Below are 72,089 nucleotides of genomic sequence, written 5' to 3' on the forward strand. Positions count from 1 at the left end.
TATAAGTTTTAAGTAAATTTTTAAAAAATATTTATTTTTATTTGAGAGAGAGAGCAAGCACAAGTGGGGGGAGAGGGTGAGAGAGAGAATCTCAGACTGCCCACTGAGCGGGGAGCCTGACGTGGGGCTCGATCCCAGGACCCTGAGATCATGACCTGAGCCGAAGGCAGACACTTAACTAACTGAGCTGCCCAGGCGCCCCTGAAACTTTTTTTTAAAATAAAAGATTTATTGGGCGCCTGGGTGGCTCAGTTGGTTAAGCGACTGCCTTCGGCTCAGGTCATGATCCTGGAGTCCCTGGATCGAGTCCCGCATCGGGCTCCCTGCTCGGCAGGGAGTCTGCTTCTCCCTCTCCCACTCCCCCTGCTTGTGTTCCCTCTCTCGCTGTGTCTTTCTCTGTCAAATAAATAAATAAAATCTTTTAAAAAAATAAAAAATAAAAAAAAATAAAAGATTTATTTATTTATTTTAGAGAGAAAGAAAGAGTGTGCTTGAGGAGTGAAGGGGGAGGGGGGGAGGGAGTGAGAGTCCTAAGCCAAATCCCCACTGAGTGCAAGCCCCACGTGGGACTCGATCTCACGACCCTGAGATCACAAACTGAGCCAAAACCAAGAGTTGGACACTTAACTGACTGGGCCATTCAGGTGCCCCTGAGAGTCTTTTTTTTTTTTTTTAAGATTTTATTTATTTATCTGAGAGAGAGAATGGGAGACAGAGAGCATGAGAGGGGGAGGATCAGAGGGAGAAGCAGACTCTCCGCTGAGCAGGGAGCCTGACGTGGGGCTCAATCCCAGGACTCTGAGATCATGACCTGAGCCGAAACTGAGAGTCGGATGCTCAACCAACTGAGCCACCCAGGTGCCCCTAAATAACTTTTTTATTTAAAAACTTGTGTGTGAGGACAAAAAGAAAATTAGGCACATTTATCTAAATGTTACAGTGCTACTTTTCCAGAAATTTGTTAGGAATAAAATATGTGTGTCTTAGGCAACAAGCCACATTTTCAGCGTCCTAAATCCTGTCCTCTAAATATCAATTGATGAGATTCTGTAGAAAGAATGTTCCTCCCTTGGCCTAGTTTTGGCTTTGGGGGAATAACTGTAACTCTTTCCTGACATAGGATATCATTTAGGGAACAAAACTCAAAAAACTCACTTAATGGTATACACGCTAGTGGTCAGCAATTACCTGAGTCCTTTTCAAAGATTCTAACTTGGAAAACCTTACTCACACATTACATGAAGTAATGCAAAAGAGAGCAAAGGCTACAAATATAAGGACTGTTACATTCCTCACAATGTATGTTTCTTCATTCTTATTAGGAACTTCTTGACAGAATGGGTATCATTTCAGTCCCTGAATTCACCAGAGCACAAGTTTATCTTTGATTTTGGTAACTCTATAGTTGTGGTCAGAATCAATTAAACCATGCAACAGATTAACCACATGATTATCAGTATCAACCATTAGGCCTACCAAAGACTTCCCATGAATTTTCTGAATCAACTGAATTTAGGCAAATGTTTAGAATAACATCCTTTTATCAAGGATTGATTTAATTTTAAATTTTTTTCTAAAGTTTCCCTAACAGTTGGGGAAATGTGAATGTGTCTTGGATATTAGATAAGATGAAGATGCATTTACATGGAAAGTCAGAGACTCCTGACTAAAAATCCAGTGGCAAAAGAGCAAGTAAGGTATGATCCCATTCTAGAACAAAAATTCATATATATGCATAATTGAAGGGGATCTGGAAAGACATACAATGAAAGGTGGATAGGAATCATCTCTGAATAATAAAAATAGTATTTTATATTCCTATTTTTTGCTTATTTGTTTTTTAATTTTCTATAATACACATATACTGTGTTTGTAATCATAAAAGATTACTTTCAATAAAAAAAAAAAAAAAAAACCTCCCCTGGGCCCCTGAATGGCTCAGATGGTTTAGGCATCTGCCTTTGTTTTTGTTTTTTGTTTTTTTAAAGATTTTATTTATTTGAGAGAGAGAATGAGAGAGAGAGAGAGAGAGAGCGTGAGAGGGGGGAGGGTCAGAGGGAGAAGCAGACTCCCTGCTGAGCAGGGAGCCTGATGCGGGACTCGATCCCGGGACTCGAAGGCATCGCTCAACCAACCGAGCCACCCAGATGCCCTAGGCATCTGCCTTTGGCTCAGGTCATGATCTCCGGGTCTTGGGATGGAGCCCCGTGTCGGGCTCCTGGCTCAGCGGGGAGCCTGCTCCTCCTCGCCCTCTGCCTCTCTCCCCTGCTCATTCTCTCTCTCTCTCTCTCAAATGAATAAGTTAAAAAATTGTTTAATAAAGTAAAACAAAAAACTCCCCTTAGAGTAAAAAATAGACCTCTGCATTTCATGGTTCTAGCTAAGTACAATATTCAGAATAAAATGCCAGAACCCACTAGAAAGCCAGAAATGTGGGAATAGTCTCCTCTTAAGTAAGGAATAAATAATTAAAAAGAAAATTTCATGGGAAAAAGATGCTCTGCAAGATTCCCTGCCCAAGTTTGCCAGTTCAAAGACTTAACACATTTTGCATAAGATTTTAATAAATAGATTTTAGGGTTGTTTACCAAAACCAAATTCTACTCTGATCATTTTGATGTTCCCCATCATTAACTATAACCTCCCAACAAAACTCTCTAGGTTGCAACTCTACATCCTAGTATCTGTTTGTAGCGTTCCCTTTAAAATATAACATCTAGATGAACTAGTGATACTTAAGACATTTTTTATGTTTTGGTAACCCTGAAATATTCATCTGTTATGCTTAAATATAAAGGTAAATTATTCATTGACCACTTCAGCTGTAATGATTCCAAAGCAGCTGTTACTTACCTGGGCAATGGTCCTCAAATTAAAATAATTCTCTGAATCAGCTCTAGGCTCCATGCTGCTACTCCTTATGTTTAACAGATAGGTTGTAGCAGCTCCAAAAAAGCACTGTGGGCCAAGGAGTAAATAACCATTTTCAAAAGCATAATTATATACTGTATTTACATTATAGTGAGAGATACGGTGATCAGGTAAATAATTAAAAGTGACAGGTCTGAAATGAAACAAAATGATCCCAAGGAAACAAAAGGTACTTTTATGTCACCATTCAAGCAATATACATATGTGTAAAGAATGTTATGTATTTTTTAGCCCCAAAAGAAAAAGTAGTATAGAAATAAATTATATAGCTCCCTTGTACCTTTTAAATTAAAGGTTTGCACCTAGAAAAAAAGTAAAATAAAATTGACTGTGCCAACCCTAAATACACCCTCCTCAACATTGATAAAGGATTTCCTTGCTTTCAATGACTCTTACTATTATATGACATTTAAGAATCAGAACACAGAAAGCCTATGTGTGTTTTTCAGAGTAGGTGGGGAATTTGGGGGAAGCACATTGATTGGCTCTCCGGCACAACTCTGCTGGGCCTTTGAATTCCATCCATATAAAAATAAATGGGTCAGTGGATTCTGGTTCTGCCATGGCAGTGTGAGTCCACAATAACCTAGCCCTCCTACTGTTTACAGTTAAAAGCTCTGATAAAAATATGGGGGGAGGCAGGGAACTACCTGAGAACTATGAAAGTAAACAAAAGCAGATGGATTTGGGGGGATGAGTGAGTTTTCCATTTTCTCTCTTTTCTCATGCAGCTTTATCCTGAAGACAGGCCCCAGTTTCAGAGCGGTGTGTGCTATAGGCAGCTAAAATTCCAATAGAAACATGTCTTTCTAGCCACAGGGACCAGAAATGTTGATCCTGTGGGGTGGAGTGAGTGGGAGAAATCCCCAAAGGGAAAGAAACAAAGAAAGGGGTTCCCCAATTCGGTATATGAGCCTTTGGTTCCATCTAACATCCGAGCCAAGCATGTAAGGTATAGCCTCAAATCAACATAGCAAAGGCATTGACAATTTAAATGAGATATGAACCACCTGCATAAGTCTCAGACTAACCCCTGAACTACACATGTGCAGGACAAACCTAATTTAACTGAGATTTAAGCAACTGCCCACAAAGGTGAGAAGAACTTAGTTAAGGTCAGAAACTAACTGGGTTGACTGCTTGCTAAAGCAAAAACATCAACTTTCTCCTAAGGATTTAAAAAAAACTCAGAATGAACCCGTATAATATTACATTGACAATGTTTAGGATACAATCTGAAATTACTTGACAACCAAAGAAAAAATGTGACCAATTCTTAAGGGAAAAACAATCAATAGATGACAACCTCAAGATCACCTAAATGGTGAAAGTATCAAAAACTTTTTTTTTTTTAAGATTTTATTTATTTATTTGTCAGAGAGAGAGCACAAGCAGGGGGAGCAGCAAGCAGAGGGAGAAGCAGGCCTCCCGCTGAGCAAGGACCTTGATGCTGGCTAGATCCCAGGACCCCGGGATCATGACCTGAGCCAAAGGCAGATGCTTAACTAACTGAGACACCAAGGTGTTCCACTATCAAAGACTTTAAAGGAGCTACTATAACTATGCTCCATGAGGTAAAGGAAAACACATTTGAAATGAATGAAAAGAGAAATCTCAGTAAAGAAACTAAAAACAACTATAAAATATACCCATTTGGAAACTTTAGGACTGAAAAATACATATCTAAATTAAAAAAAAACTTTTTTTTCACTGGATGGGTCCAATAGCAGAATGCAGATAACAAAGGACAATGAAGATAGATCAATAGTAATCATCCAAACTAAAGAACAAAGAGAAAAGACTGGAAAAATGAACAACAGTTTCCAGACTTTAGGACAGTATCAAAAAAGCCTAGCGTTAGAATTCTACAAAACTATCACTAAAACAAAGAAATGAAGTTAACAAGGTGCACAGCTCAAGGTTAATATGCAATATCAATTGTATTCTTTTATTCCACCAGCAATTGGAAAATAAAATTTACAAAATTTCTTACAGTATCACCAAAAATCATAAAATACATAGGAATAAATCTAGCAAAAGATGACTAAGACCTCTACACTAAAAACTATAAAACATTGCTGAAGAAAATTAAAGAAGACCTAAATAAGTGGAAAGATATAGCATACTCATGGATTAAAAACTCATTATTTTTAAAATGGCAGTATCTCTAGTACAAACTATATTCCATGTGATAACAATAAAATTTCAGCAGGTTTTTGTTTTGTTTTGTAGAAGTTGACAATCTGATTCCAAAATTTATATGATAAGGCAAAAGATCTAGACTAATCAAAGGAATTAAGAAGGAGAAAGAGGAGGGGCACCTGGGTGGCTCAGTCAGTTAAGCATTTGACTTCAGCTCAGGTCATGATCTCTGGGTCCTAGGATCTGCCCACAAGCCCTGCTCAGCAGGGAATCTGCTTCCCCTCATCTTCTCCCTCCTGCCCCTCTCCCTACTCATGCTCTCTGTCTCTGTCTCTCTCTCTGTCAAATAAATAAATAAAATCTTTAAAAAAAGAGAGAGAGAGAAAGAGAAAAACAAAGTTGGAAGACTTGCCCTACCTGATTTCAATACCATAAAGCTACAAAAATCAAGACAGTTCGGTATTGGCTAAAAAAAATAGGCATATAGATAAATGAATCAACAGAATCCAGAAATAGATACATACATGTGTCAAGTGTGTGTGTGTGTGTGTGTGTGTGTATACAATGGTGCCAATTCAGAAGGGAAAATCATTTCAACAAATAGTTATAGACCAACTGAATATCTGTGTGCAAAAATTAAACGTCTATTCTTACTTCACATCACACACAAAAATTAATTCAAAAGGTCATTGGCCTATATGTAAACCTAAAATCATAAGACTTCTAGAAGAAAACACAGAAAAAAGTCTTTACAACTTTGGATTAAGCAAGGTTTCTTAGATGGGACACCAAAACCCAAACCATAAAAGAAAAAATAAAGAATTGGACTTGATACAAATTAAAACTTTTGTTTTTCATAAGGCACCATTAAGAAAGTGAAAAGGCAAGGGGTGCCTGGCTCAGTTGGTTAAGTGTCTGACTCTTGGTTTCAGCTCAAGTTGTGATCTCATTCACGGATGGTGAGATCGAGTCTGCACTGAACTCGATCTCAAGGCAGATCTCTCCCTCTGCCCCTCCCCTGACAGTCGCGTGTACATGCTCTCTCAAATAAATAAATAAATCTTTTAAAAAGAAAAAAGAAAGTGAAAAGTCAAGCCACAGACTGGGAGAAAATATTGACAACATATATCAAAGGACTTTTACATAGTATTTATAAACTCTTACAACTCAATAATATGAAGCCCAACAACCCAATTTTTTAAATGGACCAACTATTTGAGCAGACAACTAATCAAAGAAAATATACAGATGGCCAATAAGCACATGAAAAAGATAATCAACATCATTAGTTATCAGGGAAATTCAAATTAAAACCACAATGAGATATCATTACATATCCATTAGAGTGGCTAAAATGAAAAAGACTGAGAGCATGCCAAATGATAGCAAGGGTACGGAGTAGCCAAAATTCTCATACATTCCTGGTAGGAATGTAAAACGGTATAATTAGTTTGGAAAATATTTTTGTAATTTCTTAAAAAGTTAAACATATACCTACCACAAGACCAAGACCAAGGCATTCCACTCCTAGGCATCTAGCTATAAGAAAAAAAGACATCTGTCCCCACAAAGACCTGTACATGAATGTTCTTCACAGCTTTATTTATAATAGCCCCAAACTGGAAATAACCCAAATGTCCATCACAAGTAAATAGGATAAACAAAGTGTCATATATCTACACAAAGGAATACAACCCAGTAATAAAAAAGGAATGAACTTATTGAGACAGGACATAGCATGTTAGAATCTAAAAATCATGATGTGGAATGAAAAATTCGGGCAAAAAAGTAAAATACAAAGTAATCTATACTGACAGGAAGCTACTCAGTGGTTGCCTGGGGGAAAGTGGAGAGAGAGATGGATTACAAAAGGTATCAAAGAAACTTTTGAGAATGATGGAAATGTTTGTTATATTGATTGTGGGGTTTACATGGGTATATACATATGTCAAAACTGTTCACCTTGTGCAGTTCAAATATGTGCATTTTAGTGGACTTCAATTGCATCTCAAATAATATCAAAAATAAGAGAGGGAAGGGAGAATCCAACTTATCGACAAAGGCAACAAGCAGTTCTATGCTTCCAGGCATATGGTGAACTGGATAACCTAATTGTCTCACTTTTATAAAACAGAAATGGTAAGTAAACTATTAACAAACATCCTCTTAAGTGTGTTTTGACTTCATTAGAAAGAAAGACACACAACTTTGGTCTACCCTTAAAGAGTAGGGGGAGAGATTGCTGGTCCCTTAAGCAAGGGGCCTTGTTTTAGACAGGCACTCACGGACAAGAACTTGGCTTGCATTTGGGACTGAAGGTAGGATTTAGGACTGAGACTTCCCCAAATTCCTGAAGCAGTGAGAGGCTACACCCTCAGTAAAAGGTTGGTCCAAGAAAACATTCCACTTGCTAGCCCAGGAAAAAATAAGGAAGCTCTCCTGCCTTGGGAAAGGTCTCCTCTGAGATTGAGGCCCACATCAGGCTCCCTGCTCAGTGGGGAGTCTGCTTCTCCCCCTGCAGCTCCCTCTGCTTGTGCTCTCTCTCTCTCTGATAAACAAGTAAAAAATTTTTTAAAGACATATGAATAGTAAAAGACTAACAACATTTTGAAGAACTGAGTTATCTGAGAGTTCTTGCTAAAAGATGTCTTACTTAAAAAAAGAAAAAAGATGTCTTACCTTTATAAGCCATGGGGAAATCACTTGCTATATTCCAAAGTTAAAAGCCTTCTCAGACATAAGAGGTATATAGAGTATAGGAAAAGAAAATTTCCAAGACAAAACTTAAAAAATGGTTAAAGAATTTTTGTTGCATTGAAATTTAGCATCTGAAAAACTCATCATAATTGAGTACATTTCATAGTAAATATGAGACTGGGCTGATTCTAGTTTCAACAAAATTTGTCCTCCCATTGGCCAAATTTGGGACATGTTGAGCATCAAAAACAAACAATAACCATGATTATAAGATATCAAATGAACAAAAATCCATGAGTCCATTGTGATATTCAAAAAAGAAAAAGGGGTATTATTAACAATAGCCAAACTATGGAGAGAGCCCAAATGTCCAAAGACTAATGAATAAATTAAGATATGGTATATATACATACACAATGGGATATTACTCAAGTAATATTATTTGAATATTGCTCAAAAAAATCTTGCCATTTGCAACAACGTGGATGAAGCTAGAGTGTATTATGCTAAGTGTAATAAGTCAGAGAAAGACAAATACCATATGATCTCCCTCATTTGTGGAATTTAAGAAGTAAAACAGCTGAACATATGGGTGGGGGAAAAGAAAAAAAGGAGAGGGAAACAAACCATAAGAGACTCTTAAAAGAGAGAGAGAGACTCAATATAAGAGAACAAACTGAGGGTTGATGGAGGGAGGTGGGTGGGGGATGGGCTAGGTGGGTAATGGGTATTAAAGGGGACACTTGTGATGAGCACTGGGTGTTGTATGTGATGAATCACTGAATTCTACTCCAGAAACCAATATTGCACTGTATGTTAACAAACTAAAATTTAAATTAAAAAAAGAAAAAGGGAAAAAAAATAGGGAAAGCCCTTTTTTTTGTAGAATGTATAAGGGAAGATATTTAGAAAACCACCACTTTGAATCCCCAAGGCAATAACTGGTTCATGCAAGGATCAGCAATGTAAGCTAAAGCCATTAAGCAGAAGGTTGTGAAGAATATCCACATAATATTGAAGAATCACCCACAAATAATAACCATTTGCAAAGAGAAAAAAACCTTTATAAGGGATAAATCTCTGCTCACCCACTTAACCAAGGAATCACTCTTAAATTCAGTAACAGTAGGGCAACCTGATATTATGTTTCTTAATGTGAAGCAATAAAGACACACAAGATCACTAGTGAAATCTTCTTGCCAAGAATGTTTAACCTGAATCCAATCAAGCCTTACACGGTTTACAGGAAATAGAAAGACTAGGCATTAAAAGACAGCATAAGGAAACAACCAAATCCAGAATGTGGGCCCTTCTATGACTTTAAAAACCCAATGTCATTTTTAAGAAATGTAGGGAGACTATTCTAAACTAAAAAGACAAAAGATCTACAACCAAATGCCACATACTGACTGAAACCTGGCAAGGAAAAGGGAGGAAAACTGCTGTTAAAAATTCTGAAACCAATTGGAAAATCTGAATAGAGATTAAATATTTGATGATATTCAGAATTGTCCGTTTTCCTTAGGTGTGATCATGATGTTGCAGTTATATATACAAGAATTTCCTTGTTCTTGGGAAATACATGCTTAAGTTTTTAGAGATGAAATACCATGATGCCTGAAATTTACTTTAAGAGTACAGCAATGTGGTGGAGAGAGGGAAGATTGCCAAAATCTGTCTTTAACCTTCAAAACCAGCAATATGGCTTAACCTAATACATACGTAAAGAGAGTTAAAGCAAGTGTTAGCAATTGTTAGCAATTGTTAAAGCTGGGTGTTGGCTATACAGGTGTTTACTGTTGTATCATTTCAACTTTTCCATGTCAGAAATTTTTTTATACTGAAAAGTTGGGGGAGGGGGAAGACTCTTTTCAGAAATATTTTCCCTAGAAGACACCTACCAAATTTACCTTAAATTTTAAAGAAATACCTTAACTATTCTAAAGAAGTGGTTTGCTTTTCCTCATTTGTTCACTCACCATCCAGTCGAAGCCTACAGCTAAAACCTGCTTTAATTATTGCAAATATTCTAATGCTTAGAATAGAAATCCCAAAATAATCAGCACAAGATTTAGATGTGTAGCTGGTTTTATACCCAAACAACAAACTTAACAGCAGTAAAACAAACTGTTTATTACAGCATAAAATGCGTTATATTAAATTTACACAATGATATATAAAAACACATACTGTTTATATCATACAGTAATTTAACATCCATAGAAATATCAAAACAAATACTACTCATGCACAAAACATGCATATATTGGTATAAAAAACCATTTTACACAATACTGTTTACCAAAACAACAAAAAATATTTTTTTAAAGCCCTTCCAGACAGGGTCAGTGGTCCAATCTGGACTGGATTGCACTAAAATGTTCGGGCCGATACTTAGGTGGCACAGTGCTCAGTGAGCAATTCTGGGCTTGGAGTCACACCCCAGGGTCATTCAATTAGTGAATTTCTCAGTACCCAAGGACCAAAATTTTATCACAAAGGCAAGTCCTTCCAAAAAGAAATGGTTGGATCTGCTGCAAATCAGGGAGGAGGAGAAAGGCATCAAAATGTTGGCTAATCGGCCCTAAAAGGGTTACTGTATCCAGGGCCTAGGCACCAAGTGTGGCGACAGTTTTAGTGAATCCTTTTAAGGTTGTTACCAGCCTCCCTATCCGGGTCACCAGCTCTGGATTTAGGGTCTGGTCTTCAAGTTCTGAGTCCAGTAAACCAAACAGTTGTGAGAAGAAAACAGAACGGGGGATACATCTAAGAAAGGGAGACTATATAAAAAATTACAGAAAACAATGACTGTCCATCGTACCTACTTCACACAATTGTATGTGACGCCCCTCAACAGGAAAACCCTGGTGGAGACACTTGCCCGAGAGAACCAAGAAGCAAACGTACGTCCTACATTCCATCCACCTGACCTTCGGACCAAAAGGTCCCATCCCAGTAAGACCCGAACATCGAAACCTGTGCCTTCAGAGATGCTCGGAGACTTTCCGATAAAAATCACCTGATGCCACAAAATCCATTCACTATCACCACCATTAAAAACCCAGTATTTACTCCTAGCCAGCAAAACTCTTTACCTTCCATTAAAGGCACTAGCGTCCCTACAGGATGAAGACGAGACAATTTACCTCAGGTTTACCTCAACAAAAGGAGAACATTCCGTGGATCTGTCACACACAAAAGTCAGATGCCACGTCTTCCTCCAGGAAACTAGAAAACGCCCCACCCTCCCCACCAGGGGTTCCCCTCAGACGGTCGTCATGAGCTTCAGCGAGCCGGACCGGAAGCGGAGGATTTTCTTCTTGAGGTTATGCGAAGCCTTAATTTTGACAAAGGTTTTCGTGGGGTTGCTGTGGAGGTCTGGGGCCGTGACCGCCTGGATGGGGAGGGTCTGGACAAACTGGGACCAGATCAAGCCCCCGCTTTCTTCGGAGTCGCTGGAGCTCGTGCTGTCGCCCGCAAACTCCCCCTCGCTCACGCTGGACTCGCTGTCCCCGAAGCAGTTGGTGGTGTAGTTGCTGCGCTCGTCCTCGCTGGTGTCCAGCACGGTGGAGTGGAAGAGCGACTCGCACTCGGCCGAGTACTCCGAGTCGCTGGCCACGTACGCGTAGGGGCTGGCGTAGGGCAGCGGCACGGCGGCGGGGTAGAGCCCCACGTGCTCGCGCCGGCCGCGCCGCGACCTCCGCAGGGCCTCCTCCAGGGAGACCTCGGCGGCCGAGCGCCAGCGCCGCGAGTCGCTTCGCTTGTGCTTGGGCTTGGCCGCCAGCGCCTCCCGGCCGTGGCCGTGCGCCCTGCCCCCGGCCCTGTGGCCGGCACCCGGCGGCCGGCTGGGGAGACCGGCGTCCGCCTGGCCGCCCCCGCCCTTCCTGCCCCGGGACGAGGCCTTCCTGAGTTTCTTATTTGTATCCGCGTCGTCGGGGAGCCGGCACTTCTTGCCGGCGGCGCGGTTCTTCTCCCTCACGGGGGGCAGCGCGCCGTCGGGCCCGTGGAGGGCCAGGGCGCCCCGGGGCTTGGGGGCCGAGCCCCGCAGGGCGGCCGCGGTCCGGGCGCCGGCGCCGCGGTGGGGGCGGCCGCCCGCGGCCTGCGGGCCCGGGCCCGACGGCGCCTTCGCGGGGGGCCCTTCCTCCAGGCTCTGAGAAGAGGAGCCCTCGCTCTTGAAACCCAGCGCGGGCCGCTCTTCCACGGCGAAAGCGGAAGACAGCAGCGCAGCCGGGCCAGGAAGGGGCGCTGCTGGAGGGGCCGGCGGCAGGCCGCCTTTCGGGGACAGCTTTTTCAGGGGCTGGACGACTCTGTTCTCCTGCGGCGGCGCGGGGCCCCTCCCGGGGCTCTCCTTTGGGGAGGCGGCTAGGACCTGAATGCCGTCTTTGGGGGACTCCCCTGTCACAGCGGTGGGACACCGAGCGTGTTCCTGGGAGGCGGCCTTGGCATTTTTGGGCAGATGCTTACTTGGAAGTTCGGTGGCAGCGCCTGGCGAGCAGCCCTCCGGCGGGGACAACCTCTTGCTTTCCACTTGTTCTGCCTTTGACTCTTTTGACCACGGCTTCGGTGGGGAGAATGTCCCGTTGTCCAAAGAGGGGATTCCGCCAGAGGGCAAAAGCACCTGTTTAGAATTCTTAAGGTTCCCGGGGTTGCCCTGTGAGACGCCCCCAGTCACTCTGACACAGAGGCTCCCATTCCTCAGAAGCCCTTTTGTGGGGTCAGCATTCACACTGGTTCTTGGTTTGTTGGTCCTTACAGGGTGTGTTTTTTTCTGGACCAGGCTCAGAATGTAGCCATCCATTTTCTTACTGGATGATGGATGGGGAGCAGACCACAAACTGCTTGGAGCCGGTAAGGAAGTGTCCGTCTTGATGGCGTCCAGCTCAGATCCCACACAAATGTCACCGGCATGGTTACCAAGCCTGTCCTCTTCCCTCAGAGGGTTGCCCGTCAGGCAAAGGAGAAACATTGGGCTCTGCACCGCCACGGCATGAAGAGGACTGGGATAGCGATACACATCATTCCCGTTTTTAGACACCAGATCACACTGGTACTTGGGATTCACATCTGCAATGATACCAAGGGAATTAAATTGTGATGTGGATTGGGAACGGCAAACTGCCCCCGAGGCCTGGTCTTCACAGTGGCCTTCTTTATATTCCAACCATCCTATGAGATCTGAAAGACATTTAAAGGTACACTCTGAAGAACTGAATTGGTCAGCGCCGGCTTGACGCAGGCCAATTTCTATGAAAACGAATTCAGATAGAGAATGCTAAAGAGTCCACAACTATTCCTAGAAGCTACTACACTCTTTTACATACAGTCCATACTACTGGATGAGGGAAGAAAGATTTAACAAAGAAATGTGTAGCAAGAAATGATACATCCTCAGCCGTTAAAAATACTTTTAAACTACTGAATAATATGGGGAAAATCCTTTAAAGTTTAGTGAAAATCATGATATAATACCAGACTATGATTATAATTTTATTGGCTGTATACATGCAAAGAGAAAAGTCTTAGATGAAGCACACCAAGATGCCGATGGTAGCACTGCAGTGTCGAAAGCAAGGGAGATTTACTGCATTTCCTGTTTTCTAAATTTTCAGTAAGTATGCACTGCACTTATAACTAGGAAAAAAACCATTTTTTGAATCATTCTTTCTCTGGGCTACTCTACCCTCCGTATTCTATTCCTGGTTTCCTTTTGAAATACTGCAGATAAACTGTACTTTCTGAGAGCCTTCTCATTTTCTTTTTTTTTAGACCTACTACTTAATGACATATGTTTGGTATAACTGTCAACTGGAAATTCAAAGAAACTGATCAAATTTCAATGGAGACTAACCAAATATAAATAATAATCACCTTATACTTTCAATAGTGACACTAAAAAAGAAAATATTTTTAAATAGGAAGGGATTCTTGATAAGGTTTTAAAAGATTGAGTTGTAGTATTAATGAATAAATTTTCCACATCTCAAAACTGTAGATGCCAAAATACAATGAAATCAAGCCTTCTTGCTTAATTAAATGATTTTGATGTCTTACCTTGGTGACTATTCTAAATAGCAAGTGCCTTTAATGAACTTCAGCTAAGGAAAATCAAAGTTTTTATCACTAATATATCCCGTATTATATTTACTCAAATATTAAAAACCTACTATGTGCCCAGCGCGTATGTAAATTGCTTAATTTAAGGGAAAGCTCCATGACCTTCAATGATAATTAGCAGTCCTGGGGAAAAATACATTCTGGACCCAGAAATGCTATGATTCATTTGTAAAGAAAAGATTATTATAAAGTAAAAGTGCTGTGTCCCTACCCCCTCCACCTCCACTCCTAATAAATAGCTAATTGTAAGAAATGGAAACCTTTCTACCTAATATCGTTGCCCATCCCTCTTCCTCCACTACTCTATCTTCACCCTACATTTAAGCACTGCCCTACATTTACCTACACTTTACCATTCTGTCCCTGTTCCCTACTTAGAGTTAAGGAACAAGACAGATCTCTCAGTCCCCAAGGCCCAGTACAACTGTCTCAATTATGTGAAGATGTGGCATTTGGGAGATGGGGGTCTGTCTTCAAGGAAAACCTATACCAAAGCGCCTTTGATGGGTTTTAAAGTTTCCCCCTGAAACCAGATCTGCAGAGTGAAGGGGAGCAATTGCCAATGAACTTGAGGCCTAGACACTCTAGATAACACAGATTTGTGCTTCCCCAAATGATTGCTGCTGACAGCACACAGTACAAACACAATGAAACCAGCCAGTTAGCGGCCTCAGTTGTGTGGCATTACGTGTGCATTGCTGAGATCTCGAAAATTCAGCCTTTCCACCGAAGTGGAGGACACAGACCAACCGAGAGTGCAATGACTTGTGCACCTACAGCTCCTCTCCATGTTTTCTCTGCTCTTCTGAGGAACTACAATAAAGCAGAACTACGCAAGGAGTCCCAAGTTTCAGCAACAACTCTGCCATTCAGCAAATGAGGAGCCTCTGACAAACTCTTTTTATAAAACCAAATTCCTCCTCTGTTCAGTGAGAAGGTCGAACACAGCAATTTCTGAATTCCCTGGGTGTGGTGGAAAAAACTTGGACCTGGCAGTTAGTCCCGAGCGTGAATCCTGCCTCTGCCACTCACTAGCTATATAACCTTAAACAATTAACCTAACCTCACTGGACCTCATTTTTCTGAGACATAAAATGGAGCTAACGATACCTGCATACCCTGCAGAACTACTGGGAGGATTCAAAGGAGATAAATGTATGCAGAGCATTCGGTACAGTGTGTGACATACAGTGGAAATGCAGAAACTCTTCCAATACCAACAACAGCATGACTCTCTCTGGAGGTCACTGCAAGGATAACCCAAAATGGGGAACAGTGGCACGTGGCCCAGGGGAATCTCACCCCACCCACCTGCTAGAAGAAAAGACAGCTGCCATCGTGCAAGACATTGTAGAGAACCTGGAGGGGCCACTGCTCCCTGAAGTGCCAATCAGTCTGACATATATTTAACTTAGTGTAAGTTTGAGCTTTAAATGATTAAAAGAAGAAAAAAACATCCAAAGTGGTTTTCAAGAGAAAATGCAAACAAGTTAAACTAACGGCAAAGGCTCACAAACAGAGCCCAAGATCTGTAATATTGTGACAGGATTTCTAAAGATAAGCTATCTTGCCACCATCAGCTAACTGGTCCCCAAAGAGGACTTGAATAGTGGGCATCATGGTTCTAGATCAACTATGTCATGAAATGTAACACGTTGATGAAATTCTCTGACCTTCTGTTTTTCTATCAATAGAAGGGGTTGAAGCTAGATAATCTTTAGGGGCCTTTGACCCCTTCCAATTAAAAATGTCTATCAAGGGACACCGGGGTGGCTCAGTCATTAAGCATCTGCCTTCGGCTCAGGTCATGATCCCAGGGTCCTGGGATTGAGCCCCACATCGGGCTCCCTGCTCAGCGGGAAGCCTGCTTCTCCTTCTCCCACTCCCCCTGCTTGTGTTCCCTCTCTCGCTGTCTCTCTCTCTGTCAAATAAATAAATAAAATCTTAAAAAAAAAAATGTCTATCAATGCTAAAAAGTCTTACCTGCAGATTTGGGGCAACCATCGGAGATCGTCAAGGTTGCCTCCAAGGGGCTGCAAAAGCAGGTACTGGAATGACAACTGGATAAACACTCACTGAAGACCGAGTTAGAGGAATTGGAAAGGGATCCTGAAGCCCCATCACTCAGCTCATAAAACCCTACAAATAAAAACACCATTTGGAACTAAGATCATGTCAAGCAATAGTACACATCTGTGCTTAAAAGGAAAAGGGTTAATCAACTAGGAAAGGTAGGAAAGGGAGGTTTTGGTGGGGGGGGTCAATTTTGGTTCACTGGATTTAGCATTGTGACTGTATGGTTTTATTTCAAGGGATTCTGAGGAAAAGGCAAAAAGCCCATATCTACGGATACATTTCAAAGTTACTCTCACCCTCAAATCGACTGCCCTCCTTGACCCCACCTTTAAAGATGGGCAAGGAAAGAGACTTAGATCTGTCAAAGCCTCAACTCTATCATGAATGTCTCAGAAGGAATAATTTGAAGAAAAAAACAAATCTATTTAAGGAGCCAAATGGCTTAAAAGGGGAAAAAAAAAAAAAAAAAACTTTTGAAGTGGTCTCAGGAAGTTGAAGTGTGACTAATTTTCTAGCCCAGTTCTGACTTTCTCAAGTTTCAAAGGAGGACTGCTCTTCCAGAAATTTGAATAGAAGCTTTTATTTTTAAACTCAGGGGACTCCAGTCAGATCAATCTCATTATTAAAAATTTTGTCATCTGGTTTTATTTCCCTCTCATACAACTGAATGGCAGACTGCTTTTTTTTTTTTTAATTCTCTCTGCCCTAGAAACAAACTCCATTGCCATTTGCAGGTCTGGGAATGCTAAACCCAGGGGGCTGAAGTAGAACTTGAGTGCAGAATTCTGTCCGTGTGCTCACACACTCACCTGAGCTGGGCCGACTGTCTGTCTCCAGGTGCTCTTCAGATGTCTTTTCTACATCTAGTCTCAGGTCACTTATCTGCTTGTCAAGTTCTTGCAACTGATTCAACAAACCAGCATCTCTTCTCCTCAAACAATTCTGATTAGGAAGAAACACAGAAAGGAAAAATGAACACATTTTTGGTCACAAAGAACCAGAAAGCCTGCTTAGTATTCAGATTACCATTTGAAGAGTTCACTAAATCTTCCAAAACCAAAATTTTACTGGATGACCTGAAATTTAAAAAAAAAAAAAAAAACTTCAAGAATATTTCCTATGTTTCGTTTCACTTTCTTAGATTTTGTGGTGCTATAAAGTTTCTCCATAAAAACAGGACTTGCTTTTTGTATAAACGAATATATACAAACTCGCTTTTTATAGGTAAGGATAAGAAAAGCTTTTTTTTTTTTAATTTTTTAAAAAAGATTTTATTTATTTGACAGAGAGAGCAAGAGAGGAAACATGAGCAGGGGGAGTGGGAGAGGGAGAAGCAGGCTTCGCGCTGAGCAGGGAGCCCGATGTGGGGCCCGATGTGGGGCTCGATGTGGGGCTCGATCCCAGGACCCCGGGATCATGACCCAAGCCGAAGGCAGACGCCTAAGGACTGAGCCACCCAGGCGCCCCAGAAAAGGAGGGGTTTTTTTTAACCCTCTGCATACAACCAATTTTTTACAAAACCATTCTTCACAGTAGACTCTTTAATTTGAAGTCAGGGTGTAAGATATTTCCTACAATATACTCTACTCTTACTTAGGTGAGATTTTCTGGCCGAATGTCCCACAGAGTTTTGTTTTCTATTAGTTGCTTTGTGGGGTTTAATCAGTCTTAGGGCCTTTGAAAGTGAGAAACTAATACTAATAGCCAGTGCCAAGTATAATGTGAGCTGGCAAAATCCAAAACCCTCAAGGGAAGGTCCATCAAGATTTGAATTCAACTCGGGTTTCCAAAGGTGACAGATCTGTAGTGCTAACTCACACCGCCACCTAGTGCTTCCTACTGCTGGGAAAGCAAAAGAACTAAAAAGGCATCTGGTTCAAATCATGAATGCCAAGTCTACAAATGAAAAGAGTGCCACAAACACTGACTGGACTGAAATTCTCCTGACATGCTGCCTTGCATGAGGAGAATGTGGCAACAGGAATGTGCCACTCGCAATCTTGAAACTCGTGAAGAGAAAAAGGTGCTATCGTACAAGACTGCATAAAATGTCAATGACCAGGCATAACCGGCGAGAATTGACTCAAATCCACGTTACACATGAATCTGGTCTGCTACCAAAAAAAAAAAAAAAAAAAACAGTAAAATGCCAAAAAGGTAGTGCACAAACCAAGATACATCTTTAAAAAAATAGATGCATAGGAATATTATTCCTCCTGTCTGACCTTTGATTTAAAAAGCTTGTAGACAAAACCATATATGCATTGTTTGCTAGAATGAGTTTCTTCAGGAAAAATGAACCAAAGTAAAAGCACTTTGATGCTGGAGAGAAAAAGGGAGAGAGGAGAGAGAAAAATTATCTGAAAAGAGATAACACAAGAAACCCCTTGACAAATAACCACATGGCATCACCTGTGTTCACTATTGTAGGAGGGACATTATCTAGCATGTGTCTAGTTTCAGACAGTATCACATGGTCAGAAAAAGATTTTTTCCTCTCTGTTTTCAAAACTACATTTTTGAGGTCACCATAACAAAGCTGCCGCCATTATTCTGAGGCGGGGTCAAAAGCTGTTCATCAATACATTAAGCGCCAAAGTTCTTTTTCTTCCCCATTAATGCAGATGGCACAGAATGACTGAGACACTGACGGAAATCCATTAAGATAAATGTTGCCTAAGAGCAGGTTCTCTCTCTCCCACCTCCACCACCGGTCACATACGAGAGGACGGGGCACTCTCTCCAGCCAAATTTCTATCATTTGCGTGTTTTCGCTGCCTCATACAAAGGGCTTCTATTTGAAATCAAGCAGCAGCCCAGGCAAAAGCTGGCAGGCCCAGAGCCCTGGGAGGGGCAGGGCTCCCTACGTGCGCTTCCGCGAAATCGTAAAATTCAGCCTTGGACAGTTAACCTCGCCACAAGCCCCCTCCTCGGCTTTTGTCCCCTCTCGGCGGGAGGACACGAAGCTCAGAGCTCCAAATGAAATGGTTATTTTAAAGGAGGGTTTGCAAACATTCGGGGAGAGGGCGTTGCATTCGTCCAACTAGAGAGGTTGAAGGTTACAACCAGGCGACTCCAAGAACCCCGAAGGCAGCGCCAGGAGGGGAGCGCTGCCACCCCCTCCCGGCACTCCGCGCGGGGTCGCCAGCCCCTCACCTGACACAAAGCGGGCACACGCCAGAAACGCGTGGGCGCCGGCGGCCCACGCAGCAATGGGGGTCCCGGAACCGGGACGAGTCCCCCCAGCCGGAGGCACCCTCGCGCCCACCCCCAGACCACCTGCCGAATCCCAGCCCCTGCGCAGGGACAGCCGTGCCCCTACCTCCAGGCACGACCTACCAATTGCTTCCGCAGCAGCAAGATATTCTCCTCCAAGAACTTCTCCTCCAGGCGGCTGCGTTGCGCCGCCTCCGCCGGCAGCTCCCCAGCGCGCGGCGCAGCGACTCCCGAGCCCCCGGCGCCACGCAGGGCGCCCCGAACCAGCAGCTCTTGGCGCTGGCGCAGGTACTCCAGCTCCGCCAGCCCGGCCAGCGTGGCCTCCTGCCGCTCCCGGGTGCGCTGCCGCTCCGTGTCCGCCTCGCCCTTCTCCCGCCGGCGCCCCTCGGGCTCCCCCGCGCGCTGCTCGCCCCGGGCCGGCGCCTGCGGCTCCAGCGCCCTCGCCGCCCCGGCCGCGCTCGGCTTCATGGCCCCCACCCTCGCAGCGAGCACCCGTCACCGCAGCCGGGCCGCCCGCGCGGAGGAGCGGGCGCTAGGGCTGCGGCCGACGGCTCATGCCGCCCTGAGACGGGGCACGGCGACGGGGCGACAGCCAGAGACGCTCAGGACCCGCTCGCGGCCGCGGGCTGCCGCCGTCCGCTGCCGCCGCGCGGCCCTCGCCGCGGCCCCGCAGCTGATAACGCCCTGCCCGGCGCTACGTCACGCGCGGCGGCCCGGCAAACCCCCGCCTGGCGCCCGCCTCCCCGCGCCGGCCCCTCCGCGCCGAGGCCCGCTCCCCCGGGCTTCCCCCTCTTCTGTCAGGCGCGCCGCTGGCGCTCAGCGCCGGCCTCCTCCGCGCTCGGCCCTCCCCGCTCCTCCCTCGCTCCTCCCCCGCTCCTCCCGCGGGCCCCCGGCCCCCTTTTCGGGCTTACTGCACCCAATTTTTGCCTCGCTCCTTATTGGTTCTTTTGCCTCGCACAAAGCAAGGGGCGAGCGCCTCGAGTCCCAGCATCCTGTTACAGTCGGCCTCGCAGGCAGGGTCGCGAAGGGACGCAGCAGTTGGGCTCCCCGGAGAACTTTCTGAAACTCGAGCGAGTTGCCGCCCACAATCTTAGCCCTTTCCCCCACGTCCACTGTTCACATCCACTCGCACCGATTCAGGTTTCTTTCACCTTGCCGAGCAAGGTGCTCGGCGTGTATGCCAAGACAATTCTGGGGGTTGGTTTCTTTGACTCCGCTTTGTGGAGGCCAGCGATACCAAAGCACAGGGCAGTGTTGCTCTAAAACCGTCTCACTCTTAGTTCTGTGGCTGTTGTATGTATGTATGTATGTACTGAAGGCATATAAAATTAGGCGAGAGGAATGTCGCTGTAAAGCAAGCAAACGGTTGCATCAATTCTTTTACCAGCCCGGGGTTTAATGCTGGCGCGCGCGTTTTTGTTTGAGTTTTTTATTGTTGTTATTTGCTATCTTGAAGAGCTCTGACTCTGAAACCAGACTGTCTGAATGTGAATTCTGTTCCAGCTTTGACTAGCTGTGCAAACAAGTTACTTCGCTTCTCTATGCCTCTCCTTCCCCAACGGTAAAATGGAGCCGCTAGCAGACTACGCCCGTTGTAAGAATTATAGTAATATACGGTATATAATATGGCGGGGCGAGGGTGAGCGTTTACAAGTGGCAGGCACATAGATGGTCAGGATTATAGGAGTTGTGGCTTTTTGTTTTCTTCTAGAGGGACCTATAAACTTTCCCCCCGAAGTGCCATTTGTAGCGTGGTCACCTCTGCTTGGGACACTGGTCACAGGGAGTCTTGGTGGGATAGAGGTTTGGAAGCGCCACTAGCTGGCTTGTCTGTGGAAAAGCACCAGATCTGTTTTAAAAATCAATACATCAAAGAGCCTCAGAAATTAAATCCAACAAGTCACAATCTGCTAAAGTTCAGGCAAAGTGTTGTGCGAAGGAATGCATCCTTGATCATTATATCAGACTCTTACACCTTTGCCTGGCTGCCCTTTCTACCCTGTGTGGTTTAGCCTTTCTTCCAAGATCAGTTCACTTCCCTTCTCTGAACTCCAGATAGCTGTATGAATATCTGATTCTTACCAAATGCTATTTGTTTGGTTATTTATCTGGGTGTGTACACACGTATCTATGTATGTAGGTGTTTCTCCAATTACCTTATAAACGTTCCTTGAGGGCAGAGACTGTTTTAATACCCTCTTTAGTATTACTGTACTCAAAACAGTGCCTTGTAAGCATTCAACTGATGATCTCTAGAGACTCAAGAAAATGTAGGTTGGTTGTAAATTGTTTTTACATGAACATACTTTCTAACTAAATAATAGTACCCATTTAATCTCTGCAACAAGTAGAATCAACTCAGCATTTACTAAAACAAAAACAACAAAAACCAAATTCCCTTGCCACACTCCATTGACCTCCCCATTGCTGTCCCTCACAGACATAAAACAAACTCTAACAACAATCATGATTCATGATCAACAAGATTGTGTATTACATCTAAAAACAGAATTATGTTCAAGTGTTCATCAGCATACAAAATCAATTCTATTCGGGTCACCTCTTCTTTATGCTTACTGTGTGCCAAACAATTCACTTAGTAACACAGGAATTAATTTTCCCCCATAACTATAGTAAAGCACTGAAGGTACTGAAGAATAATGACAGATCCCGCATAGTAAAGGCCACTCACCCATGTCCTCTATCATTGTCTCATTCTATTAATTTCTAAGCAAGCCTCTTGCTTTCTAGCTCCGAATTAGATTGCTTCTGGCTTGGTGGAGTCTATTATTGTGGCCTGGGTTATGTCACACATCTACAACTCTATTTATAGAGTTGAGGGGGGGAGAAAAGCTGAAACATGTTTTACACACTACTAATAAATCTTGTTAAAGTGGACAGACAAATCACTATGTCTCCAAGTCTCTCCCCCACCTCATCTCCCCTCCCCTCCCCACCAAATGCCACTTGGAGCTGGCTCATTAGTCCAAAGCAAACCATTTGCCATAACAGCTTGTACATCTCCATGAGAAAGTGTTCCCAGCAAGTTTAAATATTAAAATTAATGTATTCAAATGGTTCCACCAGCAAAATGGTCACAAATAGGAAAAAAAGGTTATGCTTTCCAAAGTATCCATTACCCATTAATAAATAATGCTGTTCATTCACATGCCAATTAAAACAAACTCGGGCTGTCAAGTGAAATTAGAAGCAAGGAGCTCAATGCTGTAATTGTGGGGTTTTTTGTTTGTTTGTTTTTTTCAGGGAAACTCCCAATGTCGTCAGATTAAGTGTAACTAGTTGGGTTGCCCCTCTTCTCTTCTTTACTCAACAGCCAAATTTTCTCCTCTCCCATCAAGTCCTGGCTTTCCTTTCCCCCTTTGATTCTTTGTTTTGGTTGCAGGTATTCCGGAGGCAGTTGAAGGTAATCACCCACCGCTCATTGCTCCCTTCTGTTGCCAGCAGGATCTCACTTCCCCCTACTGTTTTGATTTTTCTTTCTCTACTTTTTAAAGCAGGTGCTGGTGCTTCTTCCTCCGCTGATGCTACTTTGTTATCTCCTTTCCAGTATTAGTTCAGCCCTAGGTAATTCTTCTGCTTCCACCCCCTCACTGAAGCCTCTGTTTCGGTTTCCCAGAAAAGCTGTTAATCCACACTCAGAAAGTGGTGGCACTAAAGATGGAGTGGATCTGCTGCCTGGAGAATCTGGAGAGTAAGATAAAGTTGCTAACATGAAAAAAAGTCTTGACTGAATATATCGTAGTTGGGTAGCTTATGCTTCAGAGCATTTCCTGGGCAGATCCGAGAAGGGTCCCTCAGATCACACAGTCTGACCCCTTGCCCTTGGGCAGAACAGCTCCCACCAGCACCCCCACTAAAGTCTGAGTAGCAGTCTACAATACCTCATCCAGCAGTGAACATTCTACTGCAGCCAGGCAAAGTAAGGAGCATCAGTTGCAAGTTTTGCTATAGAGAAAAGCAACAAAATGATGCCTTGCAGCTTTTATGGCCAAACAAACACAAATGATGTAATTGGGAAAAGCTGTCTCCAAATAGGAGGGAAAAAAATAAAGGGCAATCCTTTGAGTTGGGGTGATGACCACCATTCGAGGGTTTGGGATCAAAGCTCCAGCCAGACATCAAAGCCCATTTGAGTCTAATGCCAAAAGAGCCACAGTGAATTAAAATTCATATATAAACTAATTATAGCTTGACCCCACAATCAGACTTCAGTGAGCACATAGGGGAAAGAAAGCAGACATTGAAACAAAAGATCAAGAAAAAGAAAAGTTGGTAGCAAAACTGGGCAACATCATGGCCCTGACCACTTTAAAAATCTTTTGAGGGCAGAGGGGAATAAGGGAATGGTGGTGGAAACAGCAAGCTTTTGACAATGCTGGTCTTGTTTGCAAGACTATGAAACAGCTCTTTCCACCCTCATTGACTTGTGCACAACCACACACTTTCTCATTCCTGGAAGAAAAGGTTATCTGTTAACTGTTTTAGCATTGTTATAAAGGTTTCCAGTCACCAGGTTTCTGTTGAAGAAGCCCTAGATGATTCCATGAAGTTTGGGGGTGAGTTCTTCAGGAAGCTCAGCTTCCTTATACAGCGCGCCCTGAGTTCCAAACACTCACGCTGGGAGTGATTTGCATTCCCCTGGCCTTCATCACTGATGTCTCCACCAACCGCAGACTTCAGTCGCCTAGCTCTGCCATTTACAGATGGAAGGTGCCTCATAGCAGGTGTCCAAATACCCTAGAACATGCTCTGGTACTAATCCCACAAAACTACTTCATTCCCGAAGCGGGGGAAATCGGAGGGGTAGACGAACCATGAGAGACGATGGACTCTGAAAAACAAACTGAGGGTTCTAGAGGGGAGGGGGGTGGGAGGATGGGTTAGCCTGGTGATGGGTATTGAGGAGGGCACATTCTGCATGGAGCACTGGGTGTTATGCACAAACAATGAATCATGGAACACTTCATCTAAAACTAATGATGTGGGCACCTGGGTGGCTCAGTCGTTAAGCGTCTGCCTTCGGCTCAGGTCATGATCCCAGGGTCCTGGGATCGAGTCCCACATCGGGCTCCCTGCTCGGCGGGAAGCCTGCTTCTCCCTCTCCCACTCCCCCTGCTTGTGTTCCTGCTCTCGCTCTCTGTCAAATAAATAAAATCTTTAAAAAAAAATAAAATAAAAAAAATAAAACTAATGATGTAATGTATGGGGATTAACATAAGAATAAAAAAAAAGAAAAAAAAATACTACTTCATTCCCGGGCAAAACTGAAAACTGTTTCAGAGACAAGTGGTCACTTTAAACAATTGTATTTGGTAGATTTTGCCTTTACTCTGCTTTGTTGGGACTGGTCCCTAAATATTTGAAATTCTCCATCTCATGAACTAGCAAACTATTACAAATCTAATTTGATAATCCACAGAACATACTCAATCATGTTTATTTGTAGATAAGCATTAGTGATTTCTTAAAATAATAATCTAATTATAACCTGAGTCTCTTGCATGAGAGAAGAAAACTTTAAAGCAGGCATTCCCATAAGATAAAAACAAATATGTACCATCATCATTGCTTTGCACCTCTTTAAGTGACCATTCATTTATTCAACAGATAGGTATTGCCTTTCCAATACATGACAGGTACTGGAGAATACAGTGATGAACAAATCAGACTCAATCCCTACCTTTATGAAGCTTATGATCTAGGAGGGAAACTGGCACTAATTAAATAATTACATACATATATCTATGATATTTATATTCAAATATATATACATATTTCCATATATTGTTCTAAAATATAGAATATATGGAAAATATGTTTCCATATATATTTCTAAATATACAGATATTTCCAAATTTATAAATAATTCCAAATTGTGAAACAACTATCACAATTTGCAAAATGATATTTTCAAAGCAGACATATGCTATGATTATATCTAAAAAGTCATACTCGAGTCACAAAAAAATTATGACATTTATAAAAAATGATTTTTACTTTTTATTATCTTTTTAAAAAAATATTTACTCCCCTAAAAGCTACATTAAAAATGTCGAGGGAGGGGCGCCTGGGTGGCTCAGTTGGTTGGGCGACTGCCTTCGGCTCAGGTCATGATCCTGGAGTCCTGGGATCGAGTCCCGCATCGGGCTCCCTGCTTGGCAGGGAGCCTGCTTCTCCCTCTGACCCTCACCCCTCTCGTGTGCTCTCTGTCTCTCTCATTCTCTCTGTCTCAAATAAATCAATAAAATCTTTAAAAAAAAAAAATGTCTAGGGAGATACTTGCTGTATAGCAAAACAGTTCAGTATTTTCATGTAAATATCATTCATTGGAAGGTAGTAGCTAGTATATATAATTAAATTTCAAGATCATGAATTATTTTACAAATCTATTTCTCTTTTCCTCAGAACAAAGAAAGGAGAAAGAGAAAATCACTCCAATCCATGGTACTATGAACAATTTCCAGGATGGTTTCCTGATCATTTCTACACCAGCAAAGAGAGATGACCGAGGTGATGTTCTGCAGTAGAGCTCTAGATCACTAACATGAAAGCAGAGGCTTTGGCTTTGGGACCGAGACAGTTGGGTCCAGTTCCTCCATTTCCTTTGCTCCATGAACCAAAGAGCCTAGGCAGAAACTGAACCAGAATTCAAAACAAGCTCCCACGCTGAGTTCTGGGCCCGTGTTTCCTTCCAAGACCCACAAAGCCGCTTTAATTAAGATCCCTCAGGGGCCTAGGGATCCCTGTGGAAAAGCCCAGAATGCCATTATCACCCCGAGAGCCGTGAGCGGCTGAAAGCTCTCAATGCTGGCGGAGGCTTAGGCGGCCCCACGGGGAGCCTGGTTCCTCTGATGCCCTTGCACGTTTGCAGCGGCACGTGTGAAGAGTCGCACGTCCACTTCAAACAGAAAGTGGGCTCTGGGTATGTTTGGGCTAAGGGGAAGGCTGGGGGTTGAGAAGAGCCTCAGATTCAAAGAGAAGTCAGCTGGGATGACAGGCAGTGGCCGTATGCGGCTCCAGGCCCCAGAGACTGAAGCGGCTGATAGGAGGGCCAGGGGCTCCATTTCCATCTCTCTCTGCACCTCAGGGGTCTCTCCCTTCAGAGCCAGGGTTCTTTGAAGTCAGGGAGGATGGTTTTGACAACAGATGGGACAATTCACTTCTGTTCAGTTTGGTTCAAGCAGACTGAATTCAGAGGGAGTTTTGCCTAATGACAAAGAAACTGACATTTTGTTACACTCAACTCTCCACCCCCACCCCCCACCCCGGCCTATGGAGGAATTTGGTTGACCCTCTCTTGCCTCTAATAGAAGCTGTTTCCACAGGAGAAAGAATCTGATTCTAACGCAGCACTTACTGATGTGGTGAGAGTGTTTACAGCTGGGGTCAGGCCAGTGTGGATTTGAACTCCAGCCACACCATGCTCTGCTCCTGGGTAGTGTTCGCCATATGCTGGTATTGTGGACTTTGACCTCTCTCAGCCTTGTTTTTCTCATCTGTAAAATGGGGCTTATACTTAACCTTAGAGGTTGTAAAATGTCTAGAAAGAAATGTTGGTTACCCCAAATGTCACACATGCATGAGCACACCCACACACCCACACAGCATGGGCGTTGAAAGACGTCCCGATCAGATACAAATTATCATTAACTATTGCTTTGACAGTTTCCATATAGCATTTTGAAGCTTTTCCTAAAGCATACATGTCCTGTTGCCTTCCCTTTGTTGGGGTTGGAGAGATGTTTTTCATGGACAACTAAATCCATTGTCACATAGATTAAAACTAATGGACCCTTTGGACCATTATACATAGAAAACACCGAAGCCAAGAATGTGACTTCAAAAATCAGAAGTACATTCTTGGCTTAATTAGTGTTGCCTCTCTTGTTCAATTAGATTTTAAACTCCTCAAGGGCAGGGCCTAATCCTACTTCATCTCTAACTCCCTCAGAACAAAGCTGGATATAAAGCAGATACTCACCAAATGCTTGTTTAATTCAATTTCCTTTCAAGGTAGATTGAGATGGAATCCCCTGTCTACGACACACACCGAAAGGACCGACTTCGGAAAATTCCATAAATAGATACTCAGAAACAAACCCAAATTGGGTGCTTTTCCTGTCTGTTCCACTTTCAGAAGCGTCTTTTGTAAGTTTGTGCCTTTTAGGGGAAAAAAAATGAGGAAACAGGAAAAAGTGAAACAGTTCCATTTCTGAAAAGATAAGAATAAAGTCTGATAAAGACAAAAGGCATTTGAGGTCAATAGAGTTAAAACAAACTCAGACTGCCCAGCCTGTTTGAAGTTGACAAGAAACAGAGAATGACCCATCGGTCCATTCTGGAGCACAAAGCAGCTTAATCAGCATTTCATCAATGAGGAGGCACTGGGTAGCCTAGCCGGGCCAATTGGCAGTGTGTGAAGAGCTGGGTACTTTTATCTGGAGGGCACTCACTTCTACCTGAGCACACCTCTGTGTTGGCGGGTGCATGTGAGGATGAGGAATGGAAGGGGTTATCACTACTTCGGGATTCATACTTTCTCATTGCTTCCAGTAATGGAATTCCTATGAAGATTCTTGGAAAAATGGTTTCGTTTTGTTTTGTCATTTATTCAAATTTACTCCTTTGGGATCATGCGGAGCACCTCACAGAGTCCTAAGCACCAACTAGGAGTTTAATAAATAAACGTTGCTGAATTAAATAGGCGCAAGAGGAAAAAATCACTAACAAAATATTAAACACATGCCATGTCCACAGAGATGCTTTGGTGAGGGCCTTTGTGAGAGTGGTTTCTTTCCAAAGATGGGTGCGTGTGAGCCCACTTCTCTGAGCACAGAAAGATTTACATCAAACACTGTCAACCTGGAACTAATATAACACTGCATGTTAACTAGAATTAAAAACTTAAAAAAAAAAAGCCAACAACAACAAACTTCAAACCGCAAGACCTTCTGTTCTACTGAACACGTACCTGACAGACCCAAATATACTCTGACTCACACTGGGCTCTTCCCAAGATTTTTCCAGGGAGCCGGGATCTTACCTTGCCAAGTGCTGGTTGCTGTAGCTGCAGCTGCCTGAGTCAGCACAAAGGGAGGGAAACCTGGTTCTGCTGCACAACGGGTGTCCCTTTATGCATCACGCCTATGCATCGCGCCTATGCATCACGCTGCACCGTGCACCTGGGGGGATCCACGGGCTTAAAAAAAAAAAAAAAAAAAAAAAGCCCAGACTTTACAGGCACACCTTTTCCTTTCCCTTTTAGCTCATTTACACATCATAGAATTAAGTTTCTCCATTTTCAATAGAGCTGAGCCCGTTTTCGAACTATAACACATACCTCTCTTGTTATCTGCACCAGTGTGTCTTCTGACCTTGTCCAAGTCATGTTATCCCACCCTCTTCCCTTCTTCCTTTTTAAATATCTCCCCTCCTCTGAGAATCCTAAAGCAGCAGCTTGGCAATGGAAGGCAGTGGAAACTAAAGTGGATCTTCGGCAGACCGGATCCTGTTGAAGAAACACAGAAAACCGAGATCATATGCCCCAAGTGCAGACTTTGATCATTAATAACTCAAGAGGGGAAGAATGCAGATACATATAGTCTACATTCCCTATGCATCACTAGGTAATTGCTCGAATCCTTGGTCTTTACAAAAAAATATGTGTCATCCCCCCAAATTTGTCTTCCAAGAAAGAATAAAATTAGCTTTTTACCTTTCCTCCATGTTACCACAAAAGAACAAAAACCCCAAGCTAGGTGATTATGTTTCAGTCCTCTGTGTACCCCTTCTACCCATGTGTTCTGCCTGGGAGCCTATCAGAAGAATGTGAATAATGAGACTACCTTTCCTATTGACCTAGGTGTTTATAAACAAAGCTTTTCCTTCTAGGAAAGGCAAAGACATTTAAACTGCTGAAAATTATCAGCTTCAACTTATCTGAATTTCATTGCCGTGCTACTCCTTCAGGAAATGGGAACCACGAGAGTTTCCCTTTTTTTTTTTCCAAATTGCCTCCAGATGTGACATACAGAAGAATCTTTATTAAAATATCACACAGGAGCTGATGCCTTATAATTTCTTCTTCTGTCATCTGGGTCAGAATATGAATAACAAACCACTGGTCATAGAAAAAAGCTCTAGGTGTTGTCTGGGATCAGCTTTAAAATGGCAACAGCCCTCACCCTGTGCCACAACCTCCAGCCACCCTACCCTGCCTCACCTTGTCCTTTTTCCATAGCGTTTAACACCTTATTACACTATGCAATTTACTTATTTATTATGTTCATTGTTTCTTGCCTGTCTCTCTTGCTAGAATGCATGCCCCACAAAAGCAGGGATCTTTGTTTTGTTGACTGATATACCCCAAGGACCTAAAACTGTATACCTGGTGCCCTGTGCTTGCTCAAATAAATATTGTTGAGTGAATGAATGAATGAGTTTGTCATCCCTTTTGATATAATAGAGATTATATCAAAATCTCTAGTCCTGACCCCCAAATTAACACTAATGCCACATGTCCTATTCCATATAAACCACTAAATTGTCACAAGGATTATCCCAATCCTATTTCCAGATGCACTTCACTTTCTCTCATCCCCCTTACCCTGCCTCTCTTCCCAGAGTATCAATTTTGGTCAACAACAACATAATCTACTAGTCCTAAAACTAAAATTCTCGTTCTATTTACTCTTTCTTCTCCTTCATCCCTCAAATTACAAATTTATCAAATTCCTGTAAATTCTTCCTTTCAAATATCTCTCCAGTTTGTCCCTTCCTCTCTATTCTCATTGCCCTGGTCTACACAATTATCACCTCAAATAGACTCCTAATTGGCCTCCTAGCCTCTAGTCTCTCCCCCCTACAGGTTCGTTTGCATATCATAAGCATCGTTTTGATCATGTCAATCCTCTTCCTAAGTCGGCTGTGATCTGGCCCACCCAGCAAACCTGACCTCCCTGAGTGGTCAAATGGTCTGGAGTTAAATCTTGAAAAAACAGAAAGTGTTGTGTGGCAAAAAAGTTATGGTAAGTAGGGGTGGAGGAAAGGAGTGGGGAGGGGGTGGGGGTGGGGGCAGATCATAACTGCCAGGCTAACGAATTTGAACTCCATCCTGGAAGCCAAGAAGGGCAAGCTGTTAGAAGACACGTCCATCAGGAAAATGACAAGATGAAAATGGTGTTTTAGCAAATGCAATCTGGCGAGTTGTTGGAGGTGCCATTGGAGGGGAGACTGGCTGGAGACAGAATTCATGGACCAATTGCAAGATATTTCTATTAATTCAAAAAGATAGCTCTAACTATTAATCCAGCAATAATCTGCCGTGTGCCCACTCTATGTCTGGGGATACAGTGGGAAGTAGTTATTTCTTGGGGTTCTGGGAACAATTAAGGAGAAAGCACCGAAGACCAGTAATGATAATCAATAACGAGCCACCCACAGCCTCTGTCCTCAAGCCCACCTGGTCTCTTCTAGCCACGGACAACCTCTCAGATTTAAAATAAGCAGTTAGAGGCGCCTGGGTGGCTCAGTCGGTTAAGCGGTTGCCTTTGGCTCAGGCCATGATCCCAGGGTCCTGGCATGGAGCCCCGAATCCAGCCCCGCATCCAGCCCTGCATTGGGCTTCCTGCTCCTCGGCGAGCCTGCTTCTCCCTCTCCCTCTGCCTGCCGCTTCCCCTGCTTGTGCTCTCTCTCGGCCAAATAGATAAATAAAACCTTTTAAAAAATCATAATAAATAAAATAAAATAAGCACAGTTAGCCGGGCTAGGCATCACTACACCAACTCTCATGCTCAAAGCTGCTGCTCCTGAAAATCTGGTCACATGTTAATTAGGAAAAAGAAAGGAAATGTTTTCCATAAGTCAGGAGTCAACAAGCTTTTTCTGTAAATGTCCAAATAGTAAATGTTTTGGGCTTGTAGACCTTACAGTATCTGTCACAAGTACTCAGCTTTGTAGTTGCAACACAAAAGCAGACACAAATAACACTTAAACAAGTGAGCATGCCTGTGTTCCAATAAAACTTTATTTATAAAAAGAGGGAGCGGGCAAATTTGGCCCATAGGCCAGAGTTCACTGACCTCTGCTCTAAGGTATTAGGATATTGTAAATCCCAACACTCAGTTTTAAATAGGGGAGTAGCATAGAAGAATATAAAGACAATGAGTTTAAGGAGCTCAGAAAACTGGGCTAGAATTCTAATTTTACAATAAATCTTGGGGCATTAGGAAAATAAACTCCATTTCCAAATGCATAAAATGAGAAGCAGCATGGCATGGTGGCCCATAACCTCAGACTGCCTGGGTTCAAATTCCAGCCTTGCGACATACTACTTTTGTGATTTGGGCAAATTCCCTAATCTGTCTGAGCTTCAGTCTCAGCTGTTTTCATGGGGATAAAAAATATACCCTTCTTCACTGAAAGGATTAAATAAGATCATGCATATTAAGTACCTGGGACAAAGCAAGCACTTGATAATGGTTAGCTATTATTATTATTGTTATTATTATTATATTACTGTGAAATTTCCCAAGGAGTGGCTATTTATACAATACGTGAAAGTATTCATTTTCTTATTTCTAGAGATTAAAAACAGAGAGGGGTCATTCTGTTTTAACACTCTTGTACTTCCGAAACATTTTTCACACAACTGCAGGAAGCTGAAGTCACCTTGTAAACCAGTCACTGCTTTTTCAGATGATTGCCTTTAAGTGGCTTTCAAATTCTGAAGATTATCATGCATAATGTATTATGCTTATGTCAAGATTAAATTTTTTCCATTGATTTTTCTCCTGCCTCCATCAAAGGTTTTGTCAGACAGGACTTCGTCTCAAGAGGAGGCTGTTCTTGCTTTCTCTAAATTGCAAGCACAAAGAGTTTCTTTCAGACATAGTGTCTTTAAACCAACTAATGTGATTTTTGTCTCCAATTACAACCAAGTTAAAATTCTCCAATATACACTAGACTTCCCTCCCCAAGCTAGACACAGGAATGTCCCCATCTATCCAACACCTTCAGGAGAAAACAGGACTGGGTTATGGGCGGCTCCTCCCAGAGCACCCCGTCCTCTTGGCAGCTGGTGTCAGCACTGAGGAAATAAAGTAAATTCCTGAGCTTTAGGAAATTTCCATTCCAGGGCACTGTGACCACAGTTTAGTTCTAATGTGCAAGTAACCTTTCAAAGCACAAAAGACAATGTATATTACCTTTCACATTGCATAGCACATATCAAGAACAATATTGCTCTAAAATACATTAAAGCAAAGATGGTCTTATTTGAGTGAGAATCTCTAGGACCATCTTTGTTGTCTGTTGGTCTTTATTAAAATGCACCTCGGAACTCTTTGTGGCTACTCACATAAAGATCTCTTGAGCCAGGGGCATGACCGCTTCCTTCTGGTCCTTTCACCGCTAGGAAGTAAGCTCTGTGGCCTTCTCCATGCCTGCTCCAAGGGTGATGAGCTGCATTTCAGGTTGTCTCAGACAATCCAAGCCACTATACATACTGTGCACTTTGTTAGAAGTAATCAGCCACAGGGGCCAAGGCAGTAAACAGTAATTAATATGCAAATTTGCAAGTAACTTGCCCCTTGGTGCTGAGACTTCTTTGTTTGTTTGCACAGGCGTGGACAAACTGGGGTTTGTCTTCGCTATAATTAGCAGGATAAATATAAAATTATGACATTAATTGTTAGCTGGCTTTTTAAAAATGGTAGTATACCCCTGCTGTGCCCGAGATGCTGTAGCTCAGTAGGGGGTTCCTTCAAAAATGAATTTTAGAATGCTGAAATACCCATTTTAATTAAAAGGCAAACACTGAAATGAGTTTGTCACTTAGATATATCATAGTTACAGGGCAACAAATCATCGATGAGCATATTAACAATTAGCATTTGTACATCAGTTGACCTTATCCCAATGCAAAAAAAAAAGAGTATCATTCCTTTATAATAATAAGAAAGAGTAATATTTATTAAGGCACTGCACTAAACACTTTCCTTGCGATATTTCACTGAATCCTCACAGCGGCCAGATCAGGTGGTGCTCTTAACATCCACGTAGGGACGTGGGAAATGCAGCCTTAGGTAGGTCTTTGGAAGATGAGTTTTTCTGGGTCTGCTCTCTGATTGTGGTGCCCTCAAGATTCTATCTGCAGCTCTCGCTTCTTTTCTTTTCTAGTTCTCTCTTCCCTGAGAAGTGTACCATTTCGCTGCTTTCAGCCAGTGCTTACCCTTCTCGCTAGCTCTGACCTGTCTCGGAAATCCTAGTCCTCAACGGATTCGCACTCTGCCACCAACTACTCCCGGTTTCCACAGCCAGGTATTGAAGGCTCTCCACGGTCTGGCCCAGCCACCTTCCAATTTTTATTTCCCAGTTTCATCTTTCATTATCAATTCATTATTCAGTTTCATAGTTAAGTTCCCATTATTTAGTGCTGATTGGTAAAGGCAGTATATTTATACTTTCCTATAAATATAGGAAAGGGGGAAACATGAAATTTGAGAAAGCACCTGTTCTCAAGGAGGTTTCAAAGGAAGCAATGATCAAATTCTAAACGAGAGACTTGATTGCCCTGATGGTAGACAAGTAGAAATTGGACATCAGTGCCTCTCTCTCTCGGGAGCACGGCCCAGTGCCTTAAATATGGCGTAATGCACATGCCTTCCGTAATGGTTTTCTTCCAGCTTGATCCATACACCCCTGGAAGCTTTTTCTTCCCTTCCAAATTTCAGCTCTAGGTTTCCCCCCACCCCCACCCCCACCCCCACCCCCACCCCCGGAGAGCCTTCCCTCCTTCTCCCAAGCAGATTAGGCCTCCTTCTGCTCTCTCCCTCTACACCCTTTCTTTGACAATTACAATATGATATCACACCAGGGTGCAATTACGTCTTTGCCTGGCCATCTCCCCCGCTAAACTGTGGGCACCTTGAGTTTAGCACAACGATTCTTCTCCCGTCTGTGCCTCCCAGGCCTAGACCAGTGCTAGCACCTAACTAGTACCAGTTGCTCTCTGCAAGCAGCCAGTGTCAGACCTGCTAACAAAGTTAGGATGTACCTTTGGGGAGGAGATTAACAATTCAAAGGGGGAACGGCGGCCTAGGCAAGAGATCTCCACACTTCCAGCTGATGGCTGAGGGCTGGAAATAGGCGTGGTTGCCAGAGGAAGGCTTAGTGAGATGACTTCATAAACTGCTCCACTCCAGGACTTTCTAAAGCAAAACACCACAGGCACTGCCCTGGAGCCTACTCCTTGAAATCTGGCAACTTTGGGCAGGCTTTTTTGGGAAGAAGAGGGGTAGTATCCAGTCTACAATTTTAGAAGACAATGAAATGATGGCAGCCGCTAGAAGGCAATTTCCCCAGTACTGCCGTAGTAGCCTCTTGAAGTCCTGGCGACCTTGACCTCTGGATGTCCAAATGGATGTACACACCATCAGCCTGAGAGGTGGGAGGCCCCTTTCTGGCACTGCCTGTGGCTTCGTGCAGTGCCAGAGACTGTCGAGGCAAGAGGGAGAAAAAGGAATTGTGAGAGGAAGAAAAGCATCCCCCTATTTGTAATATATGCCTTCAACCTCTCTCTCTTCGCCCCCCTTCGACTCTCTCCTGTCTGTCACAGAAGACACCACAACATCAACTATCCTCAAAGGATAGGAGAGTGCCCCCCAAAACAAATGCTCTCCGGGTATAGACAAAAAGTACAGGCTTATTCTGCTAGAATTAATACCACAACCCTTCTAACCCCCCAGGACTGACCTAGACAGCTTTGTTCTCTGGTTTAGCATACTTCTGCTCCAGCTTTTTCTCCAACCTTGGTGCAGAGTGCAATGGGGTGGAGACTAAGAAGCCAGAGGATGTTGGGGAGTAGGCACCCCACCTACAGCATTGAAAACAGCACTGGGACATAACATAGTAGGTGCTTGTATTCCTTTTTACTATGACTAGAATGAGGCCTCCACAAGGGCAGGGATTTTGCTGTTTTGTTCATTTCTGTATCCCAAGCACCTAAAACAGTCCTGGCATGTAGAAAGTGCTCGATAAATAATTGTCGGATGGATTAAATGAATACATTTTGCTACCATCATTCCTCACAGCTTTGGAGGCCACGAAGTAATATCACTTCTAACTGTCCTCCTCCCCTCACTCCTAACAGTTGGTCTCTGGTCCCCTGGTGTCCTGCAGCCTATAAAGTTGGTGCCTCGATGAAGAGCATGGCTTAGGAGAAATGGCACTGTGGTGAGAACTGACTAGCTCTGTCACTACTCTATCTGTGGCCTCAGTTTCCCTGAACTATAAAATGCAGGGGTGGGAGCTCAAAAATCCAAGTATATGCATCAGCCAGGGGACTGACCGTGAAAGATACTGACCACAGACTAGATGTGAAATTAGGTGGCTTATTTGCTAGCTAAAACTAGGTTGGCTTACAGAGTCGTGCTCCCAAGAATTAATTGTTCAACCAAAAAAATGTCCCCCAAAGCCATCAAAAGTAATTCTAAAAGTCTATAATTCTACTCCTGAGTTACAGTATGTTGCTTCTCCATTACCACCGATTAGATGCTTTATGACCATTTTCATTCAACATTCACGAAGAAGAGGAGTACTGACCTGAAAATGTATGTTCTCCTTCAAGGAAAGCACTCCCTACCCCTCTGAAAACCTTGAAAACCCACACACTCCATGGGGCCACAGAATGGGATGTTCATTATTGCTGCTCCACACCTAGGAAAGAAGCAAGTTGGTGGAACAGCACATTCAATATTGATTACTTCGGTTCCGTTGAAATTATACTCCGATTAGATTGTTTACAGAATAACAATTACCGTCAGAGGGAAGACAGGTACTGAAATGTGCCTGTGTGGTTGACACATGAATAATGGAGAAGCTCACACCGCATATGGTACACAAGATGAGCTTTTTTCTGGGCATCCATGAAGACACCAAGGTGAGTCCCAAATCATTATTGGTGGTAGGGCAAGTGCTAGTGAACACAGGGTTAATGGAACTCCTGTGAGACAATCTTATGTGACTTAAGCCCAGCAAAGAACCCAATCTCCATTTTTCCCTTGTCATAAGCTAAATTTGACCTCTAGGATTAAGGTAATGATTTGCTCCAAGAAGCTTTCAAATCACTTTTGAAACTTTCACAGCTCTGCTCTGAGAGACATGCAATTTTCCTTCTTTAGACTCGGATCTAGGTCCTTCCAAGTTATGGTACCAGTGCCTGGTGAGACTTCAGATTCCTCAGCTTTTTATAATCCAAAGGTCCCTATCTGACCTGATCTTGGCTTATCAACATGGAAGCGGGTGTATTGGTGGTCCAAGTTTTATTCTCTGAACTCAGTGAGGTTTTATCGGGCATTTAAGCCTGGTCTCAACAGTTCTGACCTAGGTTTCTTGCACATTTGGAGATTATCAGTCCTTTCTTGACAGATTCCAATTATGTGCCCCTGGGTTTAAGAGGAAGCCATCCTATTGCTAGTTGTTGGCTTTCTAGCCTCTCTCTGACTCTCTTTCCACCTGCTCTGAATTCTGTCTAGCACCTTTTGAACATTCATTCTTTTGTTCAGTAAATTATCATTGAGCACCTACTGGGGTCATGCATTATGCACGGCACAGGAAAATATGGCCCCTGATGTATTTCTGGTTGGCTCTTCAATATTTTTATTATGTTAGTAATATATCCTCACTGCAAAACAAATAGGAAATACAGATAGGAAGAAAGAAAAAAGATAACTGGAATTTGAAATCATTTGATCATTACTTATTCTTTCCAGATAAACAGATATCATAATACCAAATATACTATAAAAGAGCCAATACATTTTTATTAGTTTAACTTTGTATTTAAAAATAATTATAAACTCATGGAAAGTTGCAGAAATAGTACCTTTCACACATTTCCCCCAATCATCATCTTACATAACTACGGTGTACTATCCATACCAGGAAATTGCACGTGTGTGTGTGTGTGTGTGTGTGTGTATGGTTCTATGCAATTTTACCACATGTAGATTCATATAACCATCAAGGAACTCCCTCACTCTACTTTACAGTCGCATTACCCCGTCTCTAATTCCTGGCTACCATCAATATTTTCTACATATCCATAATTCTGTCCTCTTGAGATTACAGAAATAGAATCATGCAGTGTACGACCTTTGGAGACTGGCTTTTTAAACTGGGCATATAATGCCCTTGAGATCCTTCCTACCTACTGCATATATCAATAGTTCATTTTTTTCTATTGCTGAGTAGTATTCTATGTTATGGATGTACCACAGTTTGTTTAACCATTGAAGGACAGTGGGGTTGTTTCTGATTTAAGCTATTACAAATAAAGCTTCTATGAACATTTGTGTACATTTTTTGTTTGACCGTGTAAGTTTTTACCTCCCTGGAATAAATGCCTGAGTGCAACTGCTGGCTTGGACAATAAATGCATTTTTAGTTTGATAAGAAACTGCCAAACTATTTTCCAGAATGACTGTATTAGAAATCCACTTTCTCCACATCCTCACCAGCATTTGGTATTGGCACCATTTTTATTTTAGCTATTGTAAGTAAAAGGCATTTCTAAAATAACAGTATCTCAGAAAGCATGGAGATAAACACAATGAAATTTAACTTCCTTACTTTAAAAAACAAAAACTAATATCTTCACTTCTAATATGCAAAATTTTATCTATAATATTTATATCAGATTCTACATCATTAAATATTTCTTTAGCTTTTCTTACCTGAAAAAAAATAATAGAAGAGCTCTGTCTGGCACTGGCAACTAATTCACTCACATGTCACATTGTAAAAATACTAATCGGAGATATTTTGAAAAGTGTCCAGGGTTTTTGGGTGGATCCTAGAATACTAGTGAGCAGAACTTGGGTTCTTCATCAGTAGGATATCTCTATCTCCCATTTTGCTTGGGGCAGTCCTGACTTATGCTTGCTGTTTAGTATCCCATGTGGTTTAGCATTTTTTTTCTAGATTTTTCATTTTTTAATAAAGTATAACTAGCTGCATTAAAATAAGCTGGGGTAGACCCTCTGAAGATCCCCACACTTCCTATTTCCAGCTTCTGCCAGGCCACATCTCATGGTATATAAGACACATGTGCAGTGAACCGAGTTCTCACTGAAACCCCTGGTTATATCTCAAAGACTGCCACTGATACTCTGTCTCTCACCTCCTGACCCTTTCCATGTGATACATAACTAATACCTCTCTTTTAAGGTTGTACGCAGGGCACTCATTGATACAACGTAACCAAGGGCTACCTACGCTTTCAGATCTTAGGGATGGCAGGAGAAGTTTTTGAAGTTGTTGCCCTGCTTGCCACTTGGTAGACCAGCCAGCAGTGCTATGGCCAATGTCAGAGCCAGAGAGATGCTGGGATCAATGAGAAAAAGTGGGACATGGGGATACCCTACTTTAACCATATGAAGAGTCTAGAGATTAAGTTTTTACATGGTGGTTTTACCATTTATTGTAAGTCTGCAACTATTTATTTTGAAAACGTGTGTTTATGTTGCAATAAATCTTTTTTATAGCAATGAACTCAATAAGAGTATATTTAATAAAAAATTAAGTACTAAACGTCTGAGGAAATTGATGATGAACATGTTTCTCAGACAAAAAGTTGGTTGACATTTATCATTCTTCATGGGGATCATAGTGATATCACTGATGAGATGCCACCAGAAGACTAAATCTGCTAAGGAAGCATTAGTATCAATGATTAGTAGTTATTTTAAGAAGAATGTGCTGAAAGAAAAGTTTACCACTAAAGCTTCAGGAGATGCATTTACACATCACTCTGTGAAGCATGACTTTCTGTTTAAATCACATGACTGTTCTTCTAAACACATTTCATTATATTCCAAGTTTTCTTGTATACATAGAAAAAGTGAAACGAGATGTTATGTGTTGTCTCCATTAACAGAATCACAATTATATGCCAATGTTTTTCATCCAATTCATGGAATCAGAGTAAAGCTTTTAGATGTTAATTCTTCCACACCTGATATTACCGTGAATGCTATTGAAAATTCCATTTAAAAGTTTGAAACTAAAATTAAAATTATTGGAGTGCCTGGGTGGTACAGTTGGTTGAGCGTCCAACTCTTGGTTTCAGCTCAAGTCATGATCTCAGGGTCATGGGATCAGCCTGTGTTGGGCTCAATGAGCAGAGGATGGAGCCTGCTTGGGATTCTATCTGCAACCCCCCAACCCCAATAAATAAATAAATCTTTTAAAAAAGTAAAGAAATAAATTAAGATTATTTTTGTGGTGATAATAATACAATGGACCTTGGACAATGCAGGGATGGGGGCACTGACACTCTCTGGAGTCAAAAATCTGTGCATAACTTTTCTTTTTTTAAAGATGTATTTATTTATTTGAGGGAGAGAAAGAGTGAGTGCAAGCAGGAGGAGGGACAGAAGGAGAGGGAGAAAGAATCTTCGGCAGACTCCCCATTGAGCGGAGAGCCCTAGGCAAGGCTCAATCTCAGGACCCTCAGCAGAATTCAAGAGTTGGAGGCTTAACTGACTGAGCCACCCAGGTGTCCCGGTGCAAAATTTTTGACTCTCCCAAAACTTAACTACAAATTGCCTAGTGTTGACCAGAAGCCTTATTGATGATGTAAACAGTCAACACATATTTTGTATGTTATATGTACTATATACTGTGTTCTGACAATAAAGTAAGCTAGAGAAAAGAAAATGTTATTCAAAATACCATAAGGAAGAGAAAATACTAGTCCTGAAACTGTAAAAAATCTGTATATAAGTAGACCCGCACAGTTCAAGCCAATGGTATCCAAGGGTCAACTGTACAAGTTTTGGTGGAGCAGAACATCATGGTAAAAAACAGTGTTCTCCAAGGCGCCTGGGTGGCTCAGTCGTTAAGTGTCTGCCTTTGGCTCTGGTCATGATCCCAGGGTCCTGGGATCGAGCTCCGCATCCGGCTCCCTGCCCAGCGGGGAGCCTGCTTCTCCCTCTCCCACTCCCCCTGCTTGTGTTCCCTCTCTCGCTGTGTCTCTCTCTGTCAAATCAATAAATAAAATCTTAAAAAAAAAAAAAAACAGTGTTCTCCAGTAATGGAGCAGAAATGTATTAAGAATTAGTGTAATGTTCATATAATTTATAGTCATAGCCAAACAAATTGATTCTATCAATTCTACCAAATTAGATTCTACCAATGAAAAAGCTGCAATTAACAAAATGGAACAAATATGATTACATATACATAGCTTTGCTGAACTGCAAAGCTGATGTTGAACATTCTAAATTATGCCAGCATGACACTGCATGCTTTTTTTCTTTTCTGTCTGATATTTACAACGTTTGAGAAATGCTTAAGCCTTTGAAGAACTATTGTCTATATCAACTTCTGTGCCCATTGATGACATTGAACATTTTTGTAAGCAAGTTTTCTAAATTTGGGCTGCATTTTATTCAAAATTAGTTGGAAACACTTAAAGTATTTATTGAATGGAATGCCAAATATTTCAGCTTCTGAAGGTTAATGAAATCATATTTATTGAAAACAAAGCTCACATATGAAAAGATACTGAAATGTTTTGTTATATAAGCAAGAGAGAACGTGAACAACATAGGAGAGTTAAAATGATTCTCAGATATGATTTGAAATTCTGTAATTGTGCTTTGGAATATCTCATTTTCTATGAAGTATCTTTTGATAAAATTCCTGTTTTTAACAGGATACATTTATATTCTCTACCAAAATGGAAAGAAATTTGAGAAGATCTACAGTTTTGGAACATCTAAACTTGGCAAAACATTTCAAAAGAGTCATAAATAGAGAAAACTTTATTCAATGGGTTTTTGCTTGTAAGATTATTTGTTGAAATAGTTACTCTAGAGCAAAAAGATGGCCTTTGTGAAGATATTTGAGCTAAAATATTCAATTTGAAAATGGAATATTTCATTTGAAAAAATTCAAATAAAAAATTAAATTGAAAATATATTTCATTTAGCAAAACTTACTCTGAGCTTGACAAGTGCCTCAGCATCCGTACAGGGAGTGTTTTCTCAGACAAAAGCCAATTAGAGGTGTTAACAATTTTAAAACTTATTAACCTTAAAATGCCATCCTTAAGATGATTATGAGTAGGGGCGCCTGGGTGGCTCAGTCGGTTAAGCGTCTGCCTTCAGCTCAGGTCATGATCCCGGGGTCCTGGGATCAAGCCCCACATCGGGCTCCTTGCTCTGCAGGAAGCCTGCTTCAACCTCTGCCTGCTGCTCCCCCTGCTTGTGTTCCCTCTCTCGCTGTGTCTCTCTCTGTCAAATAAATAAATAAATAAATCTTTAAAAAAACAAAAAGATGATTGTGAGTAATTATATGTAAAAATTTTACTTATAAGACCATATTGAACAAAATATATTCATCAGAAAAATACCAATGGCATAATATTAGACAGAATATTATGAAACTGATTCAAGCACATTAATATTTACCAAGAATAATTATTCTGAAGATGCCATTTTTAAGTTCAGATAATGGATATAAATAATTAAATTTTTTCTTTCTGTACACTGTTATATTATTTTTAGTTAGAAATAATTTCATTTTTTAAGATAGTTTTTGAACAGACTTTATAGCTCTATCAGTCTAATAAAATTAACTTATAAGTTAATAAATACACAATTTTTAAAATATATAATTATTTTTAGTACCCTTGTCACTCTTTTTTTTTTTTTAAAGATTTTATTTATTTATTTGAGAGCGAGAATGAGAGAGAGAGAGAGCATGAGAGGGGGAGGGTCAGAGGGAGAAGCAGACTCCCTGTCGAGCAGGGAGCCCGATGTGGGACTTGATCCCGGGACTCCAGGATCAGGACCTGAGCCAAAGGCAGTGGCTTAACCAACTGAGCCACCCAGGCGCCCCTACCCTTGTCACTCTTAAAAGTGTCCAGATTTGAGGACGCGTGGGTGGCTCAATTGGTTAAGCGGCTGCCTTCGGCTCAGGTCATGATCCCAGGGTCCTGGGATCAAGTCCTGCAATAGGCTCCTTGCTCAGCTGGAAGCCTGCTTCTCCCTCTGCCTGCCGCTCCCCCCGCTTGCTCTCTCTCTCTCTCTGACAAATAAATAAAATCTTTAAAAAGAAGTGTCCAGATTTGAAAAAACAAATCAAAAGTGTCCAGAATTATATGATCACTCTTTTCATAAAGAGGCATTTTCACACTGATAGTTATTGCAAAAAGTAGACAGCAGATAGTTCGATGGCTCAGTTGGCTTTGAATTAGGTGATCCTCAGACAGGGTAATGGATGACTACAAAACACTGACAACACCAACAATGGACAGAATGTCTCTAAGGATGTCTGCCAGGTTTTGGAGGGTTCCTCATGCCTTGTGGACAAAGAGAGAAACTCCGTTAAAGGAGTGGCTCTGGCAGTCCCAAAAGAAGGGAATGTTTCTCACTGTACACAGAGCATAAGGACATCAATCGTGATCTTCAGTTCTATAGAGAGTTGAAGCAAGGGACCTTAAATACTCCTTCAACCCATGTAGTCCAGAAGAGAGAGAGAGACACAGCCCAACCTTCTTCCATGATGCCCCTCTGGCTGACTGACCTTGCTTCACAGGATAATCTGACTTCAGCAGTCCAGACTGTTGGGTTCTATGGAGCCACTGAAAGATTTCTACCAGGCTGCACCCCACTGAGATAGGCTTGGCACACTGGGGGCTCATTTGTAATCTCACATAAACCTTTCCAGATTTCAAGAGCAGCAAGCACAGTGGAAAGAATATAAATGTTGACGCTAGATAGCATTTTATCAGCTACGTTCTCTTGAGCATCAGGACTCCCTATTGGTACACTGAGAATGATGATGATAATACTTTATACAAAAGAGATTAATTTGCAGCAGAGAGAATGATTTGCTGTTTAAAATACAACCATTACTACTTCCAACCCTGGGAAGGAAAAAAATTTCTTCTAGGAGCAGGTCAAGTTTTTGCCCAGCAAAATACTTCGACAAGAACCTCAAACTCAAACCCTGAGCATGGGCCATGGTTTAGAAAGTTATCAGAGAAAAAAAAAAGGGAATTATAGAGGGGCTAAATTTCAGATATGAACAGAAACTTGTGGGAGCTAATTAATCTTAAATTCTCTTTTATGAGCTGACCCCTGCTGTTGTTACTCTAGGCACTTTAGCAAGTGTGTAGTCCATCCTATTGCCTTGTAGGAGTGGTGTTTGGGGAAATTCTCAGACAGGGCCACCTTCGTGGGCATGTAACCCATGCAGTTGTATAGTGCCCCAAGCTTAGGAAGGCCCCAGGCTTGCTTTAATGCTCTCTTGTTGCCATCTTGAAATTTTTAGTTATTTTTGACCAAGGAGCTCCAAATTATGTAGCCAGTTCTTTTCCAGAGAGAGGATCCATGTCTCTGTCGGGGTCCACGGGTCTGTTGCACAGATAAGGAAAGAGCTTCAAAAGGCCAGATATCAATGAGAATGAGAATGCAGTATGCCCATGAAATCAGAGCTAACAGTAACCATAAGAATCTACCCCAATCTCGGTAACAGCATTGGATTTCCACAGAATATTAGGGCATTCAAACCTTTTATAAATTTCAAAGGTAGGGTAAGCCCAATGTTTTCTGTATTACATTAGCAATTATATATATACATATACGGAGAGAGAGAGAATAGTATATTATATGTATTTTATTATATATAATTGTATATGTTAGTAATATTGTATCCAACATGGCTGTTCCATGGTTATGTTCAACAAATGGGTGGTATTATTGTCATTTCAGGGTCATACTTAGAGTAGTAATGAGAAAGTGTGAAAAGTGTGAATACACATGTGTGCATGTGTGCACACATGTTTTGGGTGCCTCTCTAATATCAGGATTTCCAGGCCCAGACCTACAATGAAAAGAAAGTGTTATAGGAAAGTAGAAGGGTATAGACAATGAAAGCAATACCTCTGTTTATGGAGAAATGTTTTTAACACAAATAGTAGAGTCATGGCCCAGCCTTACTGTAAACATGATTAGAGCCATTTTTCCTCTGAGAACACTAGGGAACAGAATGAACTCACTTTATTCCAAACACAGGGGAGGCTGACTACTTCCCTTGGATCTTTGACCCATATCAATTTTCTTATCCTGAAACACCTTTGCTTTTCCATTCGAGGTTGAAGAAAAGTCTTGCTGATAAACTCAGCTTTCTTTGCTCCCTGATATCCTCTGGAGAGGAAAAATTAAACATCCAAAATGATGTTTTGTATGTATTTTTCACCTCCACATCTAAAGCGACATTAATGTCAAAGATGTCCAAGAAGGGAAAACCCTTAAACCCTTGAAACAGGGATCTTCGACTTTGGGATATGATTCAATGATGTACGTGGATGACGCGGGACATTTTCTTGAGGCTTAATCTACACTATACTGTCCTGAATGCATGAGAGAGTGGCTAGTGATGCTCACTAGCTTTGTTTCCGTTCTAATCCAGAAGGAGGATTGTGGTAGGCAGAATTTAAGATTACGTCCTCTGACCCACATCCCTGAGCATCGGTGGGACCTGCAACTTAGATAGAATATGTCAAAGGTGATGGGACATCACTCCCATGATCATATTATATAGTAAAGATGAAGAGATTTTTTTCAGATGTAATTAAGGTTTACAATCAGTTGGCTTTAAATTAATCAAAAGGCGATGATCCTGAGTGGGCCTGACTTAACTAGGTGAGCCCTTTAGAAGAGTCTGCAGTTCAGAGGTGTTGGCTTTGAAGAAGCAAGCTGCTGTTGATTCTACGGCAGCAAGACAATGAAGCCTGCCAACAGCGACATGAACTTGGACGAGGACCCCCAGCCTCAGGTGAGACCATACCCCCAGTTGACCCCTTAATTTCAGCTTTGTGAGACTCTGAGCAGAGAAGGCAGTTAAGCGATACCCAGATTCCTGACCCACGGAACTGTGAGATCACAAATGCATGCCATTTCAAGTCACCCTGTGTCTGGTAATTTGCAACACAAATTAAACTTAATAGAGAGGAGTAGAAAATTAGGAATGAGGGCCAAATAGGAAACCCAACCTACCAAGGAAATCATGAGCTAGATGATGATTAAAGCTAACTGGAAATGCTCAGCTGCTAAGAAGCCCAGCATGGGACTGCTTGCTTGACAGGGAAACAGAAGTGAGAAAGGCAGTAATAGATTTCTTTTCAGATATGAAGTAAACACCACCAACTGTTTGATTATCATCTGAAGCGCATCCATAATCATAGCTGGTTTTGCTATTTAAGTCCAATTTCTTTTGCAGAGCTAAGGGAAAACAGAAACATAATCTCAAGGTTATTGATCATCTTCAAAAGCCTTTATGTGTTTTAGTCAGCAATTCTAGCTCCTTTGCAATGTTTTTGAAAAATAATAGTATTTAGACCCTACTGTTCTCCCATCCAACTCTCCAATCAGCTAGAAAATCTGAAGACACTCTTTCAAAGATTTAAAGAGAACAGTGTGGGAGTCCTGGGATCACTGAAAAGCACGGTCTGATCCCTGATTTGTTATCATTCTGATGCTCAGTGGGAAATGGAATGAAGAGAAGGGGAGAGAATTGGGCTCCACTCATGTGTGGAAGCCTTGAGAAACCTTTAGTCATGTTTAACAGGTTAAAGGAAATATATGAATATATTTGAGTTTACCTAAAGCAGTTTGCCTTCTTTATGCTTTAGTTCTTGAAAAGCTGTAAATCAACTTTGTCGTCAGTTGAATCTCATTTTCAATCCATCAGGGAGCTCAATATTTGAAGGAGCTCTACAGTAAGCCAAAGTAAAGCAAATCTGGTTTTTGTAGGGTATATACTTAGGCAAACTAAGACTTCTGTTGTACTGATATGAATTTTTATATATCAAGGCTTTTTACAGTTACCAAAAACTACGCTCAATTCGTTTTTGTCAAGTGCAGCGACCATAGAAACCTCTGCTGATGTGGAAGGGTCCCAGACGGGCCCTGTGGGAAGACAGCGATATGAACACAAATCGATCTGGAACACTGGAAAAAAGAAGGCTGATGGGCCATTTAAAAGCTATCTCCACCAGGAGGGCTATAGATCCCAGGGGCCTCTAGGTGGGATACGGACAGACCTCTAAATCAGGATGTTCACGAAAGTAAAGCTCAAGGTCTTAGGAGACAGTGTCTTTTATTTCGCCGTCGATTCCAAGGGCTCAGGTCCTGGAACCTCAGGGTACCAGTTGTGTCCCCAGGGGTAGCACTTGGCCATTCGATGTCATCTGTTACCTGTAAAATGGAAACCATAAAATCCCAATTTCGTAAGATTACTGTTAGGATTAAATGCAAGAACGCAATGAAGTACGGGGTGAAGTTTCTAATCATTGTTAGCTGTTTCTGTTTGGAGCTGTACAGGTTCCAATGATTAAAAACACTGACTAAACCTGGGGGAAAAAAAGAAAAGAAAAAGACAGCGCCCAAGGAAATAAACATGCCACAGGAAAAAAAAAAAAAATGCTAGTTTCTCCAGCAGGAGAATGCCTCAGGCATTTTCAGTTCAATGACTATGTACGATTTCCAATCATTATCTCATTTAGAATTACAATGAAGAATGTTGGGAATAATTAACCCCATTCTGTAGTCCCAGGAGCCTGTCATTGCAGGTAGGGAGGATTAGGTACCAGCTTTGTCAGTCCGGGCCTGCGAGCGAGCGCATTTCCCCCTGTGATACGGTGTCATCCCGCCTCTTTTCTGGCAGGTTCCGTAAATTCCCCACCCACTGCGCTGGGGCAAGGATGGTATCTTGCATTCGTCTCCTGCTTGATAACACTTTTAGAGTCATAGAATAGCAGCAGCTCTTGAAAATGCCCGGCCCTCTTTGAAAGCTCAGAAATGACAACAGCCGCGAGTGAGGGTCCCTTTAGAGCCCAATGTGGTAAATCCTCGCTCCGCGGAGCTGCCAGCCTAGGAGCCCGCTCCCTCCTTTGTTAGGAATTCTAGTCACAAAAAACCGACAATAAAATGCTGCAGGCGCATCAATAAAGGATATAATGAAATCAAATGAGTCTTGTTCCTTACATTTACATGCAAAGTATATCAAAGGAGCATCCAGTTTGTCCCTGAGACCAACACAATGGATTCTTTGTGTGGGAGGAGAGAAGCTATATGAAGCTAAATTAGGAAGCAATTCCAATTAAAAGGGCTGTGTTGAAAGCTCCCAAGACAATGCAGCCTTTGCTAGACAGTGAGCTGTTAGGAGTGTCTGGCTGCTGAGGTGGCGTTATGGTAACTGGGCGGGAGCTGGGTGGAACGGAACACAGCAATACCACGGGGTCCCCGCTCCGGGTCACGCTGCCTTCCCTTCCAACTCACTCCTGTGCCACCTCGAGGATCCGAATGCCTGCCTCCCGGGCCGTCCGGAGGAGTAAGAGAAAGAAAGCCTAGCAGCCACTTTGGGCAGTGCGCTCTGCAAGCGTTAGCTCTTCCTGGCGTGATGTCCCCCGGCCCGGCCCCGCGGGGAGCTGGCCCAGGCCGCCGGACTCACCCAGGTGACTAGTGAATGGGACCCTGGCTGGGCCAGCCCTCGGAGGCCACATGCTGTGTGCTGAAGGGACAGCTGTCCCTCGGCACAAAGGCCTCTTCAAGTCAGCGCTTTCTTTCCTAGAGAAATGGAGTTTCTTCGGTAAATATTGGGTACCTGGGACATGTGCCGCTTGAATTAGCCTCCCTGTTTCCTATGCCCTTTGCATATGTTGTAGCTTTACAATCAGAGATTTGGTAGATGGCACCTCGAAGGTAGGGTTGTCTGCAATTTTTTTTTTCTTCCAGATTCCTCATTAATCGTAAATGGGACCCACCTTTTTGGAAGTGAGCACACAGGCTGCCTTATGCCACCTCAGTCTGTGGCTAAAACACCACAGCATATTTGTCTATGTGGAAAATTACATTTTCTCAATTCTTTGATTTTATTTTAAAAAAAGAAACCTAAACTGTATCATATTTCTTTTTTTGTTACGATCTTGTTTATTTATTTGAGAGAGAGAGCCCGCACGGGGTGAGGGGGGTGGGGCAGGGGAGAGGGAGAAGCAGGCTCCCCGCTGAGCAGGGAGCCCCGTGTGGGGCTCCATCCCAGGACCCTGAGATCATGACCTGAGCCGAAGGCGGACCCTTAACCAACTGAGCCACCCAGGCGCCCAAGTATATCATATTTCTTTAAAAAATATTTAAAGCCCACATAAATTCAGGGCTGCCATGCTGGGCAATATCAATATCCCCTAGAGCGGAGGCCCGCAAGGTGTGGGAGGTGAAGTGGGGGCAGGGTTCTAAGATGAGTCTAGGATGGGCGTGGGGAAAGGGACAGATAGGTCCTCTCAGGCTAAGCTGGAGACAGGAAACAGTGACGTCCTGTAATTCCAAGGGAAAAGTGTACATTGTCAGAAACTCTTTCCTGGGCTCCCGCTGCCCTCTCTCTCCTGTGGCCACAGCCCGATACAGGCCAGAAAGGCCCAGGAGGTGGATCCGAGCCCAGGGCCTGGTGGGCGTAACATTCTGGGTCATGAGATGACAGGATGCTGGCCAGATGGCAAGGCAAGACTCAGGGAACTGAGCTGGCCCCTGGAAACTTCTAAGGCCAAGGTTCCACTTCTAAGAGAATCAGGTGATTCAGCATTTGGCTGTCCTCCCTTGCTGGTTCACTAAAGTGCCTCTTGAGTTTCCCTTAGCACGGAAGTACCAGAAATTCTCAGTTTTGTAAACTTAATGTCATTCTTCATCTACCTTATTAAGAGGGTAATAATTTCAACTGGGAACATAAGTTGGAGGAAGTTTGCAGCATAAACTGAACACCGGTAAAACTGTGGAATGTAGGAGAAATTCAAAATCAAAAGAAACCACTGAAGGTTGTGACAGACATGAGGTGCCTGAGGACCCTCACACCGTAGTAGGAACAAAGGAGAGAAAATAGCACGGTCCCCATTACAGTTAGTCCCTCTACAAAGCATAGGATATGTACCTGGATGCTCATTTCGAATATGAGTCCTATTATCAGGAAGATGTAAATGGGCCTAAATCACAGCACCTCTTGTGGGAGAAAGCCCTGAGGAATAACAGCATGAAGCCGTCACTCTTGCAGTGACATTTTAAAACAACCAGTCATGAGGAAGGAAGGGGAAGAGGCAAGGAGAGGCTACAAAAGGGGCCTTATTGCCATTTGTAATACTGGATTTCTTTAAGAAAAAGGACCTAAAGCAAGTACGGCAAAATGCTAAATATTTGTTATATTTAGGTGGTGAGTCACAGGTATTGGTGGTGTTGCTCTCTGCACCTGGCTGAATGTTTAAAAGTATTTCAAAATATTTTTAAACAATTGTGTAGATTTTGAAGGAAAAGCAACAGAGTTTTTGGCAACCAAAAAGGGAGCAGCAGTCTTTGCGAAGCACAGCACAATAAAAAGCAAATAAAGTAAGTGAGGAGTAGCTCAAAGCTTCCTTTGAGGTAGGTTTTCAGAATGACTCTGGAAGGTGCAGTCCATGTAAAGGGAAAACCTTCTGTCTCCCTTTGATGTGGCCAAATGTGTTTTAAGTTAAAGGAGCCGAAGGCCTGGGCCGGTGGCCCGTGTGGAGGGAAGCCTCCCCTGAACTCACCAGGAGCAGCTCCACACGCTCCTCCTGACTTCTGCGAGGTAATGAAATGTCATTTTAAATAATCTGGGGTAACAACAAAACAGTGGTTTGGATACGAATTGGTTTAGACCAAATAGGGATGAAATCGGAAGTAACTTTGAAAACACCCCTTTCTAAAAAACGTAGGCTGGCGTAACCAAGAAAACACGGTCCATATACAAATTCAGGATTGGATTGTTGGGGTGCCTGGGTGGCTCAGTCGTTGGGCGGCTGCCTTCGGCTGAGGTCATGATCCCAGGGTCCTGGGATCGAGCCCCGCATCGGGCTCCCTGCTCCGCGGGAAGCCTGCTTCTCCCTCTCCCACTCCCCCTGCTTGTGTTCCCTCTCTCTCTGGCTGTGTCTCTCTCTGTCAAATAAATAAATAAAATCTTAAAAAAAAAAAAAAAGAATTGGATTGTTATATTCCTTCATGAGGAAAGAAAAGAAACAATGCATCAAAGCAAAGACGAGAAACCCAGATAAGGTGGACGACTTCGGTGCGCAAGCTAATCATGAGGGTGCCTCCCAAAGCGGGCTTATTTAGCAAATGTCGTCTGTCAGGCCAGCCGTGCTCCATCGTCGGGCGCAAGGCCGGACTGTAAACATTTTCCCTGCACAGAAGGCAGCTGCTGTGAGGAAAATGAAATCTGAAAAACCATAAAGTGTGGATTGTGGGGAACTACTAGTTGTTTGAGATCTTCAGTTCATTTACTTGTGATGAAAATTTCAGGGTGTAAGTGACAAATTAAGAATAACATCAACAATCACCTTTACTCATGAAAAAGCCCTTTCTCAAGTATTTCTTTGACAACAGCAAAAGAGACTGTCTTTTTTTTTTTAAGATTATTTATTTATTGATTTGGGAGAGAGAGAAAGCACGCATGAGTGGGGCGGGGGGGGGGGGTGGGCAGAAGGAGAAGCAGATTCCCTGCTGAGCAAGGAGCCTGACACCAGGCTCTATCCCAGGACCCTGGGATCATGACCTGAGCTGAAGGCAGACGCTTAACTGACTGAACCACCCAGGGGCCTCAAACAAGACTATCTTACCTGATGCTTATCTGGCACGTGTCTGGATTTAAAATAAAATCCATTATGAAAAAAAAAGAGAGACTATCTTAAATTAGTTTTTCTCTCTCCCCTGAATTGACCATGTAAGAGGGAGATACAGTTAAGTAAAACTTCCCCTGACGTGGCACTGCACACCCTGTCAGTTCTTAGTGTCTTTTCCATAGTCGTGTCCCTCATAGAGATCGTGAACTGCTGAACAAGGACACTGGTGCTATTTGAACCCACAATCCTATATTAACCTAATTTTCAACACACCATGACTCTGAGAAGTGAACACAAATTGCTGGGAGCTAAACCCAGTGTACATGTTTCCAGACACTAGAGACTAAATGTGACTCATCCTTCCAAAATTACCTAAGACACCGATAGGAAGTGTTTTTGTAATTTTTTTCTAAGTAATTTTAAAGCCTATCTAAAACAAACGTGGAGGTTGTGTTTCTTAGGATGCTTTGGGTTGCAAGTAACAGATATCAATTTAAGTAGGCGAATACACACAATGAGAATGTTTATAAAGATACAGGGAGTCTGCCAGACCTGAAAGGCAAGATCACATGAGACCTCAGGAGACGCTAACATTAGGAAGTCCTCTCCTTTCCTCTCTTGGAGAAATGGCTTCATTCTTCCTAAAAGAAGGCTTTCTTTGCTATTCAGTTCTCATAATGAATGAGAAATGGCCATCAGTATCTCGCAAGTTCATACATTTTAAAATACCAGTCATCCAATTGCTGGCTCGTCTCTTAACTCTCCCTTTCACACACAGACACACAACTATCGTCATGGGTTCTCTCAGCCGATTCCAAATGCGTAGTTTAGGCATGCTCTCTGGTACAGCTTAAATCAGGTATTTATGGCCAGCAGGGCAGTTACACAGCTGCCAGGAGTGAGGCCAGCAGTCTCCAGAGAAGAGGAACATGGCAAACTACATTCACTACACATAACAGTAACAGAGGAGAACACCTTCATGCAAAAATATTCATTGAAGACCTCCTCTGCGCCTGACACTCTTTTAGGCTCTGGGGATATAAGAATAAACAACAAAAAAGGCAAAGCTCTTACTCTTGGAAGTCTTACATTCCACTGGGGGGAAAACAGTAAGCAAACGATCAATAAATAGCTAATGTATCAGATGGTTAATAAGTGCAATATATGGTTGTAGTTGGGTTTAATTACCAGCTTCCTGGAAGGCATTGGACCATTTCTGTAGTGTGAATACTTCCACCATGGTCAATTTCAAGCTAACAATGTGATGTCACTGATCTTGTATTTGAGAAAAGACGTCCAATCATACCCTATTGTAGAGTAGCTTCACTATACAGATAGATAAAAGAGACATAAATACCCTCAAGAGCATAGACAAGAGTAGAATGTAATAAATAACCAGGAAGCGATGAATTTTGAGGATTTATTACCTTTTAAAAATATAGTTCATTTAATTGTAAGTTGAATAATTTTTAATGATGGCTTTAATGGCTGGCTCACAAAATTCCTGAAAATTTAATAATCAGCTCTCACAAGCCAATATGGGCCAAATCCAAGACACTACTGGCAATAAAGAAAATAAGGCAGGGTGAGGGTGGGTGTTCCAGTTATCTATTTCTGTGTAACAAACCACCTCAAGACTTAGTGGTTTGTAATAAGAACTGCTCTATCCATCTCACAGTTTTGGGGGCCAGACATTTCGGCTGGGCAGTCCTTCTACTCAGTAACATCAACTGGCAGACGGCCTAGTGTTTAGGGTCCAAGATGGCTTTGTTCATGTGTCTGGTATCATGGTAGGGATGACTAGAAGGCTGGGCTCAGCTGGAACTGTTGACTGGAGGACCCATAGATGGCCACTTCAGCTTCGTGGTCTCAAATAATAAAACCTAGGACACCCAGAGAAACTGTTCTAAGAGGCAGGGAGTAGAAGCTGCCAATCCCTTAAGGCTTGGGCCTGGAAACTGTCCCAGCACCACATCTGCCATATTATATTGCTCAAAGCAACCACAGAACCTGCCTACATTTAAATGGACAGAGACCCTCTCTCTCAGCAGGAGGAGTATCAAAGAATTTGGGGCCATCTTTAATCCACCACAGATAGAGAATGGTAGTGGTAAAGGAGCTGTGCTATTTTAAATATGACGGTTGGGGAACACTTTTCTACTAATGTGACTTTTTTTTCCCTGAAAACTGAAGGCAGTGAGAAGTGAGCCATATGAAGAAATGAAATGCGCATGCGATTTTTGAGTCCAGCTTTTGGCAGCCAATTCAGACTAAATCCTCAGACCCAGCTCTACTCTAAGGATATCTCAATGGAAAAGTTTGAGAAGCACCAGTTGGATCAGCTGCTTCATTCCCCAGGTGAAGGAAACTGAAACCCAAAGAACTCAAGCATTTGTTCCCAGGCATAAGCAAGGACATGCTAGTTGGTAGCAGAACATGACTTGAGCCTCGCTCCTCTACCCAGATCTCCTATTTAAAAGTCTAGTGCTTAAAAATAAAGGAAGGTAAGATAAAGTAAAGTAAAATAAAATAAAATAAAAATAAAATAGAAGTTCATCGCTTTTCCTACAACTTTTTTTCTTATTTTTACAAAACTCCTTCTAAATCACTGTTATCACATGATTTAGCATTTGATACTTTTCTATTTTAACCACACATATTTTATATCATCAGTGAGAACGTAAACTTCTTGAGGAGACTTACTTTTATATTTCCCCAGGGCCACTGCACTGTGTATAATCATGCAGTTTGGACCCTGCACTGCACAGGAAATCTGACCGGCTTGGGGAGGGGGTTGAATGGGACCGTGCACTTGGCCTGCGAGGCTGTGGGCTGTGGGGCTGGGCTGCATTGTCCCAGAGGAACAGGCATCTTTTTCCGGCGCCTACGAAGAAGAGGCAGATGGAAGCCCTGTCCTTCTCTTGCAAAGCGCCCATTGCCTATCATAGCAATAGGCACACAGAAAAGGATCCTGCGGTGGAGGGAGGGGGTGGGAGTGGAGGGAATGACATTCAGATTCCTCCCAAAGCATTCTTATGGGTGTGCTTTGATTATCTATTGCTGGGTAACAAATGACCCCAAACCTAGCACACGCACGTGGCCTCCCTAGGTAACTTATGTTTCCCACAGCACGGCGAGAGCTCTGAGAGGGATCACCTCAGGAGGATGTCCAGAGAGCACGCCTTCCGAGAGAGACCCAAGTGGAAACAGCAGGGCCTGCTCAGCCTCACCTCAGAAGACACGGGCATCACCTCCACAACATGTAACTGGCTGCAAGCGAGTCGCCCTGGCCAGCTTAGATTCAAGGGCAGGGTAATGGGACTCTGCCTCTTGCCAGTGACCTTGCAGATGAGCATGTGGGATATGAGATGATAGGACTATCTCTGGAAAATGCTACCTGCCATGGGACTCATCTCTTCAATAACCCACTACCACAAAGGAGATGGAGCAGTAATTAAGGGGTAGAGCTTCTCGAATGTCCCCATGACGCTTGCGGTAAAGGGCCATCGGGGACACAGTTCAGATGGACTGCTTTCTGAGCGCCTGAGTCTTCTACGTCTTGGTCATCAGGGATGAGCTCAGGGCAGGCGACAAGGGCAGCTGCTTCCGTGCCCCAGCTGCTTTTCATCCTTGGCTGTGGTGGTTCTGCCACCAGGAAATTCTACAGACCAGCCTGACAGCTTGAGCTTTGCCTCTTTTTCAGTGTGTGGGTCACCAACTAACCGTCAAAGTTACCAGGCTCATTCCAGAGCCAGATGTTATGAACAGATGTGCAAAGAAAGCAGTTCCCTTATTACATCTTTTTAAGCTCGCTGATGCTACAAGATGCCTTTTTAGTCTAATTCAGGGTTGGACACCCCTGGCAAAGCAACTGTAGCCATTTCCTCTATTTTAGTACACATGACATAACCAGCCATGACCTCAAGCCCTTTTCTTCTTAACTAATTGGGTGGCCTTCTGCAGCTGGGCGATGGAAACCGAGGGTTTCAAATGAAAGGTATACACATTTTTATTTTTTTACAAAATTATACTGATATATTTATATATCATTTCTTCAGTTCGGAAATGTATTCCTCCCATCCCATCCCATGCCACTATTCCTTTCCATTCACATGAGACTTCCTTATGTGGCATAAGCAAGAAAGCAAGGAGACACCACCATCCATAATCGCAAGTATACTACAGGGTTCGCATTCTGTTTCTACCCCATCCACTCCACCTGGACCTCAGAGCTGGAGGATTTGCGGGAAAGCAGAGCAGAGCCACCATTTAGCTACAGTGTCACCAAATAACCTCCTCCTTCCCCCTCTATTCTGCTGACCTGGAATCTCTCCAGCTGTGCTGTCTGCAAAATGAGCTGTCACCACATCAGATCACAAGTGGGAGGGAGCTGCGCGCTCACAAAAGAAACCCTCCCGGTGGGGCTAGGATTCCTTTCCTCTACCGAAACAGTTAAATGCCCAGAAACAAACTACTTTTATTATTCAACTTAAACATAAAATTTCACTGTTTTCAGTCTGCCCAATAACATCTGTTAAAATGAGAAAGCGCTCTCACCCCTTCCCCTGCCCCCTCCTCCCCCACCAAGATGACCGTGTATGTCCAAAGTTGCAAAGGGATAAGACTGAAATCAAGTGTGTTTAGGAAAAGAAATACTTATGAAAGGACATGACAGTTATGATCAACTATTTGTAAGGAATGAGACCTTTTCCATGGCTCTGCTGAGTGCCCGGCCTGGTGGTATGTCCAGGGCTGCCAGAGTTCTATGTGAGATAGCTGACAGCCACACGCAGCTCTCAGGGGCTCTGACGGGGCCTGGAGCACTGACAGGGTGCGTGGGCTGCACGAGTCGGTAAGAAATAAAGCACGGAAGTAACTTGGCTTTGTGACTGACACAAAAACTCCTTTCCAGGGTAACAAGGTGACCCCAGAGTATGGCCGCATTCCTCCCGCCCCCCTAGCCTGAAAAGATGCAAAAGGCAGTAAGCCAAGGCTCTTGGCCCTTCAGACCTGCAAGTTCCTCCAGGGCTGGTGAATCCACTGAACTTCACATCCATTAAATCCATTAGAGACGGAGGCACAGAGCAGCCAGATCTGCTTGTATCTGTGACCATGTATAATGGCTAATTTTACATGTCAACTTGGCTGGGTCACAGTACTCTGTAAAATACCAATCTAGAGGTTGCTGTGAAGAGATTTTTTAGATGTAATTAACATGTAAATCAGCAACCTTTTTTAAGTTTTTCATTTCAATTCCAGTTAACACAGTGTTATATTGGTTTCAGGTGTACAATATAGTAATTCAGTAGTTCCATACATCACCTGGACCTCATCATGACAAGCGGGCTTCTTAATCCCCATCACCTGTTTCACCCAGCCCCCTCTGGTAACCATCAGTTTGTTCTCTATAGTTAAGAGTCTGTTTCTTACTTTGTCTCTCTCTCTCTCTCATTTTTTCCCTTTGCTTATTTGTTTCTTAAATTCCACATACAAGTGAAATCATGTGGTATTTGTCCTTCTCTGACTGACTTATTTCCTAAATCAGCAAACTGAGTAAAGTCGATTACCCTCCATAATATGGGTGGGCCTCATCCAATTTAGTTAAAGTCCTTGAGGGAAAAGACTGAGGTCCCCCAAGGACCTCAATTTGGTCAGTGTGACATATGTATTGTATTAGTTTTCTATTGCTGCATAACAATTTACCAAAACTTAGTGGCCTAAAACAACACACATTTATCACCTCACGATTTCTGTGGGTCAAGAGTCCAGGCACACACCTTAACAGGGGCTTCTGCTCAGGTCTCACAAAGCTGCAGTCAAGGCGTCTTCTGGGCTGCATTCTCATCCAGCAGCTTAATTGAAGAAGAATACACTTCCAAGCTCATTGAAGTTGCTGGCAGAATTTACCTCTTTGTGGATGTATGATGAAAGGCTTGAGGACACCCTCAGGCCCCAGGGGCCACTCACAGTTCTCAGAGGCCATCCTTAGTTCCTTATCACGTGGGCTTCTCCAACATGATCACTTCATCAAGCATGCAAGGAAAGTCTCTAAATCCAGTCTGCTAAGATGGAATTTTAAATAATGTAATTGCAAGAGTGACAGCCAATCACTTTTTTTTTTTAAGATTTTTAAATTTATTCATTTGAGAGAGAGAGTGAGTGAGAGCATGAGCGGGGGGGGAGGGGCAGAGGGAGAGGGAGAAGCAGACTCCCTGATGAATGGTGAGCCCGACTCAGGGCTCGACCCCAGGACCCTGGGATCATGACCTGAGTTGAAGGCAGACGCTTAACCTCCTGAACCACCCAGGTGCCCCCAGCCACTTTTAATATTCTATTGGTTGGAAGCAAACCATAGTTCCTGCCCATACTTAAGCAAGGGGATTACACAAAGGAGTGAACACCAGGTGGCAAAGATCATTTGGGTCACCTCAGATTTTGTTTACCACACGTATACACCATCACTAAAATCAAGATTAAAATCACTCCCAAAAGTTTCCTTGTGCTCCTTGGCAATCCATCTCTCCCTCTACTCTGTCCTCAAGCAATCACTGACCTATTTTCCATCACTGTAGATTAGTTTGCATTCTTTAGAATTTTATATAAATAAACTCATACAATATATATATTCATTTTGTCTGGCTTCTTTCACTCAGCTTAATTATTTTGAGATTCAGCCATGTTGCTCTGTGTATCCATAATTCATTCCTTTCCATTGCCGAGTAGCATTCCATTGTATGGATGTATCACAGTTTGTTTATCTACTCATCTGTTGATGGACATTTGGCTTTTCTCCAGTTTTGAGATATTACAAATAAAGCTGCTATGTACATCCATGTGCAAGTTTTTATGTGGACATATGATCTCATTTCTCGAGTAAATGCCTAGGAGTGGAATGTTGGGTTCCTACAGTAAGTGAATGTTCAACTTTTTAAGAAGCTGCCAAAGTGGTTGTATCACTTTTACATTCCCACCAGTAGGGTATGGGAGTTCTATTTTTTTGCCAGCATTGGTGTAATCATCCTTTATAATTTTAACAAATCAAATGGTTGTAAAGTGATACATAATTACAGTTTTAATTTGCATTTTCCTGATGAGTAATGATGTTGAGCATTTTTCCATGAGTTTATATCTTATATCTTCTTTTGTGAACTACATTTTTAAATTGGATTTTGTATCATTGAGTTATAAGAATTCTTTGTATATATTGAGAATAAGCATTCTGTCTGCATTATGTGTCACCATATCCAAGATGGCTCTTCCCCCTGTCACATCTGCTAGTGTTGGAATATCCAATATGGCTTTCTCATTCACATGTCTGGAACCCAAGCTGGGAAGGCTGGAATAGTTGGGACTGGACAGGCGTCTCTCTCTTCATGCCCTCTCCATTAATGGCTACCTTGGGTTTTCTCACAGTATATTGATTTCACAGTGGCTGAACTTCTTATGTTATGGTTGGATTCACCTAGAGCAAATATTCCAGGAGACCAAGGCACGAGCTACAAGGCTTCTTGTGACCTAGACTTGGAAGTCAAAGAATACTACTTCTGTCGCATTCTATTGGTCAAAGTTCCAGGTGAAGAGAATTAGACATCACCACTCAATAGGATATGTAACGAAGAATTTAGTGGCCATAGAATCTCACACACCTGGTATAGAGATCTCTACATTAGTATAAGCTGCCAACTTATCCTCAATTGTTCAGTTAAACTCACTGAAATCATTAAATAACCCTTGGTAGTGAAACTGATAGTTCTCCAAGTGCTTGTATATATTTTATCTCAGGGTATCCTCAGAAGAACCTTTGAGTTAGGCAGGTAGATACTAATCTCTCCATCTCAAATGAAGTTGCTAAAGTCCAGGGATATTGATGGCTTGTTCAACAGAGTAAATTCAGAACTAGATCCCAAGATCTTTGGCCTCTAGTGCAGTATTTTCTCCACCATGTCACACTGTTTCTCCTTAGGCACCCAAATTCTTCTAATAGAACAAGTCCCTTCTTTCCTAGGAATATGAGGTTTGTGGTAGCTTCTAGTAACTAATGAATTATTTGTTAATAGATTTTCCAGTAGGAAGAGATGTCTATTTAAATAATTACGTACTATGCAGTTAACTCGTATAAGAGCCATGGGTTCTCTAGTTGTAAGGAATAAATGAGGGGACTTAAAACTGCACCTCTGCTCAATGGCATTATTATGCAGGTGATTAAGAAATAAAGAAGTCAGGGGCACCTGGGTGGCTCCGTCGTTAAGGGTCTGCCTTCAGCTCAGGTCATGATCCCAGGGTCCTGGGATCGAGCCCCGCAGCGGCTCCCTGCTCAGCGGGAAGCTTGTTTCTCCCTCTCCCGCTCCCCCTGCTTGTGTTCCCTCTCTCACTGTGTCTCTCTCTGTCAAATAAATAAATAAAATCTTTTTTAAAAATTTAAAAAAAGAAATAAAGAAGTCAAAATTTTATTTGTTGACACAAAAAGAAATGATAGTCCACTGTGAGAAAAGCAAGTTGCAGTGCAATATGTATGTGAATACACATGTGCACACACACACACACAAACACACAGTTACATATACACACATATACATTTTTTCACACATACATTTGTTAGTATATGCACAAAAATCATCAGGAAGTTTATACAACTGCTAATAATGCTGTATCTTGAAGATTCTGGACTATGTGAATTTGAGTATACATTACTCTTGAAAGAACAATAAAGAACATTTTTAAACTCTTCAATCCTTTCAGAAATACATTATAATTATTAGATTTGAAGCATCTTCACCACTTTCCTAGTAGTGAATAGGTATAAGCATAAACAAATAACAAATAAAACTTTAGATGGTATCATATTAAGGGCAGGAATTCTATATTTGTTGATTCATCCCCCAACAGAAGTTACTGTGAAAGTGTCTCTTCAGTACTCAGCATTGGGAAATGTGTTCTTAAACAGAACAGTGCAATAACAGTCTTTGAGCTAAACATAATTGGCTTCCAGAAACTCACTGGTTTGGAACTCAAAAGTGATAGAGGTAATTCTTTCCAAACTAAGAAGTGATCTTTTTTTTTTTTTCCAGATCTCAAAAGGCAAATAAACAATGAAGGAAAAAATAAATCAACTGGGACATATATACACCTGCGCACATATCAAATCTCACCTAAAAAGACATTAAATTATTTAGAAACTCCGAATCAAAACCCTCCTAAATCAGTCAGAGAAGGACCTACAGGATTGGCAAAGTTATGAGAGTAAAATGGAGTAAAATTTCTTTCTTATGTGTCTTCAATTTCAGAATAGGGTAGAAGTCCAGAGCAAAAGGTCAGGGTCTAGATAGGAATGCCATCTGTGGGACAGCTGCTCCAGATCAGAGCATTCTGGATCAAGCCTGGAGGGGTGTTATTCAAATTGGTTGGAACATGAATGGCCGGGATTGAGATCTAGAATCATCGTGGGTGGATACCAAACACAAACCTGGTAAGAAGGACAGAAAGCCAATGATAATGACAGCACCTGCCATTTTTTGAGTTACAGTCATGTTAGACCGTTTTCATATATTATCTCACTTATCGCCCACAACCTCCTTGCAAACGAGACACCATACCTTCTTCAGATGACAACACAGACTCAGAAGGGTTATATGGCATACCCAGAACCACAATGCTAACAAGTGACAGAGTCAAAATTCAAGCCCAGATCCTGCTCGCCACAAAGTCTATGATCTTTCTAGCATGTTAACCTGTAGAAACCTAAAGGAGTCAACAGAAATGTATGAGAATAGTAAAGTCGGGTACCATGAGACTCAAGAGACGTGAGCCAAAGTGCCAGATCAACCAGGTCTACCTGTTCTGGACTTCCCTTACCAACAGTGGCTATTCTGGATATGTCCCTTTCATATAATATCTGGTGCATGCTGTGAGGTGGGTGTCATGCCTTCAACTGAGTCATGGGGTAGATAGATTACAATGAATGCAATGGCGCTTGAAGGCAGCCAGAGAAGCTCTGCCAAGCGTCGGGTTTGATGTAAAGAGTAGAGAGAAGTGGAAGAAAGAGGGTGCCAGAGTCAGTGACTGAATAAATAAGCATTAGCTCCAGGCTCTGTCTGGATGAGCGTGAGGGTCCCTTTCCTAGGAGAAGAATCGCTCAGAACAATGTGATGAGAATCCATGGAACCTGACCAAGCAGGAAAACCAAGTGGAAAAATGTGTTTCAAGAAGGAAATCATGGGGCGCCGGGGTGGCTCAGTCGGTTAAGCATCTGACTTTCGGCTCAGATCATGATCTCAGGGTCCTGGGATCGAGCCCCGTGACTGGCCTCCCCACTCAGAGGGGAGTCTCCCCCTACTCATACTGGCTCTCCCTCTCTCTCACTCGAAGAAATAAATAGAATCTTTTTTTAAAAAAGAAGAAGAAAATCATTAGCCTATCAAGTGCAAAAGATAAGCTTGAGGAGCACTGAGATCAAGCCTGGGGTTGGCCATGAGGACAACACAGATGACCTTGACAGGGTAGATCAGGGCCTTTGTGGGTACAAATTAAATTACAATGACCTGAGGCAGGAGTGGAAAGTCCTGAAATAAATGTTGGACTTTGTCGAGCATAGTGACCAGAAGTAGATGGCCAGCAAGTCAGAGGCAGGGGATTGGTTTTGGATTAGAGAAATTGCAGAGGGAGTTATAGATGAGGGAGAAGGTGGGAGGAGCTTCAAAGAGGCAAGCCAGAGGAGTGCATTGATTGGTGGAGGGTGGTCCCAGGAGAGTGCAGAGGGACAGGTTTCTGCACATTGAGAGAATCTTTCCTTAAAGGGGAGAGAGGAGAAAAGCAAGACTGATGATAAAGCAGACACTTAAAAGGAGTTGTAGACATTTCCTATTGGTGGTTAATGGATTGCATGAAGGATAGACTTAATTCAGGATTAAGTCTTGCAGTGCAAGAAAAAGGCAGGCAATAGTGGACATGAGTTCAAGTTCCTAGCTTTGCCACCTACTAGTTCTGTGACCTTGGACAAAATTTCTGAGCTTTGCTTTGCTTGCCTTTAAATTGGGATGATTATACATGTCCTGCCCCCCGTAGTGTGCTGGAGCCAGCTTGTATCGACTACCCCAAACCAACTGTTAAATACTGAGAAATTCAGAGTGGTTAAGTCATTGGTGGTTTAGAACTGGCTGTCGTGGCAGCTTTTACACCATGGGAACAGGCAAAATGTTATAAAGCAGGGCTTCCCTCTCCCTTCCTAGGGTTTGCCACCATACCACTGCCTGTTTCTCTTACGCGAGGTCTCGTCAGGCTGGGATGAGAGACCAGTTGTGAACACCCTCTGCAAGTAACCAAGTCCTATATAATGTAAAGGGTTTTTATCATCCATATGAACCAGCGTGGCAGCATGACTTGTCATATATTCATCAGAGTTTTATTTTCTGTCTCCCTCCTCTGCCCACCTACCCACCCACCATTCCCAGCAGACAGGCTTTAGTACTTCCTTGTCTTGGCAACTTTTCCAGAGCAGGAAGCAAAAGTGCTTGAGAGCAATGCTCTTCCAGTCTTATTAAAGGACTATACTTGCCAAAAGAGATCATATTGAGTAGGAAGGAAAATGGGAACAGGCTTCAAGGGGAGATCTGGAAGAAGAGATCAGGAAGGCGAGAGGGCTGTGGATTCTCTAGAAAGAAGGGGCTCCAGCCTGGCTGCCTAATAGCCCCTTGGGAGGCACAAGGCCTCAAGAAATGTCTGTACAGTGGCTCCACAAAACCCACTGGGGGGGGCGCTTCTTAGACTCCCCTACATATCAAGCCACACAAGACCACAGTCAACCACGTGTGGTTTCAGTACACACGGCAGGAAATCCTGCCAGCAGAGGGCAATAGTATTCCTTTCCCAGGGGAGTCGTCCATGCAGTCATCCATAGGGCCATCACGACCCTTGTTGGTTTCCGAGGGTTCCAGAGCAAGGAAATGAGGGATCCTCCCTGGCTTGGGACCCCTGTGCCGTACAGGAGACAATATCTCTTGTAATAACTCCATAGGCACATAGCTGCCAGGGTCCCCTCCAGGGACCTGGCCAGTTTCAGGAGTCTCTGCTCTCAGTTAAGCCCAAAGCTATGGCTTCCTCTCAGGTATCCAGTTCCCCCAGTCTAGATACCATTTACCGCGAGGGGTCATTTTTGCCAAAGTTACTCTACCGAGTAATAACACAGCTGAAACAGTGCTTTTGTCAGGTTTCCAAGGGAAACAGAAAGCAAAAGTCTCAAATAGAAAGGGAGAGTTTTTTTGAAACCCCAGTAGAGACCCTGGACATAAAACATAAAGGGCATCCTGCTGGTGATCAAACAGAAGTCTTGTCTCCCAATCCCTGACTATTCCATTGACTGCTAACTCAAACCCCACAACAACTATAGTGAAAAAAAAATCCCCTTCACCTCTCTATATAGCTCAGGTTACAAGTGCAGTAAGAATTTATTCATATCACCCTTGAGAGTGAACCAGTTAACATTTGCAGAGCAGGCCAAAGATGAAAGATATATTAATAGCAGTACCAGGCGTGCACTGAGCGCTGCTTCCTCCTCTGGGCACTTAGTGATCACAAACCATTGTTTGCAAAGTATTATCTGTCCACTTCCAGTGCAAACAATCTCCATGTTATAAGGGAATTCTAATCCCAAACTATCTTGTCAGTGAAAACATTGCTTTTCAAGACATGGCATTATGCTGAGTTGTTCTTTTAAAAGATTAATGAGACTCCCAGAATTTGAAATAACTGAATGCAAGGACCACTTTTAATATGTATCATGTAAAGGATTTTTTCTTCTTAGAAAAAAAATTTTAGGGCGCCTGGGTGGCTCAGATGGTTAAGCATCTGCCTTCGGCTCAGGTCATGATCCCAGGGTCCTAGGATCAAGTCCCGCATCAGGCTCCCTGCTCCTTGGGAGCCTGCTTCTCCCTCTGCCTCTCTCTCTCTGTCTCTCATGAATAAATAAATAAAAATCTTTAAAAAAAAAAAAAAAGAAAGAAAGAAAAAAAATTTTAATTGTAGAACTAACACAGCAGTGTAGACTCAACGTAAAGAAAAATTCAAATAATACATTTAAAGTAAAAGTCTTCCTGGCCCGCTGCTCACCAACTTCCTTCCTCAGAGGTGACAAGGATATCAATTCGTAGCGCATCCTTCCTTCCTTTTCATTCTACATTAATCAGGGTTTGAAGTACTTCTTTTCGCTCTCAGTAAAATCATTACAGTGTATGTTTTAGTCAGTTTGGGCAGCTATAACACAAGGCCATAGACCAGGTGGCTTAAACAACAGAAATACAGTTCTCACAGTTCTGGAGGCTGGAAGTTCAAGATCAGGGTGCCACCATGGTTGGGTGAAGGCTCTCTTCCAGGTTATGTCTTCACATGGCCTTCAGTGGAGTGAGCATACAGAGAGAGAGAGCACGAGAGAGAGGTCCCCTGTCACCTCCTCTTTCTATGAGGGCTCTAATCCCATCATGAGGGCCCCACTCTCATGGCTTAATCTAACCCTAATTACCTCCCAAAGACCCTACCTTTTCCTAATACCATCCTCTTGGGGATTAGGATTTCAATATATGAATTCTGGGGGGACACACACATGCAGTTCAAAACCATCGTATTCTGTATTTCCTTAGAAACCATTAGATAGCCAGAGAACCCTCTGGAAAGTTTATCATCCCCCTTCTGCCATATGAGGACACAAGGAGAAGTCTGCAGCCAGGAGAGGGCCTTCCACTAACGGTGCTGACACCCTGATCTTGGGTTTCCAGCCTCCAGAACTATAAGAAATAAATTTCTGCTGTTTATTTATTTATTTATTTATTTAAGATTTTATTTATTTATTTGACAGAGAGAGACAGCTAGAGAGGGAACACAAGCAGGGGGAGTGGGAGAGGGAGAAGCAGGCTTCCCGTGGAGCAGGGAGCCCGATGCAGGGCTCGATCCCAGGACCCTGGGACCATGACCTGAGCCGAAGACAGATGCTTAACGACTGAGCCACCCAGGTGCCCCAAATTTCTGTTTATTAAAAAAAAAAAAGCAAACAAGCTATCATCAGGAAATGTTAATAGCTTCAAAATTAGCTACACACCTGTTAGAGGAACCAAGAACTTGTTACTTTCCCCTTAACAGGAGATGTCTTTGGTACAGGCAAGGAACACGGTCCAGTAGCTTCGCTCTATAAACATTCTCAGCATCCCTGAGCAGTTCCAGCAGCCCCAGGAACCTCCTGTGACAAGTCTGGAGAAAGCTGGCATTTCCAGGCGGCGCCGTTCAAGCTCCAGAGTGTGGAGAATAATGTATTCAGCTGAGTAGACACTGCCGCACCACGCCTCTGACGAGTCCGCCCCCTCCCCCACCCCGCCCAGAAGTTTCCATTACCCACGGGGCTTTGATCTGGTAAACAAATCTGATTCCAATCACGTGGCAGAGGTTGCTGTTCTCTCACTCTCCTCTCTGTGCTTAGGAGAATTGAACAATTAACAAATAGAAAGTGTTCTCTGACAGTTCGTTATTTTGTACCTGGTTCGGGGAGACTGAAAAATGGCCCTTTCAAACAATCTTCTTTGGCCAATTTCCTTCCTTCCCTTCCCCCAGAACCCAAACCCTGGGATTCCCCTCAGGGATTTTATAGAAACCAGCCCATCTGGAATATTCTGCTGACAGAAAGTCAGTAACTGATGCCAGCCGGAGAAAGCACAACTTCTGCAACTGCTTTAATTCCAGAAAAGCCTGGCCTCTCTTGGAGTACTCACGACAGCCAGGCCTCACCTCCCATGGCCCTGTGGCCTCAGCACCTCAACAAAATCTCCAGAATCTGGTGCCTCATAGACGTTTGTCAAACTGAATTAATTGCATCGAAGTCACTTGATCTCCCTGAATCTCACTTGCCAATGGGAGTAATCATACATACTTCACGGTGCGGTTGGAAAGAGTGTTATTTGATCATATTGCTTGGCTCCACCACCGCCCCCCCAATTCACTGGGTTCCTGTTCCCTGAAAGATAAACGGAGTGCAGCTTTTTGAAGTGAAGCATCCGAGAGGCTTTGTACTTTACCGGATGGGGGCAATTGAATGGGCCACTTCATCTCTTGAGTTTCAGGTCCTTCATCTGTAAAGTTAAGAAAATAATGTCTACTTTAGAGGGTTATTGTGAAAGCGCAGTGAGAAGACATGGAAAGCTCGTGGGACAGGCATCCCATATTATTACGTGTGTAGTCTGCATGTTGCAGGCACATGATTAAAACTCAGGAAATGCTGGGCGAGTGAATAAACGAATGAGTGAATGTTGCCGTATCAGTTAGGAGTATGTTTGCTTGCAGGTGATAGAAACCCTACTGTATCATGACTAAACCAAATAGATGGTTCTTTCTCTCAGAGGCAGGCAACCCAGAGCTGAAACAATTGCTCAAGGAAATCATTGGGGATGCAGGCCCCTTCTTAGCATGGGGTCCTCATCCTCAGATTTGCAAGATGCTCTACATCCTGGGTTCCACTCAGGAAGAGGTAGGGAAGGGCTTCAGTTGCCTCATCTGTAGAATGGGAATGGGCTGGCTCTTTTTCCGTTGAACTGTTCTATGATTCACCAGCCAACTCAGGGTCAAATAAGCACTGCTCATCTGAGATAATGTGCCTTTTGTAGACAGCTGGTTTTGGGTCCCAGAAATAAGCCATGTGGGTCTCAATTCCACTCACAACCTATTGCACAAAATGATAATTCTGAAGATATTTGGAAACGTGAAGAAACATTTGTAAAAACATTAAGAGAAAAATGGGAGGTTATAATAGCTGGTGTTCCTACTGGCATGCAAAGTTTTCCCTAAAATTTGTAAGTGAATAAAAAGAAGCCACAGACACACTTACAGATGGTTTCATTAAAAAAACTATAATAAAACAAAAAACTGGTTGGAGTGAGGTAATGGAGACTTTCACTGTTAGCACCACAGACTTCTATTTTTGTACTTTTTATAGCATGTATATATTCATATATTACTTATCTAATAAAATTAATCTAAATTATTATACCTATGAAATAATGTAATTATATAAAATTATGTATGCACAGAGTAAAGCTTGGAAAAGATTCTTAAAAAATGAAAACAGTAGATGTTTCAGGCTGGTAAAATTACAGAAAAATTCCTTATTTGTGTTGTTATTTTTATGTTCCATATGTGATAAATATTATTTCTTCCCACAGATTGTTCGCATGAGGCACAGGTAGACTTCTATAAAACCCAAGTGGGGCAATTTTTAAAAGGTAACCATGGCTTTTGCTGATGAAGAGATTAGACCAGTGCAGGGCCTCAGTTGGGACCAGTCTGGCAGAGATTATCTAGAATAGTGAAATGAAATTATTTTAGCTAACCTTGGTGATAAAAGCTCTCTCTGGTTTTATTTTTTTTCTTTCACCTCCAGCACCAAGCACCAAAAAACAAAGGACAGGAACTAGGATGAGCAGTACTTTCTCTCTCCCTGAGATCTTGACCATATGCAGCTCTGGGTGTTCTGTGCTGAAATAGCATAACTAAGCTGATCAATATTTGACAGGTGAGGAGGCTGGCCTAGGGACAGAGCCTCCCAGGCCAGCTACTTAGCACTGCCCTGCAACACTCCCACATGATTTCCAAATGGGTGGACATTACCTGAATCATTAACCTTGATTCCCATATAAACCTGGTCACTCAAAGCAGCTCAAAATACAGCAATTGTTATGGGAAGATTCCAAGTTGGACACAGAAATGCTGGTCAAGAGGTCCCTGCTGGAACATTCATAATTAGGAACCACTTATTGACTCATTAGGTGCCAAGCACTGGGTTATCCACTGTACATGCATGATCTCAACTCATCCTGTCTGTGACCCTACAAGATAGGTATTACACACACACACACAATTTACAGAAAGTCTAAATGACTTACCTGGTCAAGACCACATAGCCCATCAAATGAGAGAGTTGAAATTCAAACCCACCAATTTTGATGATTCCAAAATCCATACTTTTAACCTGTGTCTAACATTTTTCACATGCATTTCCATTTGAACAAAGTTTTGGTCGTTTGGAACAGAGGAATCATGCAGATTTGGGGAGCATTTCTTTGGTGTTGGGGAAAGAACCAAAAGTTCTCTGAACGTTCTCAATGCTGCAAACAGATTTCATGGAAAAGTAACCAGGCTTAATTCTACCCAAGCGTGCACAACACAGCCTTTAGGCAGTTGGGTGTGTTTTCCCCCAAGCAATATATCACCTGAGCCACAGTAGCCTGTAATGTATGGCCTTAATATATTACCAAGGGAATATGTTCTAATGATTTAGTGGGGTACACATCATTGGTATTATGAGGCAGCATTAATCAAAGTATGGAGTTGGCTTCTGAAAACCATTGGGTAAATCCCAAGCTCTTATGCTTAATGTATTCACCTTGGACCACAGTCTGGAAGGAATGAAAAGATCTCATTGCCTTGCTTTTAAGCTGCCTTCCCATTAGAAAAACTAAGGGGTGTGTGTGTGTGTGTGTGTGTGCATGCGCATATTACTTAAAATTTTTATTTATTTTTTTTTTTTTAAAGATTTTATTTATTTTTCAACAGAGAGAGAGAGACAGCAAGAGAGGGAACACAAGTAGGGGGAGTGGGAGAGGGAGAAGCAGGCTTCCCACTAAGAAGGTAGCCCAATGCGGGACTCGATCCCTGGACCCTGGGATCATGACCTGAGCTGAAGGCAGACGCTTAACGACTGAGCCACCCAGGTGCCCCTACTTGAAATTTTTAAAGTGCATTTTAAGATGAACAATTGTTAAAAGGTCTCTTTGCCATGTGTCTCTCTGAAGGAAGAAAGGCCAGTCCCCTCGTTATACATTCTGAGGAGGAAGGCTTGCCCTGGATTTCTAGTTTAGTTGCCAACCACAAGAACTAAAATATAAAACCAGAAATAATTCACTTTTTAAAAAAAGATTTTATATATTTATTTTTAGAGAGAGAGAGAGAGCGTGCAAGCAGGGGAAGGGTTTGAGGGAGAGGGAGACATGCAGACTCCCTGCTGAGCGTAAGCATAATGCAGGGCTTGATCTCACGACCCTGAGATCCTGACCTGAGCCAAAGTCAAGAGTCAGGCACTTAACGGACTGAGCCACCCAGGGACTCCGAAATCATTCATTTAAAAAAAAAGTAGTTTGACGTCACTTGTTGGAGGGAGAGTTTACGAATACAAAGACGCTGAAAATCAAACTGTGATGGAGGCAGTTGTAGAATCGGGAGCCATGGACACCTGATTAAGAACAGGATCGAGGATGCATGCTCCGTCTCTTCTCTGATACTGTCTCCCCATTAACTGTCCCCTATTAAACACACACACACACATACACAGAGTCTAGTTTTTTTTTTTTTTGAACTGGAGAATAGCCTTGCAGAGTTGGCAGTGCTGAAAAGAAAGAGGAGAGGCCTCAGTATAAAGACCAAATGCTGGCACTCATTTTCTGCATTTTATTTTCTCAGATGTACCAATCAGCTCTGGTCCAACATAAGAAGATATTTCTTTGCAAAAGAAAATTGATCAACCAAAATAAAAAATATATTCCCTAGAGCGGAACTCCCCCTTGTAGATTTGCTCAGGGGACCTAGGGTTCCCTGTGCTTGAGGAGACAAGAGGCAGTACCTTCAAAGCTCAAAGGGCCAATATTTCCCAATGTTGTTCATGCTGCTGCACGCCTGTCATCACCCCCCATGCCCTGGGACAGAGACGGCAATGTGAGGAGTGGGTGGCCAAGCGGGCGGAGCTGCTGATGAGAGAGACGGCAGACGATATCCTTTCCAGGGAAATACCTTTCAAAATGAAGAAAAAAGCAAGAGGTCAAATGTGATCGTAGGCCCAGGCAGCATTTAAAATCTGATTAGATAGGGGTCCCTGCTCTCATGAAGCTAAGTGGATAAGCAGACATTAATCAAAGAAAAACATAAATAAAATGGTAATTGTCAGATAGCCTGCAGCGTTTGTACTAATCACCATTTCCTTCAAAAGACTCCCTCCACCACGCTGGGAAATGACACTTTTCAGGAGCTTTGCAGACTTTGTTAGTCTCCTTCCTCCTCCTGCACAAACAACCTTATCTTTATTTACAATTTATTTTACCAGCTGATATTCTTCAAGAGTAGACGTTCCACCTGACCTCAGATGGCTCCACTGGCCAGGAGAGGGTCACTATTCTGGACCGGTTCCCTTGTCGTGCGCTCAGGGGACTCACTTCAAAAACAGGTTAGCAACTGGCTATTTTAGAATTTAACACATCATTTAAAAAAAAAAACAAAAAACTCCAAGTGATCTCAGAAAGTGTTGGTGGATGTTCACAACGGGACTTTATTAAAGTGGCAGGGTGCGTACCATCAATGCTCTGCACGTCATGTCTCTTCCATTATATAAAAACAGTCCCATTAATTTTTACTCCTAGACTCTTACCCCCTGGTAGGATGATCACTAAGACGCATACCTGCATCCTGGACAAAGTAACATTTGACATACAGTCTGTGAAACTTGAAGAGTCTGTATAGTTTCCCTTCATTTTCCTACACATCAAATTCTCTAATAACATTTTCAGCTGCTCTAGAAATCATTGATTTGATTTGACTGACTGCTTCTCCCTCTCCCGCTCCCCCTGCTTGTGTTCTTGCTCTTGCTCTCTGTCAAATAAATAAATAAAATCTTTTTTTTTAAGATTTTTTTTTCTTTTTATTTATTTATTTGAGAGAGAGAATGAGAGAGAGCATGAGAGGGGGGAGGGTCAGAGGGAGAAGCAGACTCCCCGCCGAGCAGGGAGCCCGATGTGGGACTCGATCCCGGGACTCCAGGATCATGACCTGAGCCGAAGGCAGTCGCCTAACCAACTGAGCCACCCAGGCATCCCTAAATAAATAAAATCTTAAAAAAAAAAAAAAGAAGAAATTCTCTCTAATATCCAGCATCAGCCTTTTATATCAAATGTACTTCAGGAGCAGAAAACACCTATGTCTGGTGGGGGAAGAGGGATGTTAAACATCTCCTTTTACAAAGCAATTTCCCAGTTCTCCCTGGTTCATTGATTGAGTAGAACTGACCTGTAGGTGGCAAATCAGAAAAAAACCTATATTCTTGTTGGAGCACCATTCAAGCCCTGTCTTGAATGTCTGAAGCTAATAGTTTCTTGACCCCTGGATAAAATCTCAGGCTTTTTTTTTTTTTTAATTATAGCTTATCCACTCACTCTTTGATGATGACTAATATAATCACGTTGTTAATTAATATATTATTATTAATGCTTAGATGATAAGTAAAATCATGAGTCATACAGGCAGTCCCCACAGCTGTCCACTCATTCTTAATTAACAAAAAGTCCTCTGATCACTTACAATCACAAAGAAATCACAAAAATGGAAATGCTTAGTCTTACCTTGAGAATTCTGAGCTGCACTGAAAGTTGAAACTCTCCCCTCTCACAGATCAGGGCTCTGCAGCAGGCAGACCTGTAGAGGGGAGAATCTTCTGTTTCTTTGCTTTTCCTACTTCTGCTCTCCGCACTAGACTTCCCTTCCGAAAAGGTTGGAAGATGGGGAGGGTAAGAGGAAAGAAGCATAAAAGATCTTACTCAACTGACACCAGTCTCACCTGGGATTGGTTTCCTCTGGCTAGGCTATAGCTATCTGAAGCTGATGCTGCTGAAAGTGGATGAATGGTTAAAGCTGACTCCCCCTTCTTGTGGTGCGTTTCTGGGTTCTTCAGAGCTCATTGAGGCAACATTAGACTATAACTCTCTTAACGTATGTAATGCACTTCCCTCTGGATGGTTATTTTATTTCCTCCTGCAGCCCCAGGGAATTTAGTGGTCCAACCCCTGCTGGAGGTCACGTCACCCCTCGCAACCCACCCGAGACAACAGTTCAGTGGGTTCCTCAAACTCCCAGGACACCACAAGCTCTCCAAGTGGTCTCCTTGCAGCTTTTTGCACTGGGACCCACCAAACTGCCACCATCCCCCAACAGTCCTCTCCTAAGAAATTCTCTCTGGGGCGCCTGGGTGGCTCAGTCATTAAGTGTCTGCCTTCAGCTCAGGTCATGATCCCAGGGTCCTGGGATGGAGCCCTGCGTCGGGCTCCCTGCTCAGCGGGGAGCCTGCTTCTCTCTCTCCCGCTCCCCCTGCTTGTGTTCTTGCTCTTGCTCTCTCTCTCTGTCAAATAAATAAATAAAA

At 42.8% G+C, this 72,089-nt stretch overlaps 1 protein-coding gene across 2 annotated transcripts; it reads right to left on the reverse strand.

Moving 5' to 3' along the window:
* Positions 1-9,883: 9,883 nt before the first annotated feature.
* On the reverse strand, positions 9,884-19,854 carry DACT1 (dishevelled binding antagonist of beta catenin 1). 2 transcript variants are annotated; one of them, XM_034992431.1, is made up of 4 exons: positions 19,300-19,854; positions 16,770-16,902; positions 15,868-16,023; positions 9,884-12,834 (listed from the first exon to the last, which is right to left on the reverse strand). In XM_034992431.1, the coding sequence occupies exons 1-4, from the start codon at positions 19,642-19,644 to the stop codon at positions 11,036-11,038; spliced, it is 2,433 nt and encodes an 810-aa protein (XP_034848322.1). In that variant the 5' UTR covers positions 19,645-19,854; the 3' UTR covers positions 9,884-11,035. The 2 variants fall into 2 exon arrangements, with proteins under 2 accessions (XP_034848322.1, XP_034848321.1); XM_034992430.1 differs by having other exon boundaries at positions 9,884-12,945.
* Positions 19,855-72,089: the final 52,235 nt, after the last annotated feature.

Source organism: Mirounga leonina, unplaced genomic scaffold (genome assembly GCF_011800145.1).
Source record: "Mirounga leonina isolate KUSES-001 unplaced genomic scaffold, KU_Mleo_1.0 Mir_82, whole genome shotgun sequence".
NCBI lineage: Eukaryota > Metazoa > Chordata > Mammalia > Carnivora > Phocidae > Mirounga > Mirounga leonina.

What these genes read in the sequence shown, in the direction of transcription:
- DACT1 (XM_034992430.1), bottom strand. Translation starts at nt 19,644, where the DNA reads ATGAAGCCGAGCGCGGCCGGGGCGGCGAGGGCGCTGGAGCCGCAGGCG. An exon ending in TGCTGCTGCGGAAGCAATTG is followed by an intron (nt 16,903 to 19,299) that starts GTAGGTCGTGCC and finishes CTTCCTAATCAG; the next exon opens with AATTGTTTGAGGAGAAGAGA. An exon ending in TGGTTGCCCCAAATCTGCAG is followed by an intron (nt 12,946 to 15,867) that starts GTAAGACTTTTT and finishes AATGTCTTTCAG; the next exon opens with ATCTCATAGGATGGTTGGAA.